This window comes from Mobula birostris, chromosome X (assembly GCF_030028105.1).
Source record: "Mobula birostris isolate sMobBir1 chromosome X, sMobBir1.hap1, whole genome shotgun sequence".
NCBI classification, from domain to species: domain Eukaryota; kingdom Metazoa; phylum Chordata; class Chondrichthyes; order Myliobatiformes; family Myliobatidae; genus Mobula; species Mobula birostris.
Window position 1 is genome coordinate 42588221 of NC_092402.1, and position 72089 is coordinate 42660309.

Genomic DNA, 72089 nt, shown 5'->3' on the forward strand with positions numbered 1-72089 from the left:
TGAACGAGAAATTGTGCACTAAAAGTTAAAATCTTTCCTCTGTTGACTAGATTAGCTTGCAGTTTCAATTTTTGATCAATATCCTGTCAATCCACTGGTACAGATCAGAACATTGTTTATTTATGGCAAAAGTGAGTTTTTTTTTCACTCAAATGTCATTTGAACTTCAAACATTTAGTTTCTGTTGGTAGTCGATGTACCCCCTTTCAGGGCCCTTGATGCACGTACTGTACCAGCAGACTTTGTTTCAGTTTCTATTCCGGAAGCAAATAGAACGGAATTTAGTGTTCTATTCAAAAGTGAAGGCAGGATCAGATATTGTCATTTCCTTCGCTGCTCATCGGAAAAGAACAAAAAGGGCTTAGAGGTGAGTTGGGTTTTTGATTCAAAAAAATGGTGTTTGCATTTTGGCTGGAGCTTCTGCTGAAATTCTCTTTAAAATATTTTTTCGAGTTCAATTCCTGCTTGGGAGGTTTGAGTGCAAGAATCTAGGCTGTGGTCCTAGTGTAGTGCTGGTGGGAGTCCAGCATTATCGGATGTGCTGTTTGTTGAATGAAGACCCATCTGCTTTCTGGAGCATCTAAGACATCGGAACTTAAGCATTGGAATAAGGTTTAATATTACTGGCATATGTCATGAAATCTGTTGTTTCGCTAAATGTTGTGTAATTATCTGGTTACCTGTGGGAGCTTGCTATATGCACTTTACCTTGGTAGTACCTTACTCCTGTGGATGTAAGTGACATCCTGAAATTGATTAAATATTGGCTTAGTTTGACTAAAATAATTCTAAGAACCCGACTGTAGGTATGGATTCCACATACAGTGTTTGTTTTGTTTTCCTCTCTTGTGTGGATGGCTGCTTGAGCTTGAATGCAGATTTATCAGTTTCAGCAACCCCCAACATCTCAGGCAAGCAGCCGTTCTTTGAGTGTGTGCCACTGTGATGCAGTTTCATTCAATGAGTGATTGGTAAGTCCCAGTGAGTTGGTTTTTAATGTATGTCGTACCTTGAAGTAACCGTAATGAGCCAAATCTCTTGTGAGATTTGTTAATTTCGTAGCCTACAGGCAAGGTCCATTGTTGCAACGAATGCTAAAAGGTGCAATCAATATTAGTCATGTACATTCAGTGGCCACTTTATTAGGTACACCTGTATATCTGCTCGTTAATGCAAATATCTGATCAACCAATCAAGTAGCAGCAACTCAATGCATAAAAACATGCAGATATGGTCAAGAGGTTCAGCTGTTGTTCAGACCAAACACCAGAATGAGGAAGAAATTAGATCTCTAAGTGACTTTGACCATGCCAGACAGGATGCTGATCTCCTGCAGTTTTCATGGACAACAGTCTCTATAGAGTTTACAGGAAGTGGCGTGAAATACAAGAAAATATCCAGTGAGTGGCCGTTCTGTGGGCGAAAATGCCTTGTCAAATAAGAGAGGTCAGAGAAGAATGGCCGGACTGGTTCAAGCTGACAGGAAGGTGACAGTAACTCAAATAACCACATGTTACAACAGTGGTGTGCAGAAGAGCAACTCTGAACACACAACACGTGGAATCTTGATGGGGGGGGGGCTACAGCAGCAGAAAACCACACCGGCTTCCACTCCTGTACCTAATAAAGAGGTCACTGAGTGGATAGGGTGGAGGAAGCATTGTCTTGGAATAGTTTTAAGGCAGAGGAACTAAAATACTCAATGAACAAGAAAATCAAACAAAAATAGGAATGTGGAATTGAGATTATTATAAACTCTGTCTTAGTCCCATTAAATGATGGAGCAAGTTTGAGGAGTGAGTGGCTTATTTTTGCTTCCAATTCATGTCCTTGTATTTCCTGGATCATGCCATAGACAGTGCAGTTTAAGTAAGTATGAGCTGGGCTAAAGGGTCTCTTTCCTGTCCAATAACTCTATGAATTTTTGTATCTATGAGCAATCTGTGTCACGGCAAACTGGAGAGTGAGAGAAAATCTTTGATTGAATCGTGATTTGAATTATAATAACGTTAAATTTCATTTTGCTATCTACCACGGAGGACAATTAAATGCACCAAGTTAGTATATTTGTAACACTCATGGGATATTTATGTCAGTGCACTTTCCACAAAATTTGGATAGATTTCCAACTTCGCTGCTTAAAAATAACGGAAACAACACCGATTGTAGTCGGAAGTGCCCCTGGAGGCCACCTCGGAAGAGGCGTGGGTGTAGATCAGGGTTACAAGTGCGCTTAAGGAAATGAGGTTTTGAACTCCCAATACCGACTATATTGCTGGCAAACGTGCAGTCTCTGGTGAATAAAATCGATGATCTCAGAGCTAGGTGCTGAATCACCCTGGGGACATTAGGACCATGTGTGTTCTTAGTTTCACGGAATCCTGGTTCACCCCTTCCGTACTGGATGCTGCAATTCAGATTGACGGGTTTACTATACACTGTCAGGATAGATCTATAGAGTCTCTCAAAAGCAGAGGTGGAGGAGTATGCCTCATGATTAACTCCCCTTGGTGCACAAATATTAGATTAGATTATTAGATTCAACTTTATTGTCATTGTGCCGAATACAGATACAAAGCCAATGAAATGCAGTTAGCATCTAACCAGAAATGCAAAGTATAGTGTTATTTACAAAATAACTGCGAATCAAAAGTGCTACAGCACACAAATATAAAGGTACTGAGATAATACAATATGGGTGCAATACTGCTTATTGTTGTGATGAGAGGTTCAGCAGGGTCACAGCCTCAGGGAAGAAGCTCTTCCTGTGTCTGCTGGTGCGGGAGCGGAGGCTCCTGTAGTGCCTACCGGATGGGAGGAGAGTAAAAAGTCCATGGTTAGGGTGAGATGCATCCTTGATAATGCTTTTCGCCCTGCCCAGGCAGCGTTTATGGTAGATGTTCTCAATGATGGGCAATTGGGTGCCAATAATCTGCTGGGCAGTTTTCACCACATGCTGGAGTGCTTTGTATCAGTGCTGTCCCAATTCTGCTCACCACACCTGGAATATGTAGCAGTAAAGTGTCGTCCTTTTTACCTACCATGGGAGTTCTCTCGGGTCATTGTGGTAGCAGTTTACATTCCACCTCAGGCTAATGTCAAGCAGGCTTTAGATTATCTGAGCAATGGGATCAACATGCACAAAACAGCGCACCCTAACGCCTTCACCATTGTTTTGGGAGATTTTAACCAGGTCAGTCTGAAAAAAATCATTAAGCAATTACCATCAACAGATAACTTGCAATACCAGAGGAAACAACACACTGGACCATTGTTACACCACCATCAACAATGCCTACTGTGCTATTCCATGCCCTCACTTCGGGAAGTCTGATCACCTGGCTGCACTTCTACTCCCTGAGTATAGGCAGAGACTGAAGACTGCAGCACCTGTACTGAGGACCAAGAAGGTATGGACAAGGGAAGCACAGGACCGCCTACAGGACTGTTTGATTCGGTGGACTGGATGTATTCAGGGATTCATCTTTGAATCCGGATGAGTATGCTGCAGTTGTTACCGACATAATTAAGACCTATGTGGATGTGTGTGCCCACAAAGACTTACTGTACATTCTCAAACCAAAAGCCGTGGCTGAACCAGGAGGTACATCGTCTGCTGAAGGCTAGATCTGTGGCATTTAAATCTGGCAAACCAGGCCTGTACTGGAAAACCAGGTATGATTTGCGGGGGGCTATTTCAAGGGCGAAACAATTTCTAATGAGGTTGGAGGAGACATCAGATGTTCGGCAACTCTGGCAGGGACTGTAAGACATTACTTCCTACAAAGCAAAACCCAATAGCATGAATGGCAGCAATGCTTCATTACCAGATGAACTCAATGCCTTCTATGCATGCTTTGAAAGGGAGAACACAACTACAGCTGTGAAGATCCCTGCTGCACCTGATGACCCTGTGATCTCTGTCTCAGAGGCCGATGTTAAACTTCCTTTAAAGAGAGTGAACCCTCGCAAGGCGGAAGGTCCCGATGGAGTACTTGGTAAGGCTCTGAAAACCTGTGCCAACCAACTGGCACGAGTATTCAAGGACATTTTCAATCTCTCACTGCTACGGGCAGAAGTTCCCACTTGCTTCAAATAGACAACAATTATACCAATGCCAAAGAAGAATAATGTGGGCGGCCTTAATGACTATCGCCCGGTAGCACTCACATCGACAGCGATGAAATGCTTTGAGAGGTTGGTCATGACTAGACTGAACTCCTGCCTCAGCAAGGACCTGGACCCATTGCAATTTGCCTATCACAATAGGTCAATGGCAGACGCAGTCTCAGTGGCTCTCCACACAGCTTTAGACCACCTAGACAACATAAACACCTCTGTCAGGATGCTTTTCATTGACTATAGCTCAGTATTTAATACCATCATTCCCACAATCCTGATTAAGAAGTTGCAGAACCTGGGCCTCTGTACCTCCCTCTGCAATTGGATCCGTGACTTCCTAACCAGAAGACCACAATCTGTGTGGATTAGTGATACCATATCCTCCTCACTGATGATCAACACTGGTGCACCTCAGGGGTGTGTGCTTAGCCCACTGCTCTACTCTCTCTATACCCATGACTGTGTGGCTAGGCATAGCTCAAATATCTTCTATAAATTTGCTGATGATACAACCATTGTTGGTAGAATCTCAGGTGGTGATGAGAGGGCGTACAGGAGTGAGATATGCCAACTAGTGGATTGATGCGGCAGCAACAACCTGGCACCCAACGTCAGTAAGACGAAAGAGCTGATTGTGGACTTCAGGAAGGGTAAGACGAAGGAACACATACCAATCCTCATAGAGGGATCAGAAGTGGAGAGAGTGAGCAGCTTCAAGTTCCTGGGTGTCAAGATCTCTGAGGATCTAACCTGGTCCCAACATATCGATGTAGTTATAAAGAAGGCAAGACAGTGGCTATACTTTATTAGGAGTTTGAAGAGAATTGGAATGTCAACAAATACACTCAAAAACTTCTATAGTTGTACTGTGGAGAGCATTCTGACAGGCCGCATCACTGTCTGGTATGGAGGGGCTACTGCACAGGACCGAAAGAAACTGCAGAAGGTTGTAAGTCTAGTCAGCTCCATCTTGTGTACTAGCCTACAAAGTACCCAGGAAATCTTTAGGGTGGACTTTAGTACCCAGGACTTCTCCACTCAGAAAGGCAGCGTCCATTATAAAGGACCTCTAGCACCCAGGGCATGCCCTTTTCTCACTGTTACCATCAGGTAGGAGATACAGAAACCTGAAGGCAGACACTCAGATTCAGGAACAGCTTCTTCCCCTCCGCCATCCAATTCCTAAATGGACATTTGAATCTTTGGACACTACCTCACTTTTTAAAAAAATATACAGTATTTCTGTTTTTGCACATTTTAAAAAATCTATTCAATATACATAATTGATTTACTTGTTTATTTATTATTATTATTTTTATTTTATTTTTTTCTCTGCTAGATTATATATTGCATTGAACTGCTGCTGCTAAGTTTGTCATAAGGGGGCGATGGGAGCGGACCCAAATGCAAGACACAGACACTGAATTACTAGGAACAGGACTCAGTGTGTCAACAAAGCAGGGGAAGTGGGGAAGAAAGGATGCTGGACATTGACACAGGCCCTGGACGAGACTAGGATGCAGGGCCTGGGCTAGGGCATGGACAAGAAACATGGAACCCGGACAAGGAACTAGGAACAAGGAGCCTGGACTAGGGACACAGGACTCCAGAACTAGAGCCTGGACAAGGACCCGGAACCTGGATCTTGGTTGAGACTAGGAACCTGGGTCTTGACTCGGAACCGGAATCCAGGTTTAGGCTAGGACAAGACGTGGCTACAGGACAGGACATGAGACTCCTGGACAGGACGAGGGAACTCTGGGGCTGGGTGAGGTACTCCTGGACTGGGCGAGGCACATGGACAGGACAAGAACACAAAGCCTTGACTTGGTCTTGGGAGACAGGAACCTCGAAGCCTTGGACTGGGAACTCAGGGACCTCAGAGCCTTGGACTGGGAACTCAGGGACCTCAGAGCCTTGGACTTGAGCACAGAAAACATGGAACACAGAGCCGGGACCCCTCCTTGGGAGCAGGACGTAGGGCTGGGACTTGTACACAGCACACAGAGCCAGGACCCCCTCCTTGGGAGCAGGGCCAAGGGTCGGGACTCTTTCTATACACAGAACACTGAACACGAAGAGACAGTTCTCCACTCAGGGTAGCGGCAAATGACTGGACATAAGCAGCAGAGGCGAGGACAAAGAGACGGTTCTCAACACACAGTAGTAGCAAACTGCTGGACCTACCTAGCGAAGGCGAGGACACAGAGAGACAGTTCCAAACAACCTCAGACTGTTCCTTATCTTGACAGAGCAAGGCCCCTGGCTTGCTCTGGCGGTTGAACTTGACGGCATTACAGGTGAAGGTTGCAGGCGAGGCTTCAGAAGGAAGGAGAAGGGAAGGGAACAGTCCAGCAAATGAAGCTGTCTGTCTGTCTGTATCTTGTTTTACGGCAGTTGGCATCCAGCTTAATGGTGCATTACCGCCACCCTCTGCTCCAGAATGTGCACTAGACATACATTCTAAATCCCTTCACCCAATCACACACACACACACACACACACACACACAAACCTACACTTCACCCTCCCATCTTTGACCATCCTAGTATCCTATTCCTGTTTATTCGTCATATTCTATAAAAAACCCCTGTACCCCTTAAAAACGCTAAAAATACCCGGACTTGTGCTCTCTCACCCATGCCCAGCAACCCTTTTAATGTGAATTCCTGCATCCCCAACTCCCTTAATTTATTTCTCATCATCTCTCTCTGTATCCCATACTTCCTGCAACACAAAACTACATGTTCTACTGACTCCTCTTCCTGACGTTCCTCACACAATCCTGTCTGGTGTTTCCCTATCATTTTCAATGTTTTGTTTAATGCACAATGCCCCAGCCTTAACCTAGTCCACACAATTTCCTCTCTTCTGTTTCCATTACCTACCCTAGTAACTGCAACACTCTTTTGTATTTGATATAAATGCCTCCCTTTCCCCTCCCTGTCCCATCTTTCTTGCCGCATTTGGTTGACTTTTTCCCAGATTACACACTTAACCTCTGCTTTACTGATACTAATGTGTATTTCCACATTTTTTTTCTTTAACGTCCTCTTTGCCAACTCATCCACCCTCTCATTCCCCTTCACCCCTACGTGTGCTGGAACCCATAGAAATTTTACCTGACCTCCCTGATTTGCAATTCTTGTAACTAACTGAAGGACTTCATAAAGTACATCTTGCCAACTGTTTGTGTGAAAAGACCTTAAACTTGCTAGAACTGAGGATGAATCTGAGAATATCAACACTTTGACTTGTCTGGCTTTCTGCACCCATTGCAACGCAACCAACACTGCTAGCATCTCCACTGTAAACACCGCTAACTTATTAGATGTTCTTCTGCTAATTCCTTTTGCTGGTATTACCACCCCAAACCCTGTCACTCCTGTTTCAGGTTCCTTCGCACCATCCGTATAAATGTGAGTATAATCACTATACTTTTCCATCACATGACAGTTAAATGCATTTACCAAATCTGTTTTATATCTTTCTTTCCTTTTTACCTCTAACAAATGCCAGTCTATGTCAGGCCATACAAGCTTCCATGGAGCTACAACCGGATAAACTACTGAAGGACTTATCCTCAGATCAAATACTCCACATTCTTTCGCGATATCATTCCCTACCCGACTAAAGGTATCCCTCTGAAACCTCCCATTTTCCCAGCACTCCTGCAACACTCCTTTAGTAGGGTGAGAATCATTGTGCCCCTGCAAGTTAGCCCAGTAGTTTGCCATCAGTTGCATCCTTCTTAGTTCCAAAGGCATTATTCCCATTTCTACCTGTAGGGCTGACACTGGTGACGTTTTAAAAGCCTCACTGCACACTCTCAAGGCCTGAGCCTGAATCACATCCAGTTTCCAGATCCTGATATGGTCTGCCCATGTTAATCGTGAATCAAATATAACTCCCAGAAATTTAAATGATGCAACCCTTTCTAATTCAACCCCATACATCCTTAACTTCTTCCCTACCTCAACCTTTTTCCTGGTAAAAAATACAGTTTGAGTTTTGTCTACTGAAAATCTACATCCCCAATCATAACCCCACTCCACCACTTCATCAATTGCTTCTTGTAGTTTCCTGATTATATGGTCCATGTTCCTGCCTCTTTTCCACAAGGCCCCATCATCCGCAAACAGTGACCTACCTATATCCACTGGTACCTTTGTGAAGACATCATTGATCATAATGATGAAAAGTAACGGGCTAATCACACTACCTTGAGGTGTGCCATTTTCCACTATGTACTGTTTTGATAATTCTGATCCAATCTGAACTTGAATTTTTCTACCAAACAAAAAATCTTTAATCCAATTAAAAACTCTCCCACCAACCCCCATCTTGTGCAGTTTAATTAATAATCCTTCCTTCCACATCATATCATAGGCTTTTTCAATGTCAAAGAACACTGCCACTACTGACTCTTTATTTGCCTGGGCCTTCCTTATTTCAGTCTCTAACATAATCACTGAGTCCACGGAATTCCTTCCCTTTCTAAAACCACTCTGATAACTTGCCAGCATTCCCCTTTTCTCAAGCTCATATGATAACCTTTCTGTTATCATCCTTTCCATTATCTTACATATACTTGATGTTAATGCAATTGGTCTGTAGCTAGTGGGTTTTGACAGATCGTTGCCAGGCTTCCTTATTGGAATTACTACTGCTTCTTTCCATGCACTTGGTAATCTTCCCTCCGCCCACACTCTGTTATAAAAATGCAGCAACTTCAAGAGCGCTCCTTCTCCTAGATTTTTTAGCATCACAGAGCATATCAGATCTTTCCCTGGGGAGGTTGGTCTCGATCTCTTTATTGCTCTCACCATTTCTGCTAATGTAAATAGATCATCAATTATATCATCTGTTCCTTCCCTCCTGCTTAACACACCTGGGTGTTGGCTCATTATTCTTTCTCTTCTTCTTCTCCCTTCTTCAGACAAATTTTCTGAACTGTCTATCAGTACAAATGACTTGGCCATGACCTCAGCCTTATCCCTACTGGAGACTGCAGTTTCCTCCTCAGATATCATTACTGGATATTCCCATTCCCTTCTGTCTCCTCCCATCCTCTTAATCATTCCCCATATCTCTCCCACAGGTGTTGTTCTTCCTACCTTGTCGCAAAAACTCCTCTAACTTGCCCTTTTAGCTTGATGTATAGTTCTTCTCACCACTGCCTGTGCTTTCTTATATTGAACCAAATGCTGCATATTATGGGTTCTTTTAACTAGCCTGAATGCTCTATTTCTGTTTTCTACAGCCTGACAACATTCCTCTGTCCACCATGGTACCAGTTTTCTATTCATCCTATTTTTACTCCTAGGTATAGATCCTTCTGCTGCCATGATAATTGCTGAAGTCACCTGACTGTTTAATTCATCTACATTTCCAGAAATATCAATCTTTGTCAACCCTTCTTCACTCAACTTCTGGAACTTACCCCAATCAGCTTTTTCAAACACCCACTTTGGGGTTCCGCCATCTGGTCTTACTTCAACTCTTTCACCCACTGAACACAAAACTGGGTAGTGATCACTGCCTACTGTTGAAGCAGTCCAAACTCCCCAGTTACTAATGCCAGCCAAGGTATTAGACACTAACGTAATATCTAACACTGACTCAGTTCCTGTTGTTATATCTATCCTTGTGCCGCTACCATCATTCATACACACCAAATCCCTTTCTTCCATCAAATCTTCAATTACCTTTCCATTTGGATCTGTGATCTGATCCCCCCATATTGTGCTATGAGCATTGAAATCTGCACACCACACTACTTTGTCTGTTTTGTCCTTGTATCCTTAATAGGCTGTCCAAATCCAACCTTTTACATGGATTGTAGTAGTTAATTATAACCACTCCCTCCCCTCTCTCCCACACTTCCACCACTATGTATTCCTGATCATCTCCTTTTTCCAGTACCCTATATGGTATACCTTGCTTGATTAACATAGCACAACCCCCCCCTCCCCCTAGATTTCTATCTTTCCTTATCATTGTATACTCATATACCACAAAGTCTAAAGCTGGTTTTAACCAAGTTTCCTGAATACACACTACCTCCGGTTTTACAACCACTTCTTTAATAAAGTGCTTGAATTCCTGGCTATTGGCCAGTAAGCTCCTTGCATTCCATTGTAAAAGAATCACCATAATTAGTATTAACCAACACATGACACTTCCTGGCTTGACTGATTACTGAGGTTCTCCCTCACTTCCTCCCATGTCAGTCCTACTAACCCTAAATGGTTTACTGCTGCTTTTACCTCCAGCAGAATTTTGTCACTTTTTGACTTTACCTCAGCCGTACTATTAATCACTCCTGCAATGAATGTTACTAGAGCCTTTTTGTCTACATAAATCCTGTCATTTGTTCTTTGTTGCATCTCTCGTATCCCTATTGCTCCCTGTTCATTAGGAGCATTATTCTGTTCTCTTGACATTCTTACAGCTTCTGCATAAGTGATCTTTCTTTTCACTCTTATTTCTTGAATTTTAGTCTCCCGTCTGACAACCTCACACCCACTATATGCAACATTATGAGCTCCTCCACAATTGCAGCATTTTGGTTGAACTTCTGTTCTGCCCTTTCCATATTCATGATCACCCCCACATCTAGCACATCCCCTCTGCCTTTTACAGTTTTTAGCCACGTGTCCAAACCTTTGACAATTATAGCACCTCAGTGGCTTTGGCACATACACCCTTACTGGGTAACTCATGAAACCCAGGAACACCTCCCTTGGCACTCTTTCTTCTTCAAATTCAATCAATACTAATTCACTTTCTTTTTTCATTCCCTCCTTTGTTTTCAGTCTTTGAACATTCATTACTTTCCCTCCTTTGATATTCCTCTTTATCTCCTCCATATTTATACTCATTGGTATCCCCGTGATCACTCCTTTACAACCACTGTTTTGCGCTCCCACCCTCCCAGTGTATTCCACCTTGCATTTTCCTATCTCTTTTAGCTTGAGTGCTTTCTCAAGTTGTTCCTCATTCGCACATCTTACCAATAAGTTGCCATCATTAAGGACTTTTGCAAATACTATTTCCCCTACCTTATTTGTCAGAGTTGTTGTTAGCACAAACAGGTTAATTTTCTTCATATGTCCCTGAGCCTTCTCATTAAACCTAATTATGACAACACCTCCCCTCTGAGCTTGTTCATCTTCTTCACTTTCAGAGCTTTCTCCACTATCATTTCTTATTTTTTTATTCCCTTTGTCTTGGTTTTTATTCATCCGACCCCTCACTACCTCCTCATTTCCTTTATTTCTCCCTTCACAATAATCCACCTCTCCCCAGTTGCCTACCTCTGGTCCCAAGTCTCTATCCCTCTCCTTCTCCACTTTCTTTCCCTCAACCCCGCCTCTATCTTGTCTGCCATTACCGGACCCACACAACCCCCTCCCAGCAATTTCCGTTCCTTCCCCACTCTCTTTCCCTCAACAGGTTCCAAACCACATTCACGCATCAAGTAAAACACAGCCAGCTTCCAGTCGAGCCAACTCAGCTGGCCTCCTCCGTACTGCAGCAAATGAAGCTCTCTCTCTCTCTGTATCTTGTTTTACGGCGGTTGGCATCCAGCTTAATGGTGCATTACCGCCACCCTCTGCTCCAGAATGTGCACTAGACATACATGCTAAATCCTAGCAAATGAAGCTGAACCCAGGAGCTATTTATGTAGCCAGCCCAAAATGAGAATCAGGTGCCTCAATTGAGGCACTCAACAGAACAAGGGAGAAAACAGGAAAACCCGGAACAAGGATCAATGGACCAGACCGTGAACCGGAATGCAGACTTAATGGACCGGACCATGGCAAAGTTAACAAATTTCACGTCACATACTGGTGATAATAAACCTGATTCTGATTTTGAACTTGTTACTTAGAAGTGGAGCTGTCAATGTGTGTTGGCTGTTGTCGAAAATGCCCAATTTTCATTTCCATTTATCTTGTTTATTGGAAATCTGATAAAATGTTTCAAGAATAAAGACGTTACAATATAAGTAGAGCTAAAGGGATAATATTTTTTTCTGACTGAATGCGAATAATGACAATGGAGATTCAAAAACTATGCCTTAAGTCTTTACGTGTAGCCTTCACAATGCAGTTTTCAGCAGTACATGATCCATAATTTCTATCCCTAAAGCTACTCTCTCTCACTGCTTGCTTTTGATCTCCTAAGCACAACCATCACCTTACAGGCCATGCTGTAGATACTCCAATTTTTTCATGGAGTAAGACAAAGGAGATGGTGATGGACTTTAGGAAGACGAAGCCTGCACTGCACCCTGTTACTATTGATGGTGAGGACCTACAAGTACCTGGGGATGCACCTGGATGACAGACTTGAGTGGAGCACCAACACAGAGGCTGTGTACAAGAAGGGCCAGAGTCACCTCTACTTCCTGAGGAGACTGAGGTCCTTTGGAGTAAACAGGCCTCTCCTTCACATGTTCTGCCAGTCTGTTGTCACCAGTACAGTCTTCTGTGTGGTGGTGTACTGGGGCAATGGCATCAACACGGGTGATGCCAACAGGCTCAATAAACTGATTAGAAAGGCTGGCTCTGTTATAGGAGTCAAAATGGACACACTGGAGGCTGTGGTAGAACAAAGGACCCTGTGGAAAATCCTGGCAATTCTGGACAATGTTTCTCACCCTCTGCATGCCACTTTGGCTGAACAGAGGAGCATGTTCAGTAATAGACTAAGACAACTGTGCTGCTCCAAAGAGCGTTACATGATGTCATTCTTACCTTCGACCATTAGGCTCCATAATGAGTCAACCTATAGCTGGGGAAGTGATGACCCCCTCCTGTTAGACTGTTATTTATTCTCTTCTAATATTGGTATATCTGTGCACTTGTAATGCTACTGTGACATTGTAATTTCCTTTGGGATCAATAAAGCATCTATCTATCTAAAATCTTCTTACACTTCAATCCTGTCAAATCTGGTATCTAATTGATCTTGACATCAACATTCATACCCTTATTCTTCAAGATTCTCAGCATTTAACTGATGAGGAAAACCACACCTTTTAAGTGAAAGTGACAAGAAAAAGCAGATTACTTTAGTGGCAAAGTGTTAAAAAGATGTTATATCAACCCTAAACTAAATCCACAGTCTTCTTTGAATTTAAAATGATTGAGAGGGTTAACTTCTTTTGGCCTTGTTGCAGATACACAATGCAAATTGATTTGAGAGATTATCAATGGGAGGTTGTGCAACCTGCTCTCAGAGGAGAAAATATCATCATATGGCTACCGACAGGTGCAGGCAAGACTCGGGCAGCTGTGTTTGTTGCCAGACACCATTTGGACTCGAGAAGACAAGGCAAAGTAGCTGTTCTTGTAAATAAGGTAAAATATACAGTCAGCATTTTAATATTATACAGGTTTCCCCCGCCATCCGAAGGTAGAGCGTTCCTATGAAACGGTTCGTAAACTGGAATGTCGTAAAGCGAAGAAGCAATTAGCATTTATTTATATGGGAAAAATTTGTGAGCGTTCGCAGACCCAAAAAATAACCTGCCAAATAACACATAAAACCTAAAATAACAGTAACATATAGTAAAAGCAGGAATGATATGATAAATACACAGCCTATATAAAGTAGAAATACTTTTCCACAATCATTGCCTGCACTGTTCTCCATAGCGAAAACCTCACGCAAGCACTCTCGGCAGAAAATCTCACGCGAGTGCTGTTGGCAAAAACACGGCGCAAGTGCTCTCAGCAGAAACACTCTCTCCAGTAACCTTTAAGCTATGAAGCTGCCAAATCATAGCAAATAACACGTAAAAATACACAGCCGATATAAAGTAGAAATAATGTATGTACAGTGTAGTATCACTTACAGGAATCGGGAAGACATTGAGCACACTGATGATGGTGTGTTAGGCTGAATCGTCGCAGGTTGGGGTGGTGCTGTGGCCCCCACCCTCCAGGCCGCCGAGTGATACATTGCCGCGAAGCAGGCAGGGGTCCAGTGGTAGCCGGGATCCACACAGCACATCTTTAAGAAAAAAGCTGAAATAAACAAGCTAATTAATTAGGTGCCGCCCGGCACGTAATTGTCAGCCCAGATCAGACCAGGCGGCACCTAATTAATTAGCTTGTTTATTTTGGCTTTTTTCTTAAAGATGTACTGTGTGCCTCCCGGCTACCACTGCATTCTCCACGAATCGGAATCTGTCCGCGGCCCGTGGTTTGGGGTGGTGGGACACTGGGGTGTCATTTCATCGTCGTCTGTTTCCATCGAGGCAGGCGGGTCATCTTCTTCTATGTCTGCCCGCCTCAATGTCGAAGGTCGAGGTTCGTCATCTGCTATGGCTGATGTGGAAGGCTTGAAAAACGACAGTATGCTTGACTGCTGAGCCTCGCGCATTTTTCTATCATACAGTTCTTTGTAAGCACTCAAACCATCTTGCAAATATGCCCTAAACCAACGTACCCTTTCAAGATTAAAGTCGTACTTTATCATTGCAGCGAAAATCTCATGCAGTTGCTTCACGTTCAGTTCCTGGACAACTTCACTTTTAGTCCATTCGCTACTGTATTCTGTTTTGATTGTTATTCTTTCCTCTTCCAATTGCATCAGCTCTTCATCTATCAGTTCTTGGTCATAGGATGCCAAAACCTCTTCAACATCATCTTCGTCAATGTCCACAAGCCAAACTCACTTTGTCCTTACTTCGTTCACCACGATCAAAACGCTTAATTATGTCTAGTTTTACACTAAGTGTAACACCCTTACGAGCTCTTTCAGGCTTTTCCGATACCTTAGAACTCATCTTGCAAACGGATGCTCAAAATAAATTGACATAAAGCACAGATGCTCACAGGCATGTGTTCAAGCAATGCTGGCTAGAATGCAGTTCCGAATCCAGGGGAGAGTGGCTGCTCGGGGCGCGCGCTGCTTTTCCCCGTGCGCTGCCTTTTTCCATAACAGTGAAAACACCTCCTGTTAGCGAAAACAGGTAACTAATGTAGATCTTTTGTAACAGTGAGGTTTCGTAAAGCTAACGCTGGAAAAGCGGGGGACACCTGTAAACCAGGGATTACTGAGTCAGTATTGTTTAGAACAGCTTTATTACTGACAAAGGAACTTGCTGGTAGTCAATGGCTGTTCAATGTTGAACAAGTAGCAGCTGCCAATGTAGTTCAGAAAATGGAATTCTCAAATTTACTGGATGAACATCACCAGTGCTGTCTCATTTGAGCTTTGGTCATAGAGTCATACAGCATGGAAACAGGCTCTTTGGCCTAAATTGTTCATGCTGTCTCTTTTGCCCAGTGAGCTAGTCCCATCTGCCTGCATTTGGTCCGTAGGCGTCTAAACCTCTCTTATCCATGTACTTATTTAGATAGCTTTGCGAATGTGCCCATCTGAACCACCATTTCTGGAAGCTCATTCCAAATTTGCAACATCCTTTGTGTGAAGAAGCTGACCCTGATGTCCCTTTTAAACCTTTTGCCTCTGATCTTAGCCCTTTGCCCTCTTGTTTATAGCACCCCATCCTTGGGGGAAAAGACTATGTGCTGTCATCCCATTTGTGCTCCTTATGATCTTATATACCTCTGTCAGGTCACCCCACAGTGTCCTACATTCCAGAGAGTAAAGTCCCAGACTACTCAACTTCTCCTTGTAATTCAGGCTCCCAAGTCCATGCAACATCCAGGTAATATTTTTCTGCACTCTTTCTAGTATAACAACATCTTTCCTATAACAAGGTGACCAAAACTGTACACAATGTTCCAAGTTTGGCCTCACCAATGCCTTTTATATAACTGCAACATAATTCCCAAACTCCTAATCTTAATGCCCTAACTGATGAAAGACAGCATGCCAAACACCTTCTTCACCGCCCTCTCTACCTATAGTGTTGCATTCAGCAAACTGTGCATTTGCACTCCTAGGCCCCTCTGTTCCATAGCACTCTCCAGGGCCCTACCAGTCACTGTATACAGTAAGTCCTATTTTGGTTTGATCGCTCAAAATGAAATACTTCATATTTTTCTAGGTTGAAAATCATTTGCCAATTCTCAGCCCCAATTCTGGCTGATCAAGATTCCCCCAGTAATTCCTCCATACTACAATATGTAAAACACCACCTATTTTAGTATCATCCACAAACTTGCAAACCATGCCTTGTACATTCACATCCAAGTAGCTATATAAATTACAACCCTACTAACCTGTATGGCAAATCACTAGACACAGGCCTCTACCTGATAAACAACTTTCAATCATCACTCTCTGCTTCCTGCCACTGAGCCAACTAGGAATCCAATCCACTATCTTCCCCTGGATCCCATGCGATCTAACCTTCCGGCTTGCCATGAGGGACTTTGTGAAAGGCTCTTGCTAAAGTCTATATAGACAACAGTCACTGCACTACCCTTATCTATCCTTTTGGTCACCTCCTTGAGGAACTCCAAGAGATTTGTCAGACACAACTTCCCATGAACTAAGCTTAGCTGACAGTCCCAAATCAGATCCTGTCTCTCCAAATGCTGGTAGATCCAGAGATATGGATTACAAAGTCGGGGTGAGAGTCAGATATTTAAGATTGAGATTAGGAGAATCCCCTGCGGCAATTTACTCATCACCGATGTCAGTCTCATTGGCCTGTAGTTCTCAGGCTTGTCTTTGAAATGCTCCACAAACCAAGGTACCCTTTAGCCTTTCAGAATCTCACTTGTGGACAGAGACGAAGCAAAAATCTGGGTTAAACTGATCAAATTTACCCTGCCTTGAAACACTCCCAAAGGGATTGTTTTGTTCTTGTATAACATCATTGTGTGGATTGAAAGAGATAATTCCCCTGTTAAAGGCAGAGAGTCCATTATCTCTTCATTGCTTTCAGGCAACAATTCCAGTTGAAATATTATTCTTGAAATTTAGTCTTGAGCTTTACAGCAAAGTGCTTTCAGTGAATCCATTAGATTGATGTATCTGCCACGAGAGTTGAATTAAATAGGTCCGCTTTTTCACAAAGTGCTGAAAACACTCAACAAACGAGGCTACATCTGTGGAGAGGGAAGCAAGAATCTTATATATGGATCAATGATCTTTCCTTGACCTGAAATGCTACCTGTGCTTTTCACACCGCAGATGCTGCCTGCCGGTTGAGCATTTCCAACTTTTGCTTTTAGATTTATGTTACGTTTTATGTTTGGAGGGATAAGATGTAACTAACATTTATTGGAATTTTAGAAGGGTCGCCAAATTGGATGATGATTGAGAATTTTTCTCCTGCAGGAGAATCCAGAGATATGGATTACAAAGTCGGGGTGAGGGTCAGACATTTAAGATTGAGATTAGGAGAAACATCTTCATTCAAAGATGGCACATCTTTGAAATTCTTCATGGAAGCTAAGTTTATAAGTATATCCATTGCTGAATTTTGGGTACGAAGGGAAGAAAATAGGAATGAGACCATAAGACCATAAGATATAGGAGCAGAATTAGGCCATTTGGCTCACCAAGTCTGTTCCGCCATTTTCCCTCTCAGTCCCAATCTCCTGTCTTCTCCCCGTATCCCTTCATGCACTGACTAATCAAGAATCTATCAACCTTTGCCTTAAATATTCCCAAAGATTTGGCTTCCGCAGCCACCTGTGGTACCGAATTCCACAGATTCATCATTCCCTGGCTAAGGAAATTTCTCCTCATCTCCATTCTAAAAGGATGTCATCTATTCTGTGAAACAGAGGAACTGAGGAAGAAAGTTGAATTCTACCTAGAGTCTTAGGCACAGTCGTAATGATTGTCGGAACTGATTTGAAGGTCCTTATATCATTTTCTAGCTCTTAGGGAGGCACGGTAGCATAGTTGTTAGCACAACGCTTTACGATACAAGCAAACTGGGCTCAGTTCCTGTTGCTGCCCGTAAGGAGTTCATACAATCTCCTCATGACTGCGTGGGATTCTTCCGGGTGCTCTGGTTTTCTCCCACAGTCCAAAGACGTATCAGTGGTAGGTTAATTGGTCATTGTAAATTGTCCTGTGATTAGGCTCGGGCTGAAATCAGGGGATTGCAGGGCGGCGTGGCTCAAAGGGCCAGAAGGGCCTATTCCATTCTGTATCACAATAAACAAAATTCTTCCTTTCTTCCTTGTAGTGCTCCCAAAAATCCCCTCGTCTTGAGCAGTATTGGTGAAATTCCCTGGGAAAGCAATAATAAGTTTGATTAAGTAAATGTACACACATTATGATTAGGGTATGGAATTCTTACTTTATACTTTATTGTCACCAAACAATTGGTACTAGAACGTACAATCATCACAGCGATATTTGATTCTGCGCTTCCCGCTCCCTGGATTACAAATATTAAATATTAAAAATAGTAAAAATTAGTAAATATTAAAAATTTAAATTATAAATCATAAATAGAAAATAGAAAAATGGAAAGTAAGGTAGTGCAAAAAAACTGAGAGGCAGGTCTGGATATTTGGAGGGTACGGCCCAGATCCGGGTCAGGATCCGTTCAGCAGTCTTATCACAGTTGGAAAGAAGCTTATCAGTCGTACTGAAATATAAGTATCTGTATGGTAAACAAAATGATGGGAACTCATTTTACAGGTGCCTCTGGTGAATCAGCATTATGAACAAGAGTTTAAGCCATCCCTAACACCCAGGTATAAAGTGATTCCAGTATCCGGTGACACTGAGCTTAAGGAGCAATTTGCATACATTGTACGGAAGAATGATGTTATCATCTGCACAGCACAGATCCTGCAAAATTCACTGATCTGCACAGAAGAAGAAAAGCACGTAGAGTTAACAGGTAGAACAATTTAATCTTCCAGCTCTGTGCCCTTCAGAGTAGAAGCAATTTGGTTTATAAAGTGTTGCATGGAGGGAAAGTAGACCACATGGTTGCACTTTTAACAATTAACCGGATAAGCTCGATGGGATGACTTGTTTCAATTAGCCTGGGTGTAAAGGATGCATTGGTAACTAGTATTATTTGTTTCTTCCCTTCTGGCAAAGGATTCAGGATTATGTATTGTGCTAAAATGTTTAATTTTGAACAGGTTTACAATGGAAGGCTTTGATCATGTGCATAGCAGACAAATGAGTCATTTTGCTACTCACCTCCCCAATCTGGTTCCATCAACCCATCATCTCCTCCCCAGCCTATCACCTACCATCCTCTGTCACATGCCTTTGCTATATATTGGCTATTTTTCCAATTCCCTCTCAGTCCTGATACAAGGTCTTGATCTGAAAAGTCGACATACATTAGAACGTAAAAAATTGGAGCAGGAGTAGGTCATCTGGCCCATTGAGTCTGCTCCACCATTCAATAAGATCATACCTGATCTGTCTGCAGACTCAGCTCCACCTACGTGCCTTTTCCCTCTAACCCTTAGTTCCCCTGCTATGCAAACTTATATCTAACTGTGTCTTAAAAATACTTAATGACGTAACCTCTACTGCTTCCCGGGCAGAGAATTCTGTAGATTCACTACTCTTGCCAAAAAAACAATTTCTCCTCATCTCTATCTTAAATCTATTCCCTCAAATCTTAAGGCTATGTCCTCGAGTTCTAGTTTTCTTTACTGGTTGAAACAACCTTCCTGCCTCTATAATTTCTATCCCTTTCATAACTTTAAGATCCCCTCTCATCCTTCTCAATTCCAGTGAGTGTGATCCCAGATGACGCAATCTTTCCTCATGTCTAACATACAGTACATCTTCGCCTTCATAGATGCTGCTTTACTCACTGAGTTCTTCCAGCTTTTGTTTTTGCTTTTGCATACAGATAGATTGGTGATCAAATTTCTCTCTCCAGGCCAATATGCCAGTTGCCCAGGCACTTTTGATCATTCAACATCTGATCCCAGATGGTTAACAAATATTCACATGCATATTTCTAGGACACAGATTGGTTGGAAGGTGAATGTTAAAAGCATTATGTGTACCACTGTATTTTTCCAACATTGACTTGAGTTTAACTGTGTGTTTGTCCATCGTCGATGTTGATGAGGACCTCGATACCATTATGATGGTGTCGAGACTAGCGCGTGATTTGGATTTAAGTGAGGGAGAGTTGCGCAGCGTCAGCCTCACTCTCTCTTCCCAATTCCCATCTGGGTCCAGTGGCAAGACAGAGTCTAGACGGCTGGAGATGGGACTAGGTGCAGTGGATGACCAGGACATCTTCTGTGTCTTGTCCTACTCTACACGTTCCACGACGCTTGCAGAGACCGCCTTCTTGACCGTTGGACCTTCCATTGGTCTCGTCCGCTCAATCCGCCAGAGTCTGTCTTCACATGCTGGGATAGACAACTCCCTATCTCACCGAGGGTTTGAGACCCGTCGGCTACCCTCACCTGGTTTAGCCGGCTTGTCGAAGCCGTTGCCCAGGGTGTGGCCGCTGTCGCATGCAAACAGCTACGGGGAGCCACAGGTGAGAGCTGAGTGCCAGGTGGGGACCAAAGGTGGACTAACTGCCCTGAAGAGGACACGACGTGTTCCCCCACCAGAGGTGCTACCCCTCCCTGACACTCCATACACCTCTTAGTTTAACTACCTTATACACTAATGGCTTATACTCTGCACTTCATGTCCCATTAGTTCATGGTTGTTATTTTCTAGTCTTTAGATCCATGTGCTATAATCATAGGGTCCCAAAGAAATATTAATGGAAGTCTCAACAATCTTCTTGTGAGTTCCCATATTCCACCCATATTCCACCCATATGCTAGAACATGTTTTTCTACACACAAATTCCTTACACACACACCTCTGAAATCCCATGATGTAATGAACTTCTGGTGTCTCTCCACAGATTTTGTTTTGACTGGTGTTAGAGAGTTCAAGAAAATTAAAATCTCATTGAGTTTGAAGAGACTCGGCCACAGAGGTGAAATATGGAACTGTAACTTCCAGATTAACAGATTTTCTTTAGGAAATAACTTTTGTTATTTTTCTGAATTTAGAGTTTTCTCTGCTGATAATTGATGAGTGTCATCACACTCAGAAGAATGGTGTGTATAACAAAATCATGGCCCGGTACATTGAAGCAAAGCATAACAATGTGAGCAACTTACCGCAAGTCCTTGGACTCACAGCATCACCTGGAACTGATGGTGCCAATACATTTGACAGAGCGGTGAACCACATCTTACAGGTTAATACACTTCCATGAACTCAACCATCAACTATTTGTGCATAACTTTAATGTTTTCTGCTTTGGGGAAAATTTATGTTCTTGGTCCATCCTCTTACCAGAAGTGCTAACCAGTTGCCATGAGGCCTTGTGTGCCAAGCAACACACATCAAAGTTGCTGGTGAACGCAGCAGGCCAGGCAGCATCTCTAGGAAGAGGTACAGTCGATGTTTCAGGCCGAGACCCTTCGTCAGGACTAACTGAAGGAAGAGCTAGTAAGAGATTTGAAAGTTGGAGGGGGAGGGGAGATCCAAAATGATAGGAGAAGACAGGAGGAGGAGGGATAGAGCCAAGAGCTGGACAGGTGATAGGCAAAAGGGGATACGAGAGGATCATGGGACAGGAGGTCCGGGAAGAAAGACAAGGGGGGGGGGACCCAGAGGATGGGCAAGAGGTATATTCAGAGGGACAGAGGGAGAAAAAGGAGAGTGAGAGAAAGAATGTGTGTATAAAAATAAGTAACAGATGGGGTACGAGGGGGAGGTGGGGCATTAGCGGAAGTTAGAGAAGTCGATGTTCATGCCATCAGGTTGGAGGCTACCCAGACGGAATATAAGGTGTTGTTCCTCCAACCTGAGTGTGGCTTCATCTTTACAGTAGAGGAGGCCGTGGATAGACATGTCAGAATGGGAATGGGATGTGGAATTAAAATGTGTGGCCACTGGGATATCCTGCTTTCTCTGGCAGACAGAGCGTAGGTGTTCAGCAAAGCGGTCTCCCAGTCTGCGTCGGGTCTCGCCAATATATAGAAGGCCACATCGGGAGCACCGGACGCAGTATATCACCCCAGCTGACTCACAGGTGAAGTGTCGCCTCACCTGGAAGGACTGTCTGGGGCTCTGAATGGTGGTGAGGGAGGAAGTGTAAGGGCATGTGTAGCACTTGTTCCGCTTACAAGGATAAGTGCCAGGAGGGAGATTGGTGGGGAGGGATGGGGGGGACAAATGGACAAGGGAGTCGCATAGGGAGCGATCCCTGCGGAAAGTGGGGGTGGGGAGGGAAAGATGTGCTTAGTGGTGGGATCCCGTTGGAGGTGGTGGAAGTTACCGAGAATTATATGTTGGACCTGGAGGCTGGTGGGGTGGTAGGTGAGGACAAGGGGAACCCTATTTCTAGTGGGGTGGCGGGAGGATGGAGAGAGAGCAGATGTGCGTGAAATGGGGGAGATGCGTTTGAGAGCAGAGTTGATGGTGGAGGAAGGGAAGCCCCTTTCTTTAAAAAAGGAGGACATCTCCCTCGTCCTAGAATGAAAAGCCTAATCCTGAGAGCAGATGCGGCGGAGACGGAGGAATTGCGAGAAGGGGATGGCATTTTTGCAAGAGACAGGATGAGAAGAGGAATAGTCCAGATAGCTGTGATAGTCTGTAGGCTTATAGTAGACATCAGTAGATAAGCTGTCTCCAGAGATAGAGACAGAAAGATCTAGAAAGGGGAGGGAGGTGTCAGAAATGGACCAGGTTGAGGGCAGGGTGAAAGTTGGAGGCAAAGTTAATGAAGTCAACGAGCTCAGCATGCGTGCAGGAAGCAGCGCCAATGCAGTCGTCGATGTAGCGAAGGAAAAATGGGGGACAGATACCAGAATAGGTTCAGAACATAGATTGTTCCACAAAGCCAACAAAAAGGCAGGCATAGCTAGGACCCATATGGGTGCCCATAGCTACACCTTTAGTTTGGAGGAAATGGGAGGAGCCAAAGGAGAAATTATTAAGAGTAAGGACTAATTCCGCTAGACGGAGCAGAGTGGTGGTAGAGGGGAACTGGTTAGGTCTGGAATCCAAAAAGAAGTGGAGAGCTTTGAGACCTTCCTGATGGGGGATGGAAGTATATAGGGACTGGACATCCATGGTGGAAAAAAAAGTGGTGGGGGCCAGAGAACTTAAAATGAAATAATTGTTTACCAAGGTTTGCTTACTTAGGGCCAGCTCATGCTGAACAACAACTGCTGTTTAGGAATCACTGCCCATGTGTAACACCTGTGTAGTGCTCGTCTTATCTAGTGTGACTGGTTGCAGCACCGTTTATGAGAGTGTCACAGTACTACAATAGGTGCTAGTAGAAACTCTAGGTACCGGAAGGAGGGAGTGAATAGAAAACACACACTTCTGGAGGTAAACTTTGTTTATAAAAATAGCAGTATATACAAAATATTTACACGAATAAGAACAATTCAAAACTCCAACATTCTGTTTAGGTTCTAAATCTCAGATGTCAATGAAAACCAAATTCCTTTTTACGTTTGTAGTTAGAATCAGTGAAATTCATTAGAATAACCTTTATTACTCCAATTTCCCTAACTAATTAGATCTATTGTTATGCCCCTATTTTGAGGTTTACAGACTAATCTTTCACTTTTATTTATCCCTAGTTAGTTAGAAAGCTAATTCAATTCCTATTCTTAACCTCAGTTTCAGTTTCAGGTCAGTATGTCTACAAATTCAAATTCAATCCCAAAAAGAAAATCTCTTAACTCCTTTCAGGACAAATGCTCCAATATCACAACTTTTTAACAAAGTAAATCTCATTCAATCACTAATCAAAATCTTTGAAAAAATAATCAGTTCTTCCAGAAAATCAAATTCAAATCCTTTGAATGAAAAATAAACTTGTACATCCAATTGTACTAAATCCTCTGCTTCTTGAAACATTTTGTTCCCGTGCTGGTGCCTCGATCTCGTTCCTTGGTCTGATGGATGAAATAGTGGGTTATCCACAGAAAGTCGATTCACAAAACTTACAGCAATAACCTGACCTGTATACAACAGGATTACAATCCGTAAGTTCTTACATGAATTCTATTTTCCATTTCAAAATAATTCAATATCACATTGAACGTTTCTCAGTTACAACACATTTCACACACAAATTATACACTTGGAACAGTAAAAGTGTTTTTAAACTCACCAGATCCCTTGGTATAATTTAACAGAACTAATTCCTGGGCACACAGTAGAAATCTTGGACACCACTCTCTGCTGATATCGTCTTGCTGTAGCTGATGCGCATTATAGCTGTAGCTTCAATAAACCTTTTATTGATATCATTTCTGCTCTAGGGGTTTTACCCTGAGTATTTCCAGTAAGTAGGGTAGAGATACGAACTACTAACTTCACTTTTAACAGTTTATATCTTTAGTTAGTTTATAGACAATAGACAATAGGTGCAAGAGTAGGCCATTTGGCCCCTCGAGCCAGCACCGCCATTCACTGTGATCATGGCTGACTGTCCACAATCAGTTTCTATAGTTTGCTGTGTTTCTGTCACTTGTCCATACCTTGTCAGCCACACCTCGTTCTCACATAGCACTTTTTTCCCCCAAGTTCTCTTTTTTTAAATTCAGTAAACCGTGTTTCCATCTCTTCATAGGTGGAGCTTTCTAACATTACATCTTTGCGTTATATTAACCTAGGTTACATATGGTACTCACATTGTCACACTGAGTGTGGGGCCATGTATAGTTCTTTGGAGTCCAGTTGGTAGGTTGGTATCCAAGCAACATTATGCAGAGGCCTTGTCTTCAAAACAGCCTGAAATGTAGGGTTGCAGCTTTGGCAACTCTGAATTCATAAATCATGTTAAAATTTTGTAACTATCTCAAACATTTCAAAACTACTTTAATTGAACTAAATAAAATATTTTTCAAATGAAATATGAATTAATAAAACACAAAACTAATTAAAATATTCATCTGAAGCAAAATTATTACAAAGATTAAAATAAGGGAAGGTAATTTAAAAAATGCAACTTGCCTTTGCCCTGTTTTTTCCCCCCCCAAAATCTGTGTCCCATGAAGTCTTTTGAAATCACTGGCATCAAGGATCTTGAGCCAGGTCCGAAGGGAAGTTTCCCACAGTGACACAAGACTGGGCTCCATAGGGAATTCATTAGTCAGGTGAACAGAAGGATTTGGTGCTTCAGATCCATCAACAGGTCCTCTGCCTCCATGGTTTTATATCACACACATGGAAATATGTGAATCGTTGAATGATAGTGAGTCTGATTAGGGTTTATAATCTCAGGCATCATAAGTCTTATGGATCTGAAGGTTTTGGACTGGACTAATTGCTTAAAAAATTTTGGACCGTTGCTTCATTGAGTAAATCCTGTGTCAGAACAGATTGGTGTTGGCAGCTTGAAACATAATCAGGTTGATAGAACAATCATTGAAACACTTGACATAGGAACCCATATATGTGGCAATGAAACATTTGACATCTCTGAGGTAAATTATAGTACATGAAAGCAACTTTGAATCCAGACACATTTACAAATATTGACTCCTTAATTAAATAAATAAAGCTTCAGTGCAAAATGTTAGTTATATTTTCAGCATAAATTATATCTTCTAATGTAAAGATTGGTTTTGCCATATTGTTCATCTTTCATTCCATTGACATAATGCATGATGCATGCTTTTTGACAGCAATAAGATCACAGCTCAAAACGCAACAGCACCCAAGTTAATAAGGATTTTCACTTCATAAACCAAGTGGCAGAGAGTAATTTCAAAGGCCACAATCCAATCTTACAGTTCAAATAATAGTTATAGACTGAATAATCCTTTTAATCAATTCTGTCTCACTTGGGTTATAGTAATTAGCTAAAGCTCATTAGGTCATACTTTAAAAAGAAGGCTGTTTTGAAATGGTTCACATGGAGGTCAATGAGACTAAACGCAGAGTGAGCCCGCACTATTGTGTAATACCCCAGGCTAGGGTCTACTTGACTTCGCAATAAATAGTGTGCCTTCTGCCTCCTTCAGGAGTTTTTGAAATTCAGATTCAAAGTTAATCCACAATGGAAATAAAACTCAGATTTATCTGGTTTTGACACTTTTCACATTCCAATTACAGTATGCGGCCTTTAATGTATTGTGAATGGGTAAGCGCATTCGAGATTCCAATTTTTGCTGACTTCCTCATTTGACTTCTGCAAGTGACTAGGTCAGGGTCAGCTTGCCAAGTGCTGAAGGAGTAGAGGGAACTAATCTTAATGTGCATGGAAGGAAAGAAAAATAATTTTGAAGCATTGCCATGTTTAACATTAACTACTTAGTAAAGCTCCAGTGTTATCTGTTGATGCATATTTTATTGTTAATCACAGATCTGCGCCAATATGGATGCTCAGTTTATCATGTCCTCTACAAAGTGTAAACCACAATTGGATGCAGTAGTCCCTCAGGTTGTAAAGAACTATGATGTTACGGAAGAAAGAAAACAGGTACAAAATTTAAAGAATACAAATACCATGAAATTATCACATTACCTAGTCCACACTTTTAACACTGTGCAGTGTTACTGAGTCAAAGAGTGATACAACATGGAAACAGGCCCTATGGTCCAACTTGTCTATGGGGATCATAGTCCCACACAAACTCGGCTTAGCTGCTTGGATTTTGCTCAAGTCCCTCTAGACCTCCCTGTCCATGTACTTATTCAAATATCTTTTGAATGTTGGTTTAAAAGTGCCTCAACTACTTTCTCTGGCAGCTCATGTCCCTCAGGTTCCTTTTAAATCTTTCACCTTGCACCTTAAACCTATGCCCTCTAGCTTTAAGTTCCCCTTCCCTGGGAGAAAGATGCAGTCACCCTATCTACACCCCTCATTATCATATACACCTCATTAAAGCCACCTCTCAAACTTCTACACACCAATGAATAAAGTCCTAGCCTGTCTAACCTCTCTCTGTAACTCAGACTTTCAAGTATTGGCAGCATTCTTGTAAGACTCTGTACTCTCTCCTGTTTAATATAATCTTTCCTATAAAAGGGCAGCCAAAACAGAACACAATACTCCAAGTGTAGTCTCATCAACCTCTTGTACAATGGTGCCACTATATCCCATCACCTGTACTCAATGCCCTGACCAACGAAGACCAGCATGCCAAAGTCCTTCTTCAGTGCATCGAATATAAGAAATAGAAGCAGGAGTGTGATTTGTCCCCTTGTGTTTGTATCCCTATTCATAAAATCATGACAAGATCATTTACCTCAGTATCACTGGATTCATCTTTGATTCATTGGATTGCTGTATCCATGATTGGCTATGTAACTTTGGATATGTTGGCACATGGAATTATGGAATGCAACCTTGGTTCAGAAATTCCTACCAGCAGCAAGGTGTCAAACCGTGCAGTAAGTGTGAATTTACCTTTATTAGATTTACTGTGGTCAACACAATCTGGGTCTGCCTTGAAGCTTAAAGCTATGAGGTCCTATATGAAACACTACTGTCACGTGCAGTGCTCTGTCCAAAAAAAATGACAAAACAAGTTATCATCCAGCTAAATCATGCCCCCTGATTTATCCAGCTGTTGAAAGCATCAAAATCTTTGAATGTTCCACAATATCTCTGAATCACTTACAAAGGAAATTGTTGCTTTTTTTTTGCATATTTCTGACTTCTCTGTATCCCCCTCCATTCAAATGCCTGTAGATTTTGGAGTATCTTCAGTAGGCAGATTTCCCTGCACAGGCACTCTGCTGTTGGCAGAAAAAGAGCATAATCCAGGCATCGGGATTAGATTCTGCCCAGTCTTTAACATTAATCTTTAAATGAAATGATTTTCTGAATAAACTTAGATATAAGCCTAGTTTGTATATTCTGGAACTCTGGAAATAATCCTATTGCTGGAGTTACTTTTTGTTTTGCACTCAGAGCTTTGGACATGAGTGATTGATTAGACTGCTCAAGAGAAATGACTGAAAACCACTAGCTCCACTTTCTCACGCTGTCTGCATACCTACCCCTTGGCATTTTTTAGGTTTCACTGTCCGCCAGTCTCCAGCTGGATTCTGTTCAATGTGTCCATAGCTCTCTGAGGTAGAAAATTCCAATGAGTTCCTCTAAAACAGGGGTTCCCAATCTTTTTTATAGCATGGACCAATATCACTAAGCAAGGGGTCAGTGGACCCCTGCTCTAAGAGAAGAATTTTATTATAATTTCCTTCTTAAAGGGGCAGCCCCTTTGAATAACATGCTGTAGTTCTAGATAACTCCATAGATCCTGCAGAGACACCTTAGTCCATTAATTTCAATTATCTTCCCTTGAGTGAGGTTTGGCTCCAAGCACTGAAGTGTTTTTTTTTCCTTTTGATGCCCGTTCAGTTTTACCAGGCCCCCCGGTGCCACACTCAGTCAAATGCTGCCTTGATGTCAAGGACAAACAACAGGAATTCTGCAGATGCTGGAAATTCAAGCAACACACATCAAAGTTGCTGGTGAACGCAGCAGGCCAGGCAGCATCTCTAGGAAGAGGTACAGAATGACGAAGGGTCTCGGCCTGAAACGTGGACTGTACCTCTTCCTAGAGATGCTGCCTGGCCTGCTGCGTTCACCAGCAACTTTGATGTCAAGGACAGTCATATTCATCCCATCCTTGGAATCCAGTTTGTTGGTCTATACTTGGACCAAGCCTTTGCTAAGGTCTGGTGAAACAGATTAAGCCTTGTTGAGCCACTTGGTAACACCTTGCAGCACTTTAATGATTAAGAGTAGGCTGAATGAGGCCTAATTGACCAGATTTGATTTATGCTGCCTTTATGGATTTTGGGACAATGCCAGTGTTGTACCTGCACTGGAGCAACTTGACTAGAGATGCAGCTAGTTCTGTGTACCAACATTCACCTGTATTAAAACTTAATGGAATGAGCCCTTTCCCACTCTTTCACATTGCAGAGAAATGTAGTGTAGAATATAATAATTCAATCAACATCCAGATCTTATGAATGAAAGTGTTTTGTAGTTATCCAGAACACCACTGCCCATTTATATCATTCAGACTGACACACTGAATTTTAATGGAGTCCATACTGTCTATTTCATGACTTATAACTCAAGGAGGATATTGAATATGAAGACTTGAATGCAAGAACAAAGAAAAAAGTGATCTCAGATAAAGATTTTCTTTTAACAAATCTGTTCTTAAAAGCAGAATGTGTTTTGCAGCTTTTTCTTTCTGCATTTTCACTTTCTCTCCCGACTCATTCACAGGACCCTTTTGGGGACAAAATTAAGGCGATGATGTCAAGAATTCACTCCTACCTAAGTGATTCTTCAATCTCAAGGAATTTTGGGACACAGATTTATGAACAAGCTGTGGTAGAGCTGGAAAAAACAGGTGAGGAGATAATATTTTCTGGTTGTTTGCTTATAAGCAATTTGCATCAGCTCAGAAGGTAAGTAAGATAAAATGCTCCCTATATCCATATTGTTTAGTTTTAATCAGGAAATTTCAGCGTCAAATAGCCCATTGGAAAATGGAGGAAGCAATACGATTTACCAAAAAAACCAAGGTAAGCTTCTAAATGTTCCTTTGTTTTGGAATAATCCAAATTCAATGCCCAGAATTGTTGTCTTGTTGTTTGAGGAGAAATAGTGATAGTCTGAGGTTTTTTTTTGGAAGAAGGGGATCTTAAGAGAAATTTGGTTAAGATTTAGCATATGATGAAAATTCGACACAGACTGAGCAGGAATGACTGGTATTGGTTTATTATTGACAGGTGTACAGTGAAAAGCTTGTCTTGCACACTGTTAATAGAGATCAGATAATTACACAGTGCATTGAGGTGAAACAAGGTAAAATTAAAGTGACAGTGACCTACGGAGACAAAACACAGCAGCTGAACCTCTATGTACTGAAAAATGGAGGACCACCATTGCTGGGACAGGAATGGCTCAGAAAAAATCCAGTTGGATTGGCACACCATCAAGGCACCAGATGTGTCAACAAAGGAGGGCAGCTCGACGGGGAAGATGTCCGCAGCTCTCCTCTCACCTATTGTCGACTATTACAATGACGAGGAGGAGCTAGACAGTGTCGACGATGGGGACGAACACAGTATCCGTGGCTGCGACTCGGATGAAGATACAGAGGATGCAAGGGAGACAGATATTGCTAATAAGCAGGATGATGAAGACTACCTGGAAGCAAAAGAGCAGATGTACCAGGAGAAATTGACATCTCTCAAAAGACAGCTACAGCAGTTACAGGAAGGCACTTTGCAGGAGTATCAGAAAAGGATGAAGAAACTAGATCAACAATACAAGGCAGGAATATGAAATGCAGAGCTTCTTCTGCAGCTGGAGACAGCAAAAGTGGAAAGGAATATTATTGGAGAGAAGAAAGGAGCGGAGAGAGCTCAGGAGCCCCCACATCAGACCGGTCCGAGCCCCAACCACCTCACGCAGCCCGTCAACACCATGAGTGAGGCTGAGACGGAGCGGCAACCTGAACAGCAGCAGCGGCAACAGCCAGACAAGCCCAAATCCCTGGGGAGAAGAAAGTCATTGCAACAAAGGTTCTTGGAACAGTCAAGTGGTTCAACGTACGAAATGGATACGGATTCATCAACAAGAATGATACAAAGGAAGATGTGTTTGTACATCAGACTGCTATAAAAAAGAATAATCCACGGAAATACCTCCGCAGTGTTGGATATGGTGAAACTGTGGAGTTTGACATAGTGGAAGGCAGAAGCAGCAAACGTAACTGGTTCCGGAGGAGTTCCAGTCCAAGGAAGCCAATATGCCGCAGACAGAAATCGTTATCGTCGCAGCCAGAAACCCTCGCTGCCGAGGTCCACCACGTAATTACCAACAGAATATTGAAGGTGGAGAGAAAGGAGATGGAACAGAGACAGCAACAGCTGGAGAAAATCAAGCTTATCAAAATCAGCAACATCGCCCTCCTTACAGAAGACAGCGTTACCCACCTTACTTTGTTCGTTGTCGCTATGGTCACCACCCACAATATAGCAACCAGTCTCAGGGAGAAATTACTGAGGGTGGTGAAATAAATGAAAACCAGGTTGCTGGGGGAGAAGGTAAACCTAACAGAGGACAAAATCAATTCCATTCAAACAGAACAGCTTTCGCTCAAGGTAAATCTTGAACCAATCATTTCCTCCATTGAGAATCATACACTTAATCCTTTGCAGGAAAGTTTCTTTTGCACGTACATATTTTGAGTCCTCAGCCAATGTGTCTTGTTTTGCACAAAGAAGTTGGGAAACAGCATCAAAACAGAAGCGAATTCTGGCAACAAACTGTAAGGTTTCTATTGTTGTATTTTCACACTTGTGCTGAATGTGCATCTGAAGGAATTCTCCCTCTTGAGCCAGACAGATAGCACTGCAGGTAATCCTTAATATCAGCAACACTGAACTTTAACAGCAGCTTAAGAACAATGGAACGAACAACAGGATTTCAATCAACTGCTTCATCAAATGGTGAAAGATTACGGTAAAGTACTGATGTGAGTCATTGGATTGCCCCTACTTTTGAACAACTAGCAGAGACAGCAGATCACCAACCACTTCTTTTGCTGGTGGCAAGTGACCTGTGAAGCAGACCGTGGAAACTCCCTATGCTCAGAGGTCAACTTTCATGACTTTTATATGGAAATCTGTATTAAAACAAACAAATTTATTGACAGACGTTACCCAGAGGGGCAGAGAAGACCCTCTCCAGAGACTTGAGCTATAATTATTATAATTATTATTATTATGTTACTTTATTATAATTTTATATTATTAATTTACTAAGTAAATAATTGGTAAGCGTTTGTATGTTAAGGGTACACATTTGTTTAGCGTAGTGCCCCCAGTAAAAAAAAAGTTGATACACTATTAAAATAAAAGGGGAGGAGTGTACCATATACTCTACTGTATAATATAGGACTACTTAATATTGTAGTAATACATCGCATTGAGCATGCGCTATTAGGCGCATATTGATCTGTACATGTGTGTTCAGTCCGGTTTCAGTTAGTAAAGAACCCTGTTAACGTAGCTCCAGTCTCCAGTGTTTTTATTAATGATATTGTTGTGTAAACAGCCACGTACACAACAACATCCATTTCCTTTAGCTGAGAGATCTGTAACCAAGGAGGATTGATTCGAGGGGAAATTACTTTTTCTTTTACAAACAAAAGCTCATCATATTTAAAAATGACTGGTCGAGCAGGTGAAATACTGTAGTTTGCAGGATGAAAAGAAAGCCATTAGTTTTAATCCTGGCTTAGGCATTCCGGCGGCTCTACTTTGTCATTATGTCACCAAGGACTCCTGCAGATTTCTGTGGATGTATGGTGGAGACCATCCTGACTGGTTGCGTCTCAACCTGGGATGGAGGCTCCAATGCACAGGATTGCAAAGGTCTGCAGAGAGTTGTAGACATAGTCAGCTCCATCATGGGCACAAGCTTCTCTGATATCAAGGACATCTTCAAGACGCAGTGTCGCAAGATGGTGGCATTCATCACTAAGAAACCTAAACATCTGGCACATGCCCTCTTTTTGTTGCTACTGCCATCAGGGAGGAGGTACAGGAGCCTGAAGATCTACACTTAGCGATTTAGGGCCAGTTTCTTCCCATCCACTACCAGATTTCTGAAACGCTCATGAACCCATGAACATTATCTCATTATTCCTTGTTTTTGCACTGCTTTTTAATTTTGTATTTATAGTAATTATGTTTTTGAACTGTACTGCCATTGAAAAACAACAAATTTCACATCATATAAGAAAGAGATAATAAACCTAACTTTGAATTTGATTCTGAATAGCTCTTTCTTGACTGGCATGGATGTAATGAACCGAACATCCTCTTGTACTATAAAATTCCATGATTCTATAATGAACTCTGGACCTGTTATCACCAGTCAGCAATAATTAGCTTGCAAACTGTCTATTTGCTCTCTGAAGTAACTGGACTTCCCAATCTTGAATGTCTGATATTTTTTTCTGTGCCAGGTGCTATTGAGTCCAACAGAGTGAAGCGTGTCTGTGCGCTTCACCTCCGTAAGTACAACGACACACTTCTGATCAATGACACGGTGCAGATGATTGATGCACTTCACTTCCTGGGGGGATTCTACGAGAATGAAGAAAAAACGAAAGCTGTTCTGGATCAAACAGATCGATTCCTATTTAAGCTGTTCAATGGTAAGCATGCCTTAAGACTTGCTATGTGATTTTGGCCTGTTTGCAGTCTGGCACTGCAACCTACCAAATACGGTGGATCGTGTGTAGGTCTGCGTTGTGGCTTTTTGGGTGAGCTGAAGCTTGCAGAGTGGATATGCAAGTCTCACAACACGCTGGAGGAACTCAGCAGGTCGGGCAGCATCCGTGGAAATGATCAGTCAACGTTTCGGGCCGGAACCCTTCGTCAGGACTGTAGAGGGAAGGGGCAGAGGCCCTATAAAGAAGGTGGGGGGAGGGTGGGAAGGAGAAGGCTGGTAGGTTCCAGGTGATAAACCAGTAAGGGGAAAGATAAAGGGGTGGGGGAGGGAAGCAGGGATGTGATAGGCAGGAAAGGTGAAGAAGGAATAGGGGAAAACACAATGGGTAGTGGAAGAAGGAGGCGGAACCATGAGGAAGGTGATAGGCAGCTGGGGGAGGGGGCAGAGTGAGATAGGGATAGAGGAAGGGAGGGGGAGGGAATTACCGGAAGTTGGAGAGTTCTATGTTCATACCAAGGGGCTGGAGACTACCTAGACGGTATATGAGGTGTTGCTCCTCCAGCCTGAGTTTAGCCTCATCATGGCAGTAGAGGAGACCATGTATAGACATATCTGAATGGGAATGGGAAGCAGAGTTGAAGTGGGTGGCTACTGGGAGGCCTTGTCTGTTGTGGCGGACGGAGCAGAGGTGCTCGACGAAACGGTCCCCCCAATCTGTGTCTGGTTTCACCGATGTAGAGGAGGCCGCACCGGGAGCACCGGATGCAATAGATGACCCCAACAGACTCACAAGTGAAGTGTTGTCTCACCTGGAAGGACTGTTTGGGGCCCTGAATGGTGGAGAGAGGAGGTGTGGGGACGGGTGTAGCACTTATGCTTACATGGATAAGTGCCGGGTGGGAGATCCGTGGGGAGGGACGTGTGGACCAGGAAGTCGTGGAGGGACCGATCCCTGTGGAAAGCGGAGAGGGGTGGAGAGGGAAATATGTGCTTAGTGGTGGGGTCCTGTTGAAGATGGCGGAAGTTGTGGAGGATAGTGTGCTGGATCCGGAGGCTGGGGGGGTGGTAGGTGCGGACAAGGGGAACTCTGTCCCTGTTGTTGTGGCGGGAAGATGGGGTGAGGGCCAAAGTGCGGGAAATGGAGGAGATGCGGGTGAGGGCATCATTGATGACAGCAGAAGGGAAACCACGATCCTTAAAGAAAGAGGACATTTGAGATGGCCTGGAACGGAAAGCCTCATCCTGGGAGCAGATGTGGCAGAGACGGAGGAACTGGGAATAGGGAATGGCATTTTTGCATGTGGCGGGGTGGGAAGAGGTATAGTCGAGGTAGTTATGAGAGTCATTGGGCTTGTAGAAGATGTCAGTGGACAGTCTGTCATCTGCAGAGTATTTTATGTTATGGATATGCAAGTGCAGTGCCCACACAACCCCACAAGTGAGGTGAATATGTGGGCTTGGTATTTGGTATTTGACTGCATAAACTCAGGAGGTTTGACAGTTAAGGCGATATCTGTGCTTGAGGAGTGAGAGGTGCTTATCAGGATAAAGTGCGAGTCCAGGGCATGAAAAGTTCTGAAGTAATTTGAAAATAAAGAAACTTGAACTCAAAGCAATGGCCTTGTGAAACATTCGGGCCTAAGCAGCAAAGGGGTGATGGGGACACAGAGCTTACTGTTGACACGCATGTTGAGTACAACGCCATGGATAAGTTAAGTACCCACCCTGGAAAGGGAGTAGGAAGAAGAGGCCAAGCTTCCACTCATGGCTGCTATTCATTAACTTGTGCTGGAACTGTGTGGGCATCTGGTGAGCACAGCCAAGTTTAGCTATAATTCTCCACAGTCAAGTACCTTCCCTACAACTTTTGCCATGCTAGCATATTAAAGTATAGTCACTGGATTGGTGGATTCATTTAGGAATACTCACAATTGTAGGGAGAAAATAAGAACAGAGCTTTACAACAGGAAGTCCATTATTTTATACCAACCCTTCTCATAAAACTGATGAAACCCTCCCCACCATTGAGCACATCGACAAGGAGCGCTGCCACATGAAAGCAGCATCAAAAATCAACGACCGCCCCCCCCCCCCCACCACCGCCCATCCAGGCCGTGCCCTCTTCTCAGTGCTGCCTTCAGGAAGGGGGTACAGGACACTACCAGGTTCAGGAACAGTTACCACCCTTCAACCATCAAGCTTCTGAACCAGCTTGGTTAACTTCACTCACCTCAACACTGAACCGATTCCACAACTTGCGTACTCACTTTTAAGGACTCTACAACTTATGTTCTCAGTATCATTCATTCATTCATTCACTCGTTTATTTGTTTTTTTTTGTATTTGCACAGTTTTTCATCTTCTGGTTGTTTGTCAGCCTTTGTAGTTTTTCATTGATTCTATTGTATTTCTTTGTTCTACTGTGAATGCCTGCAAGAAAATCTCAGGGTTGTATATGGTGACATACATGTATTTTGATTATAAATTTAATTTGAACTTTGAACTTTGATAGCAGAATACTGATAATTTATGCAAACTATTTAGTTATGGATAATTCTAGTGTTCTTTACATTCACAAGCCGTCTGGTTCATCCACCAGATAATATTGAAGAGCTGTTCCTACTTGCGCACAATAAAGACTATGAAAATCCAAAGCTGGACAGATTGGAGAATATACTCCTGGAGCAATTTAAGAACCCAAATTCCCAAGGAATCCTCTTCACAAAGACGCGGCAGAGCACCCATGCCTTGTTTGGCTGGATTATGAAAAGTGAGCAGTTGATGGCAGCTAAAATCAGACCAAGAAGCTTAACGGGGGCTGGCATTAGCAGTCAGACAAAGCACATGACTCAGGTGAGCTGGGGAATATCACTTTTGCTGTGTCACAGACACTGGAGATTCTGCAGATGCTGGAAATCTTGAGCAACACACACAAAATGCTGGAGGAACACAACAGGTCAAGGGGCATCTATGGAGGGGAATAAACAGTTGGTTTCAGGCCGAGACCCCTCATCAAGGCATATTTGTACTGTGTAGCTGGTTTGACCTGCTATACATATTAAGTATGATCAAGCATTTAGGTGTTTTGGCAGAAGCAGTCCATAATTTTAGTTATTCAATTACAACTATTATTCTATGACTGTATGTATGGGATTACAACTGCATGTGCTGTGTATGACTGTATTGACTGTGTTTTGCACCTTGGCCCCAGAGGAACGATGTTTCGTTTAGCTGTATAAATATGTAGGGTTGAATGACAATAAACTTGAACTTGAGCTGGTTGCGCAAAGTAATGGGGAAGAATACAAGAAGATGGACATTACTCCCTGCCTGCTTTAGAACAGGTAGCTCTTTGTACAAATAGTGTTGGACCCACTAAAAGTGGCAACACGGTAGATACTGTGGTGAAGAAGGCCATGGCGTTGCTTACAAAAGTTGGTGGGTGATGTAACAGTTACAGAAAATATTGTTTAGACCACACTTGGACTCACACCACCAGGTTCAAGAACAGTTACTACCTCTCACTCAGTGGGCTCTTGAGTAAAAGGGGATAACTACGCTCACTTGCTCCATCATTGAGATGTTCCCACAACCAATGATCTCACTTTAAGGACTCTATCTCATGTTCTCTTTATTTTTTGCTATTTAAGTATATTTTGCAATTGCACAGTTTGTTGTCTTCTGCACTCTGGTTGATCTTTCATTGATCGTGTTAAAGTTACTAATCTATAGATTTGCTGAGTATGCCCACAGGAAATTGAATCTCAGGGTTGTATATGGTGACATAGATGTATTTTGATAATGAAATTCACTTTGAACCTTGAACTTGCAATATTGTGTGCAGTTCTAATCAACATGCCGTAGGAAGAATATGAGTAAGTTAGAGAGGGCATAGAAAAGATTCACAAAGATGTTGCTTGGATTGGAGGGCTTCCGTTATAAGGAGAGACTGTTTTCCCTGAAGTGAAGGAGGCTGAGAAGGTTATAAAATTATGAGGTACAAGGATAGGGTGAAGAATCCCAGTCTTTTTCCCAGCGTCTAAAACTAAGGGCAGAGATTTAAGATGAGAGGGGAGGAATGAGGGGATCTGAGAGGTAGGTTTTCACACAGAGAATGAGCTGAAGAAGATGTGGTAGAGGTTGGTACAATTATGCTTAACAAAACATAGATTAAAATAGGTATTCGGGGATTTAGACCTAATGCAGTCAAATTGGATTGCTATAGGTGGGTATCTTGGTCAGCAGGGATGGTTTAGGTTGAAGAGTCTGTTTCTGTGGTATATTACTCTATTAGTTTATGATTCTCTATAAAGCTAAACCCCACCTTTGTTCCTGTTCTGCTCTTCACCAGGACATTTCGTTCTAGGTCTTCAACTCCATCTGATGTCCACAAAGATTGTGACATCAACTGCTATAGGCCAATTGATGAAACACTAGTCTGCGTGTTTTGTTCTTATCCTTTTCAGCATATTCTAAAAGACGCAACTTAAAATAAGTTAGTAATAAGTGGAGGAACAACACCTCATATTTTGTCTGGGTAGCCTCCAACCTGACAGCATGAACATTGAATTCTGTAACTTACAGTAATTATTCTTCCTTCTCCCCTTCTCTCTTTTCCATTCCCCATTCTCATTAACCTTTGCCTCTGATTCCCCTCCTCCTTCCAATTACTCCATGGTTCACTGTCCTGTCTATCAGATTCCTTCATCTATAGCCCTTTACCTCTTCCACCTATCCCCTCCCAGCTTCTCACTTCATCTCTCCTCCCCCACCCACCCGCCTTCCCCCTCACCTTGCTTCGCCTATCACCTGCCAGATTTTAACCTCCCTGTTCACTATCCAGTCCTGATGAAGGGTCACTGTCCAAAACGTTGACTGTTTATTCAGGTGCTGCCTGACCTGCTGACTTCCTCCAGCTTTCTGTGCTTCTTAAAATAAACTGCATTGAGAGTGGGTAGCAATTCCAGATACAGTACTAATGTCTTTCTTTTGGTGCTGTTTCCCTGGAGCCACTCACTTCTGCTCAACACTGATCCAGTTCTTACATTTTTTGCCTTTGTATCTGAAGGGTTCAGGTTCAAGTCTTTCTCTGTGATGAAAATATTTTAAATTTTGTTCCTTGTTCTTTTCTGATTCAGCAGCAAGAGATATCCACAAATAAAGGAGGGACTGTACACAGGTTAAGTGCTGTAAGAAATTATTTTAGAGCAATATAAAGAATAATATACAGAAAAAAGAAAAATTGTTAATAAAGTAGTAAAAGAAACAAAATAGTACTTATCATCCAATCACTAAGCGACTCTACACAATATACTGTCAAAGGGAACTGCAAGTGTCCGATAGCTTTTAAAGTCTCCCCCTCTCTCCCCCTCCCCCATCTCTCCACATCTTCCCCTGCCCCTCTCCACTCCCTTTATCCCCCCCTCCACCTATCCTTTTCACTCTCGCTTTGTCCCCCTCCCCCTCTCTCTGTTTGTCTTATCTCTAGCTACTCAGCAACTCAACTGAGAAGATTCCCACTTGCATAAAGAAATGCCCTTTTTATACTCTTCAAAAATATAACATAATTATAACCCCAGTACTTTTCCATCTCCTAGCGGTAGCAGCTTGCCCCGTATCTCCCACAACTGTCAGCCTAGGCAAATAACTTGCAAACTGTCACCTTAATTCTTGCACTCTAACTTCTCCGGTACTGGCTTCAAGGAAGTTCAATGTGTGGAAATGTGCCTAGAGTTGATATAATAATCATTAACAATATTCCACAAACACAGAACATAGCACGCTTTAACGCAGTACAGTCCCTTCAGCCCATGATGTTATGCCGACTTTTCAATCTATTCTAAAACCAATCTAACCCTCCCCTGCCACATAGCCCTCCATTTTTCTATCATCCATGTGCCCAGCTAAGAGTTTCTTAAATGTCCCTAATGTATCTGAATCTACCACCACCCCTGGCAGGGAATTCCAGTCTGCCACCACTCTCCCTAAAAAAAACTTCAGTGAGATCTGTTCAACTTTTCTTTCAATTGTTAGTATGAAGTACTTTGATTACATTTTACCTCAGTGGTGGCGCAAGGAAGTAATGCTCCTGAATACTTGTCATGTTTGTCAATGCAGTGTAAGCAACTGAATGTACAAAGAACAGATTACAGTCTTTTTAAAATGTGAGGCAGAACACAAAGCTAAAGGAGTTGCCCCACAGAGCTACTATTATGTTTTACAGCAAGTTCTGCAGGAATAGCAATGCTTCTTGTCTTGGAGAAAGATGGATGTTTGAGGGCGGTGGTGGCATTGAGAGGTTAACTGATTTCCCGCCTCTTGCCGCTTTCTCTCTGATCCAGTTTTCAGAAGACCCTTTTATATAGAATGTGAGGAAACACTTAAAATCAATTGTAAGTCCATTTGGAATTTCCAGTGAAAAACCTAAAATCCCAGTCTGATAGTTCAGAAGGGAGGGTAAGTGAGTGTGAGGAAAGAAATGTGTTATAATAACAATAGAAAAAGCTGTAAATCTGGGGAAAGAGAAAGAGCTGACATTTCATGATATTGGACTAAGCCGAATTTGCAGTGTGATGAATTGCTGCATCAGACAGAGCCAGGATTGCAGGAGGTGAAAGTTAACGAGATTGTTGGTGCCAGAGAGGCTAATAAGGGGTAAGTTGAAATTATGATATAAAGAGACTGAGGGTTCAAAGTTCAAAATAAATTTATTATTGCAGTACAGTACATATATGTCACCATATACAACCCCGAGATTCATTTTCTTGTGGGCATACTCAGTAACTACAAGAATCATAATAGAATCAATGAAAGACCACACCCAACAGGGTGAAGAAGCAACCAATGTGCAAAAGACAACAAACTGTGCAGATACAAAAGAAAAAAGAATATAATAATAAATAAATAAGCAATAAATTTTGAGAACATGAAATGAAAGTGAAAGTGCATCATAGATGTGGGAACAGTTCAGCGATGGGGCAACTGAAGCTGAGTGAAGTTACCCCACTGGTTCAAGAGCCTGATGGATGAGGTGTAATAACTGTTCCTGAACCGATAGGAAAAGAAGAATGAAATCATTGAGGTGGTCTAGGGTTGACCTGAGGTATTTACCTACAGCAATGTATTTACTTGGTTCACTCTGAATTCGCTACTACAGCTTATCCAGACCAAGAGCATTAAGAGACACTAAGATTTAGATTTTCCTGTTCACTCTGAGTTGTCAATAGATGGGGAAAGGAGGGCTCAAAGTAATTTTTGAATTAGGAATGGGAGAGTTCATAGTCCATTTCAAAACAATCACATCCTGTCAGTAGTCATGCAAGATCCAGAAATTCAACTCTTTATAGAGTTTTTCAAACAATGGGCAGTGATGGAAAGATAGGCAAGTAAGGAGGTCATAGAAAATAGGCAGCAAGGACATTTGCTTGAAAGGAAATAGAAGTTCCTGGTATATGAGGTACAGTAACGATTGGCAAAGGTGGAAGCTTTGCTACTTATGTGGCTTAACTAAACTGTTTTCTCATTGGCAAGTGTGGGCCACCACAGGGATCAGTGAGGTGACCTTAATTTTTTTACCATTTAAGTAAATGAGTTTGGATGAAGACACCAAGATTTAAAGATTAAAGTATAGCTTTATTTATCACACGTACATTGAAACGTATAGCAAAACAGTTTGCGGCAAATCAAATCAGCAAGGATTGCGTTGGGCAGCACGCTTCTGGCGCCAACATAGCATGCTCACAACTGGCTAACCCTAACGGTATGCCTTTGGAATGTGGGAGGGGCACCAGAGGAAATTCACGCAGTCACGGGGAGAACATATAAACTCCTGACAGAGAGCAGAGGGAATTGAACCTGTAACTTACAGCTGGAGTTGTAATAGCGTTATGCTAAGTGTTATGTTACCGTGCTACTCCCAAGATTAGATTAGATGAGATTATTAAATTATGAGGACACGCAGTCCTCTTTTATAGTCATTTAGTAAAGCATGCATTAAGAAATGATACAATTTGTTCCTCCAGAATGATATCACAGAAACACAAGACAAACCAAAACTAAAAAAAACTGACAAAAACCACATAATTATAACATATAGTTACAACAGTGCAAAGCAATACCGTAATTTGATAAAGAACAGACCATGGGCACGGTAAAAAAAAGTCTCAAGGTCTGTCGAAAGTCCCATCATCTCACGCAGACGGTTGAAGGGAGAAATTCTCCCTGCCATGAGCTTCCAGCGCCGCAAACTTGCCGATGCAGCATCCTGGAAGCACCCGACCACAGTTCAACTCTGAGTCCATCCGAAAACTTCGCGCCTCCGACCAGCCCTCCGACACCAAGCACCGAGCACCATCTCTGCCGAGCACTTCGACCCTGGCCCCGGCAACAGGCAATAGGCAAAGCCGAGAATTTGGGGCCTTCCCCTCTGGAGATTCTCGATCGTACAGTAGCGCACCACCATTTTACCAGGCTTCAGGGGTTCAACACACAAAATTCTGGAGGAAATCATCAGGTCTGGTTGCATCTATGGAAGGCTTCAGGAGTTGTTTGCCCAACTGATGCTCCTTATTAGTATGTTTATCTATGGTAATCTATAGTAATAGTGTATTTGAAGTAAATATTTCACCTAAGTATCTTGATTGGAGCTGCCATGTTTGAAGTAATGAATTGTTCTGTGGGAATCTTGTGTATTGTTAAGCTATTTTACAGAGAGCACAAGCTGTGGTATAGCAGTGAATCCTCAGATGGAATTCACAACATTTTTAAAGCAGCTAAATAAATAATTATTTATAGTTCAATATCCAATAAAATAAAATGACTCTGAAAACTAAGAATGGAATTCACTGCATTGTAATCATATAGCTGGAAGATGCAAAATCAACCCTGCAATGCCACTCTTGGCCAGAAGTTGTAATTTCAACATTGAAAGTTTACATAGACAGTTTCCCATAGACAAATTCAGAAAATGCTGGAAAAACTCATCAAGTCAGGTAGCATCTGTGGAAAGCGAATCATCTGAACTGAGTTGCAGAGTCTAAATGTTGTCTGTTTCTCCTTCGACAAATGCTGCCCGAGTTGCTGAGCTTTTCCCGCATTTCCTGTTTTTATTTCAGATTTCCAGCATCTGCAGTCTTTAGTTTCCTTTACACATGTGTTGGCAGAACTTACAGTAGAAAAATGTTACGGGAAAGGATGAGATACATCCAACCAAAGGATGTTTTGTTTTATTGGTGGCAAGTGTGCAGAGTTTCACCAGCATCACTTGATGTTGAATTCTAAAAGTCTGACATTTAAGCATAGAATCATACAGCATAGTAACAGACCATTTGGCCCAACTCATCCACACTGACCCTGTGGGTACCTTTCCATACTAATCTTATCACCCGTGACTTGTTTTGACCTTGTTACAATCCACAGAGGAAATAGGAGTAAGCATTAAGATCCCATTTGAATGACCTGTGCATGGAACATTAATTTCTTTGTGTGCGACGATGATTTTTCAGCAAGAGCAACAGGAAGTTATTCAGAAGTTCCGAACAGGCGAAATCAACCTCCTTATTGCTACCAGTGTGGCAGAAGAAGGCCTCGACATAAAAGCATGCAACATCATCATCCGCTATGGACTTATCACTAATGAGATTTCCATGGTTCAGGTAAACTAATTTCCTCTATTCAGAGTCCATCTTCTTGTTCACTGGGAGTAAAGAGCCCATAGCACACATGTGTTATGGGTGAGGTGAAGACTAATTTTTTTCCATCAAAGGCAGACTTCTAAGGAACATACCACGAGCCAATAACAGGTAAAACACTTTAGAGAATTCCTCTTTGATGCTGTTGGGCGATAGGGACCAGTCCCAGAAATTAAAATGAAAACAAAAAATTCTGGAAATGCTTAACAGGTCAGGCCACATCTGTGGGAAGAGAAACAGAGTTAATTTCAGGTCAAAGGTATTTTTTCAGAACTTTCATTTAGAGTCCTTGAAATTATGTGGAGGAGGTGCTACCTATGAGGTGCCCAAGTGGGGAATAGATGGGGTTCAACCGTTGCAAGTGCTGGTTGGGATGACTAACTAATGAAAAAAGGGCTTGATTTAAAATGTATATTTACTGGAAAGGATATGAATGGGGTCATGATTGAAGTTCTTAAAGTAGTGTTAGGAAGTAATCATCAACATTAGCAGAGAGCACATTGAATGCTTGCTGAAGAGACCGAGGTAACATTACCATGTGGACTACACCGCCACCTAGTGTTATGGATGGTATATAGTTGAAACACTTCGAAGGGAATGGGATTTCTCATTTCACCTGGAATGTCCAGATTTGACTTGGGGAGTAAGAGAAAGTAGCCCAGGTTCAAAAGTAAGATTTGTCTTTGATGGCCTATCTTTCTATTTTACATTCTCCAAACTCTCTCGTCTTCTGCTTCTGGCCTCTTATATATCCTCACTATTGTATTCACCAACCTTTCCCTTCCAGCTCTTATACCTGCCTTTCCTCCCCTCTTTATGGCCTTCCTTAATACTTAATTCTCAAACCATATTTACAGTCACCTCTCCTATTATCTCCTTGTTAGGATTTCATCCAGCTTGCTCTTCTTAGATTACAGGTGCAATGTAGATGTTTGCAAATAATACATAAACAATTCATCTCCATTGTTTCAAAAGGTAATCATCTTGAACAACTCACTGTGCCTTGCTACTGTATAATTGACTGGCTTTTATCTCCGTTTTCAAGGCCAGAGGGCGAGCAAGAGCTGAGAACAGTGTTTATTCAGTTGTTGCTGAAAAAGGAGGGAAAGAGTTGCGACGGGAATTTGTCAATGAATTCCGTGAGGGTCTAATGAAACGTGCAATAGAGCATGTGCAAAGTATGTCTCCACGTAACTACCAAATAAAGGTAATTATTTGACACGAGATTTGCTTTATTTTGGAAATGCAACATAATTTGGGGAGACTGTTCATCTGCAACTTTTGACCCTTGTGTGTAAATCTATTCTGTACACAACCTTAAAATCTAGTCATAATTAGAATCATAGAAGATAGAATTAGGCCCTTTGGCCATATCGGTCTATGCTGAGCAAGATTCCCATCTAAGTGAGTCCCATATGCCTGCATTTGGCCCATATCTAAATCTTTCCTACCCATGTACGTGTCCAAGTGCCTTTTAAAAGTAAGTGTACCTGCCTTAACCACTGCTTTTGGCAGCTCATTCCACATACTGACCACCCACTCAGTGAAAAGTTTGCCCCTCAGGTTCTTATTAAATCTTTCCCGTTTCATCCTAAACCCATGTCCTCCAGTTCTCGATTTCCCACCTCTGGGAAAAAGATTGAATGCATACACCCATGATTAAGATTAAAGTCTGTCACGAGCCTTGTGGCCCATCAGGCCGGTGCTTATGCCGGTTTCCATGGTGTGAAGCGACTGAGAGTACAAGACTCCCCCCCCCCCCCCGAATAGGATGCCAGTCTATCACGAGGTTAACCCCCAGCATTTTTGCCAGTACCCATTCTCAGCTGGGTAGACTGGAGCATTGTGTGGTTAAGTGCCTTGCTCAAGGACACACACACTGCCCCGACCAAGGCTCGAACCCACGACCTTCAGATTGCTAGTCCAGCGCCCTAACCACTTGGCCACGCAACACACCATGATCAGGCTGGGATCAGCAGGAGAATGAAGGGTGATCTTAAAGAGGTGTATAAAATCATACACTCATGCCCCCTCATGATTTTATATACCTCTTTAAGATCACCCTTCATTCTCCTGCTGATCCCAGCCTGATCATCTTCTGTCCGTAAGTCAGTGCCTTGGGACCTAGCAACGTCCTTATAAAACTCGTCTGCATTTTTCCCAGCTTAATGGCGTCTTTCTTGTGGCAGGGTGACCATAAGTGCAACAGAGTTGCCAAAACAATTACATAAGTTCATGGTATCTCGGAACATTTCACAAAGAGGAATGATAGGTTCCCATTTTACCAGGCATTGAATGAATGTGTACAGAGCCTTTTGGGACTGTAAAGTAAGTGAATGGTGAAGTTGTTTCGAAACTTGGGTGGCACGGTTGCGTAGCGGTTAGTGTAACGCTATTACAGCGCCAGTGACCTGGGTTTAATTCTGCCACTGTCTGTAAGGAGTTTGGACTGTGGGGTTTCCTCTAGGTGCTCTGGTTTTCCTCCTCCTTTCCAAAGAGATACGGGTTAATTGATAGGTTAATTGGTCACATGGGTGTAATTGGGTGGCCTGGAGCTATTGAGCCGAAAAGGTCTGTTACTGCAAGAAAGAGAAAAAGAAAGCTGATTATCTTGAACAACTCGGACAGTTTGTGATCCACAGTATGAACAAATCACTCAAACTATTGTAGCCTATTGAGGCTTGTTCTGAACTGGTTTGTGGAGCTGAGGATCACCCTTATAAATGGATGGTGATCTGTAAATAAAGGCCTGTGGAGCCAGGTGTCAGGAATGGGGGACCTGTTGTGCTGCTGGAGAGCTGGGACCATGAGCCACGTATGGCCCAGAGTCGGGAATGCATGAGGGCATGTGGCTGGAGCTGAGCTTGGGAGCACAAGCAGGGTTCGTGGCTGTAGTCAGCATTGGTAATGTCAGCTGGATGAGTAGCCAGAGTCAGGAGCCGGGTTCTTGGCTTGGGATAGGGTGAGATTCAGGAACTGGAGATAGACAGGTGGGTCAACCGAGTTCAAATCCTGCCAGTGTCTGTAAGGAGTTTGCACATTCTCCCTGTGACCGAGTGGGTTTCCTCTGGGTGCTCCAGTTTCCTCCCACTGTCCAAAAGGTACAGTTAGGGTTAGTAAGTTGTGGGCATGCTATGTTGATGCCAGAAGCGTGCCGACCCTTGTGGGCTGCCCCAGAGCAATCTTCGGATTGTGTTGATCATCGACGCCAAACAAAGCGTGTCACTATGTGCTTAGATTTTCAATGTACATGTAACATAGAAAGCTAATGAAAAAATACCACAGTTCAGCTTCACTCACCCCTGTGTTGCCATCCTCGCTAAGTTCATGCTCTTGCTGGTGCTTTCAAACTCTGAAAGAGCTGTTAACCTGCTTTCATACAAAACAAGAAACCACTTAAACCCAAAATGATTTCTCTGCTTTAGATTCGAGAGCTGCAGATGGAAGGCATAATAAGCCAGAAGATGAACGATCTGAAACAAGGTACCACGAGGATGGAAAATCTTCCTGAAGATGTGAGATTTTACTGTCGGAACTGCAATGAGGCAGTGTGTCATGCCAGTGACCTCCGAATCATTGAGGGCATGCATCATGTTAATGTGAATCCAAACTTCGAGTAAGTGTTCAGAATAACGGTTATGGCACAAATGCTCTACAAGGCCAGGCCAGCTCTGTGACAAGCAAGCCTGTTGCCCTGCTCCAATCCCCATAACTATGCAGGTTATTCTCCAGTAAGTGCTGCTGCAATTTCATTGTTAAGGCATTGAGTTTGCTTCCATTGCTCATAAAGGCATTGAATTCCAGATTGTAAATACTCTCTGCATCAAGACAATTTTGACACAAAATGTCAGCGATTTCTTTCCTCCCACAGATGCTGCTTAACTTGCAGAGTTCCTCTGGTAAATTGGTGCCGTCCTGATGAAGGGTCTCGGCCCGAAACATTGACTGTTTATTCCCTTCCACAGATGCTGCCTGACTTGCTGAGTTTCTGCAGCATTTTGTGTGTCTTTCTCTCATAGATTATTGCTACGATTAATTCCAGCATTTTTTTAAAATTTCAGATTTTTGGTATCCACTTTTTGCTTTTGGGCTTCAAGATTTTGGAAGTTTTTTTTTGAAAGGCTGGAAATGGAACATTAACATGAGGATGAGCCATAATCTGTGGTCCAAGCTAAATATAAATGTTTTACTTGCTTTTGACTCCTATTTTGTTTTTCCAGTATTTACTACAAAGTCTTTGGAAAAATTAACCTTCCAAGGAAATTTGAAGACTGGGAACTAGGTGGCAGAATTGCCTGTCGTCAATGTGGCCAGGTATGTTTGATCCAGTGAGCCCCACGGAGACCAGTTGCAACGTGGGAAATGAAGCAGACAACTGTTTTGGCAAAACTCACCTTGAGCTTCATTAATATCCAAAAATATGTATGCAACTGGAAAGAGTGACTGAAGACCCTGTGTAAATTTAACAAGAGTATTTTGGAGACACTATGAACCACAATGTATTGAGTTCTATTATAGTTATTTATCACAAACCAACCTAGAATATCTGGGGATAAGTATGGGTTTTGTTATTCTGTGTGGATTAGTGCAACCAAGTGTTGTGACTCACCTACCACTGCATTCATACAGCTTTTGCCGTATTTAAATCCCACTTTGTGTGTTAATAATATGCCCATCAGAAGCAATCTCCAATTGACAAGTTAAGCTGATGGCATTGCCTAATCTCTGCCTTGATTCACAGCCGTGTACGTGATTCCATCTCCAAATCAGATAGGATGCAGACTGCATTAGCAATGTGAACTGCCTTTTTCCTTGAAATCCAGATCATCCTGTTGTGCTGGAGAGACTAATGCGTTCCCGAGATCCCGAGAGCGATGCTGTCTGGAGCTTAGCTCCTGGTAGGGTCACCCATGGCAGTGAGGTCAAGGGGGTGGTCCCAGACAAAGAGCGATCCAACCCAGACCTCAACGGTGGAGCTGGCAGAAGATGATGACACATCACAACCGCAGTGAAGGCGGAGGATGGTTACAGCAGGGCAGGGTCCCCAGTCACCTTGCATGCCACGTCACTGGACCCTGACCCCAATCTGTCAAGGACCATGTGATGGCTGCCCGTTTCCTCAGCCTCCCCATGTTAGACAAAGTAATGCACAGGCATTCTCCATTGAGGCAATAACTCCCTGGGAGAGCATCATGCTCGACTCAAGTGATCACACTACTAGTGTTGTCTCCAAAAATCAGTTTTGAAATGGCATTTAATTGTCCCTCTAATGTATATCTCCACACAGAACTGGGGAATGCAGATGATCTACAAGAAAGTGCCCATTCCCAGTTTAAGCATCAAGAACTTTGTGGTGGAGCTGCCAAGTGGGAGAAGACCCTTCAAGCAATGGAAAAGTGTTCCCTGCCAGATCCAGGACTTCAACTACACTGAATATTGTAAAAACAACATTCTAGATATCTGAATGAGCGTAATAAGCATTTAATTCTGAATGACACTGTCCAACTAGCTTTTACTTTGGACATCATAGGAATTAATTTACATATTCCAGTGTGCAATGATGAGAAAAACCTTGCAAACAAAGATGTAAAACGATTTTGGAAGACAATATGAATTCAGAGGTTCTTACTTCCCAGTACTAGTTAGGGAAGTGAGACTTGCACTTAGGTTGAGCTTTTACTGTAATGCATGTTCTGTTGTTAGTTTGAGCTTTTACTGTAATGCATGCTCTGTAGGAACTTATTAATCTGTAACCAAACTTTTGGTATTATTCAAAGCAAAGTTAAAAACTGCTTCTTGTGTTATTAGGTATGAGCATTTAAGAAATGAATGATTTTTGATACGTTGCTGTTAAGAAAAATCAGCCAGCTGGTGGCGTAATGGCATCAGCGCTGAACTTCAAAAAGTTGATGGCCTATGCTCCCCGTGAGTTTAAAAGGCAATTTCCTTCGTTCCCTGTAAACATCAGTTGTTAATTGATCATCTGAAATAAAGGAGACTGTTAAAATCTACACCATTGTCTTTGTTCCTTAAGGTTGTTATAGCCGGGGGGCTGGGGCGAGTGTTGGTAGTGGGGACAAGCTCCCACTGCCTATTAAATGCTCCCAATGGCATGCACCTCAAGTAGCCTCTGACAACCAAGTCCAGCTCCTGGCCTTCTCATGTGGCTTAGCTACTAAGCCCAACATTTCTACTGACAGAAGAAGGGGCAAAGGCAGGTAACTGGTGCCTTAAAACCCGCCGCTTGGAGCAGATGGGGCTCGTCAGTTGTGGTTGGCAGCTCATCTAGGAGAAGGAAAACTCTGATCTTAAACTTCCGCTGCCTTGCAGCTATATACATTCATGAGGAAGGCTTCAGGAGTAAACCCCAAGGGAACATCCAGAGCTGCAGTCCCTAAGGCGGTCCTACATTGAGTCAATGCTGGCTGGTGCCAAACTGTATTGGTCTCTACTGTTCCTTTGGGTTCATCAGGATGTGTGGAGAGGGGGAGTCTGCTACATGGGCAACAGCTTGCTCTCTATGTTGTAGACTGTTGCTTTCCGTGTTGTGCCGTCGCGGTGAAGCGACGCTGGAGTGTCCTCTCCAGGGCGCAGGCCTGGGCAAGGTTGTATGGAAGACCAGCAGTTGCCCATGCTGCAAGTCTCCCCTCTCCACGACACCGATGTTGTCCAAGGGAAGGGCAAGGGCCGATGCAGCTTGGCACCAGTGTCATTGCAGAAGTTGCCAGAACGAGGTTGAAGGCAACGTCGGACGGCCTTAGGGACTGCAGCTCCAGATTTGTCCTCAGGGTTTACTCCCGAAGCCTTTCCCATGAGTGGGTATGGCTGCAAGGCAGCGGAGGTTTGAAATCAGAGTTTCCCTCTCTTAGATGGACTGCCTTCCCAGGCTGACGAGCTCCATCTATCCGAAGCACTGGTTTTAAGGCGCCAGGACCCACCTTCACATCTTCTCCTGTCAGGAGTAACAGTTCCACCGGGCTTAGAGGCTAAGCCACACGAGAAGGCCAGGAGTTGGAGTTGGTTGTCAGAGGCTATTTGAGTCGCATGCCATGACAAGCACTTGTAGGTAGTGGGAGGTTGTGTATCTAGACAGCTGGCCTGCAGCATCCATGGTTGACCCTGACTGACAGAGGCCTCAATCAGTCAGTGTTATTTGCCTTAGTAAGCAGCAACATCAAGGAGATTACAGATGTTATAGCCTTGGTAATTTTATTTATCTAATGTCCATCTTGCTTTATTTGCTACACCTCCTACCCCTTGCAGGGGCATTCCTAGTCCCTTGAGAGTAAAGAGATTACCAGCTGCTTGACTACTACTTATCCTGTCCCCTGAAAGGTTGCCTGGTGATTTATTGGGGATGGTGAGGGCGACGTAGCTGATAACTGTCCATCCATCCATGAGGAAAGTTTTAGAACATAGAACATTACAGCACAGTACAGGCCCTTTGGTCCATATAACCTACTCTAAGATCAATCTAACACCTCCTCCATTTTTCTGTCATCCATATGCCTATCTAATAGTCTCTTAATGTTTTCTCCTTTGGCTTTTGTCTGGCAATGATCTGACAACTTGTTCCACAAAAGTGCACTAATAGAAAGATACAATGTGCAAGGAGGTTACCCGGTCCATTGAGTCCATCTCATGGAGGAGTCAGAGGCTCAGATCGATCTCTCTCTCTCTTTAATGCAAACTAGCTTTTTTGAAATAGTTATGCACTTGTAGGACACTGCATATCCTAACAATACTCAGAATAATAAAAACTCTTCTAAAAGCTATCATGGACTCACAAATCTGAAAAGGATGCAAGCATTTAATTCATAACTAAAGCATTTCAAAATGGACGATGTTTTATTTTATTTAGAGATATAGCACAGCAACAGGCCCTTATGGCCCAACGAGCCTGCCGCCCAGTTACCCCCAAATGACAACTGTGACTTTCAACCTGCACGTCTTTGGAGTTGACTCCACATGTTCTTTTGTAAGGTCCATCATCAGTATTTGTATCCTCAGTAATATTGTTTTTGTACGCACAATGTAGCTTGATGGAGTGTTGAGCAAGTCAAAATATGGCAGTGTCTCATTACCTAACATCAAGCTGTTTACGTACACTTTATTTTCTAACTATTTTTTGCAACATTCCCTTTTACTTCAATAGTTCAGTAGGGCTAAGGTAGTTGGAGGGCAGGCTCAGATGCAGACTTAGCATATTTACATGCAGACCCGCACGTATGTGCAAACACACACACACACACACACACAGACACACACACACACACACACACACACACACACACACACACACACAGATCTCTCATATACATACACACTGACATCACCATTGATTGTATATAACTTACAGTATATAATATGTATTACTATAAAAGCCAGCCGGTGGTGTAGTGGTGTCCGTTCCGTACTCCGAGGCGAGTGGTCTCAGGTTCAAATCTGTCTGGCCCATTGCACACTTTCCATCTGTGCTGGGTTGAGCATCGAGCTGACAACTCGGCCTTGTAAATAACAGATAAAGGCCAAAGAAGTGGCAATTGCTGCCTAATGTGCCACCAGGCATGGATTGGAACAAAAAAGAATTACTATAAAACACATTTTAATATATAATGCATATATATATGTAGCCCCCCGGCCACCCTCAGGGTTGCTCGGCTCACTGTCGTCTAGAGAAACAGCCTCGGCCCCGCCAAACTGGGTAATTAGTTTGTGTGGATGCTGCGTGATGTACCCCACCCCGCCCAAATAACAGACAATACACCAGATACGATTAAATGATTTACAGTTTATTGATATTACTGGAACTATATAATTAATAGAGAATAAAATATAAAAGGAAAATAAAAGGCGCCACACTTCTCAAAGTTCAATCTCTTCATGCACAAACAGTTGGAGCTCAGGACCTTCTTCTTCACGCTGCGACCCCTCGGACCACCTCGACCGGCCACCTGGGACCAACAACGGTGGTCGACCAGACGCTCCACACGAGTCCGTCTCCGTCTCCTCTCCTCGCCGAACGCCCTGCTCGGGGTCTGACCCCGTTGGTGGACTCACAGCACCTCGTCCATCCTCTGTCTCGCTCTCCCGCCTTCTCCCCCAAAACCCCGTGCATACAGTATCTTCAAATACACCAAAGCATAACAACTATCCCAATTGCTTCATTCGTCCTCTTATCAATAGATAATCCAAAACAAACTGCGAGCGGGAAGGACTTTCTCAGCAGTTAACATAATGAAGAAGCCCTTTCAATTATAACATAACAAGGAAGCCATTTTAATTAGACTACGCAGTGACATAAAAAAAGAAACCCCTTACATATATATATATATATATATATATATACACACACATTATATTGTATATTGTATATAGTAATGTACATTGTATACATATATTATAGAGTCCATTATATATTCATGTTGTATATATTATATAATATATACAGTAACTATAAAATACTAACATCTACATAATATCAACATGTACATAATTGTTGACTTCAACAGCAAGTGCCGACTCAACCCCCTCTATGAATTACAGCTTCACTGCAAGGGACTTGTGAGGTGACAAAAAGCAGTTTTCACACACAAGGAAGCTGAGCAGACTTGAAGGACACTGCTTGCATTTCCCCCCCATTTTATTCATTCACTGTCCGCAGTCAGGTTGCTGGCTTTCACATTTGCCCTCGGGCTCCAGGGCTCAAATGACCATAACTGAGATTGAGAAATAAAGGAGGTAAAATGAAGTACAAGTGTAACTCAAGAAATAGTGGCCAATATTTAGAAGCTGGTACAGGGTTTCAGCTTTGTAGTGGTCCCTGGTTTTGCCTTGAACGGTGTAAATCACTGATCCTGGTTTGCAGAGGGACAGGGGTTGGCTGGGGTGGGGGAAGAAAGTGCAAATATCATGAGACTTTGGAAACGGGAGAGTTTCTAGAAAATACTGAGTACAATGAGAAGAAAACCATCTATGCTTCTTATTCTCTGTAATTCATGTGGCAGATTTTACTTGTTGCTATTAAGGTGTATCTTTTTTTAGAGTTAAAATCAGCTGTATTAGCACTGACACTCAGTATGTCGTGAAATTTGTTGTTTAGTGGCAGCACAGTGCAAGACATAAAAAATTCCTCTAAATCACACTAAAAGTCAATTAATAGTGCAAAATAGAAATAGTGAGGTAGTTTTCGTGGACTGTTCAGAAATCATCTGAATTTTCCCAAGCCATATGATCACTTAAATTCTCCGGAAGGGACAGAGAGGTCTTTGGTTTTATTACTTGTCCAAAAGGCACCATTGCAGACAGTCTAGCAGTATGCTATTAATGTAGACCATTGTCTGTCCATAAATCCCTGCAGTAAGACTTGAAACAGGGAGGAATCTGACACAAAGGCAATAGTACCAATCAGGCACCTGCAGGTTTTATATTTTTTTAATATTCTGGCCCAGTGGGCCCGCGCTGCACTATTACACCCATGTGACCAAAATTCAGCTGCCAACCAAGCATGCTCACAACTTATCAACACTAACCTGTATATCTTTGGAATGTGGGAGGAAACCAGAGCACCCAGAGGAAACCCATGCAGTCAGAAGAGAACTTCCAAACTCTTTACAGACAGTGGCGGGAATTGAACCCAGGTCGCCAATGCTGTAATACGACACTATTGTACCAATGGTGGAGATTAATTAATGAGATCCAGGTAAGGAGTTGTAGATGAGAAACCCTGTATCATTTGTTGACTGCGTGGATGATGCTTGTGTTTTTACTAGTTGGTGAACTAAGATGATCATCATCACCTGCACTGGTCTTGTGATTAGGTGAAGTTTTTTTATAGGTGCAATCTTATAAAAAGCTTTATTACATTAGGCTAGTCAGTATCTGTAAGCTGTGGGTCAAACACAGTAAGGGTTTTGGCAGATGATTAATGATGAGGCTAAGGATGCAAGATTTGAGAGTCTTTTGCAAGGAGCTGGTGGTAGGGAAAAAGGTTTGTTTCAGCTAAAACTGCTGGAACTCAGGATGAGTGTTGAAGGCTCTCAGTGCAAGGCTGTAGAGACTGGGTATTTCCTGTGTGATCTGCGAAGGCTGGAGACTCCATTACTGCTGATAGTCCAGGGTTGATGAAGGACATTCAGTACCCCAGCAAATGTGAGTGAGGATGGGAGTCATGGTAACTCATGTTCAATCCTGACCTCGGGTGCTGTCTTGTGAAGTTTGCACATTATCTCCATGGCTAATCCAGTTTCTTCTCGCATCCCAATGAAGGAGGCTAATTGGCTTTTGTAAATTACCACTTGGTGTAAGTTAATGGCAAAAGGAATTGCTGGGTATAAATCAGAGAGAATAAGTTACTGGGAACTAGGGTGAGGTGGAACACAAAATTAGCATCACTCCACTGAGAGTTGCTATGGATTTGATTGGCCTGTTAATGTCTTTCAACACCACTATTTATTGAACAATATTTCTCGCAATGCTCTGAATACATCATCAGTGATGTAACCTGGGGTCATTGGGTGCTTCAGGTCTTTCGACATCAGACACCCTCACCCAGGCGACCCAGCCGTGGTCGATCAAGCCACGACTTGTGTTCAGGGAGCATGTGCTGCAGATCCCCAGGGACTTGTTCTCTTCATCCACAGCCATCTTGAGGCTTTCTCTGCTGCCTCGGTGATGTTTCCGATGGCTCTCTGCCTCCTCGTACCAGTGACGCCAGTGCGCTGAGGGCTCTGTGAAGAGATTGTCTAGTGAAGCCGCGGCAGCCCACTTCAACAGATGTGTTCTTTGCCTTCCATCCCTACCTGCAACAGACTGTCCGGTTCCTCGTATCTGGCAGGCTTCCTCTCCACCTTCAGAGCTTCTCCCATGGCACTGTCAGCTCCAGCAGGATGATGTATTTTGCTACCTCTGAGACCAGGAGGATGTCTGGTCTGAAGGTGGTCTTGACAAAGTGCTGTGGGAATTTCAGTTGTTTCTCCACGTCAGTCATGAGCTGCCAGTCAGGAGCAGGTGCCAGAATCCCTGTGGTTGGCTTTATCCTTGCTTCTGGTGCTCTCTATCTCTCACAAAGGCAATGGCTTGATTGCAGGTTCGAGCTCGTTCACTGTTATTGATTCTTAAGTAGATTGCCTCCACGAGGGTCTTCTATACCTGGTCGTGTCTCCTGTGGTATCGGTCCTCTCCAAGAGCTTTCAGGCAGCAGCTCAAGACGTGCTCCAAGGTTCCTCTCCTTGAGCACAACAGACCGTATGGGACATCAACCTTCCCCCAGCTATAAGATTTGCTATGTGAAATATTAGCTTGTATTTATCAGTATCCTGAATGACCATCTACATATTCTTCCACTGCTCAGTCCTGAAGAAGGGTCTCAGCCGAAACGTTGACTGTTTATTCGCTTCCATAGGTGCTGCCTGACCAGCTGAGTTCCTCCAGCATTTTGTGTGTGTTGCATATTGAGGACTTTTTTTGAAACAAAAACAAAAACTATTGGAAATACTCAGAGAGAAACTGGATTAGGTTTTCTGATTGATGACCTTTAATTCGTTGATAGGTCACCAACTTGATATGTTAACTCAGTTTCTCTTTCCAAAGTTACTGAATGACTTACTGAGTATCTCTAGCATTTTCTGTTTTTATTTCAGATTTCCAGCAATTTTGTTTTTGATAATAAAAAGTCAGCAATTATTGTCTTTCCTGTAGTGCCCAATAATTCATAAGGCTATATTTCATTAGGAGTTTGAGGAGATTTGATATGTCACTAAAGACTCTGACAAATTTCTACAGATTTACTGTAGAGGTCATTCTGACTGGTTATGTCACTGTCTGGTATGAAGGCTTCAATAAACAAGATTGGAAAAAGCTGTAGAGGGTTGTAGACTTAGCCAGCTCCATCATGAGCACTAGCCTCTCTAACATCGAGGACATCTTCAACAGGTGTTGCCTTAAGAAGGTGGAACGCATCATTAAGGACATGCCCTCTTCTCATTTCTACCATCAGGGAGGAGGTACAGGAGCCTGAAAACGCACACTCAACATTTTAGGAACAACTCCTTGCTTTTGTTTTGCACTATTTATTTATTGTTTTTGTATCATCTTATTGTAATTTATAGTACATTTTTAGGTACTGCACTGTACTGCTGCTGCAAAACAGCAAATTTCACCTCATGTCAGTGAAAACAATTCTAATTCTGGGTCTCATCGAGTATACAGGTGTCCCCCGCTTTTCGAACGTTCACTTTACGAAACCTCACTGTTACGAAAGACCTACATTAGTACCCTGTTTTCGCTTTCAGAAGGTGTTTTCACTGTTATGAAAAAAAATCAGCGCGCGATAAAAAAAAACAAGCGCGCGAAAAAGACAGCGCGACCCGAGCAGCCGCTCTCCCCCGGATTCTCGCCAGCATTGCTTAAACACGTGCCTGTGAGCAGTCGTTTGCAAGATGAGTTCTGAGGTATTGGAAAAGCCTGAAAGAGCTCGTAAGGGTGTTACACTTAGTGTAAAACTGGACATAATTAAGCATTTTGATCGTGGTGAACAAAGTAAGGACAACGTGAGTTTGGCTTGTGGAAGCTGACGAACATGATGTTGAAGAGGTTTTGGCATCCCATCACCAAGAACTGACAAATGAAGAGCTGATGCAATTGGAAGAGGAAAGGATAACAATTGAAACTGAATACAGTAGCGAACGGACCGGAAGTGAAGTCGTCCAAGAACTGAATGTGAAGCTACTGCGTGAGATTTTCGCTGCAATGATAAAGTACGACTTTAATTTTGAAAGGGTACGTCGGTTTAGGGGATATTTGCAGGATGGTTTGAGTCCTTACAAAGAACTGTGTGATAGAAAAATGCGCGAGGCTCAGCAGTCAAGCAAGCCTTCCACATCAGCCACAGCAGACGACGAACCTCGACCTTCGATATCGAGGTGGGCAGAGATAGAAGATGACCTGCCTGCCCTAGTGGAAACAGACGATGATGAGATGACACCCCAGTGTCCCACCACCTCGCGATTCGCGGAGAATGCAACGGTAGCCGGGAGGCACACAGCACATCTTTAAGAAGAACGCCGAAATAAACATGCTAATTAATTAGGTGCCACCCGACACGTAATTAATTAGCATGTTTATTTCGGCTTTTTTCTTAAAGATGTGCTGGGTGCCTCCCGGCTACCGCTGCACCCCTTCGTGCTTCGCGGTTCGGTATCTGTCGGCGGCCTGGAAGGTGGGGACACTGCACCACCCAACCTACGACGACTCAGTCTAACACACCATCATCAGTGTGCTCGGTGCTGTCCCGATTCCGGTAAGTGATACTACACTGAACATACATTATTTCTACTTTATATCGGCTGTGTATTTTTACGTGTTATTTGGTACGATTTGGTAGCTTCATTGCTTAAAGGTTACTGGAGAGCGCTTGCGCAGTGTTTTTGCCAACAGTGCTTGCGTGAGATTTTTGCTACAGAGAACAGTTCAGTAATGATTGTGGAAAAGTATTTCTACTTTATATAGGCTGTGTATTTATAATATCATTCCTGCTTTTACTATATGTTACTGTTATTTTAGGTTTTATGTGTTATTTGGCATGATTTGGTAGGTTATTTTTGGGTCTGCGAACGCTCACAAAATTTTCCCATATAAATATATGGTAATTGCTTCTTCACTTTATGACATTCCGGTTTACGAACTGTTTCATAGGAACGCTCTACCTACGGATGGTGGGAGAAAGCTGTACTTGGGATACTGACCAGCAGGGGGAGTGATGTAGCAAGAAAAAGTAACAAACCGCAGATGTGGTCTGAATCTAAATGGATATGACTTGCACTTCTCATGGAGACTTTGTGATAGTACGTTTCTTCCCGAAGTTTTGATGGGTAGTTTTTTTTTTTGCAGGTATTTTAAGTAAAAATAGTGACCATGGTTTGTCTTGCTATCTTAGTGCTTTTCTATAGTTTCCTCCAATTAGAAGATTTTTTTGGATTAGCTTTATTGCATTGTTTGCATCAATTCAAATCAGCAAGGATTGTGCTGGGGGCAGCCCGCAAGTATTGTCACACTTCCAGTGCCAACATAACACTCACAACTGTCTCACCTTATTTCGTTCTAACTTACATTCTTAATATTTTGCCAATGTTGGCCTCTTCAACTATCTCTGGGAGGACAGTTCCCAGAGAGATGGCATCATCATAGTTTCTCCGTTAACTTCCCATGCCACTCGTGATACCTGATCTGATCCTTGTATCTCAGATTTTAATGAAAAAAAAATTAAAGGAAGTCTTCAAAAAGTTATAAAAACAGAAGAATTGTGAAACTCTCAGTAGTGCAGGCAGCGTCTGTGGAAAGAGAAATATATTTAATATAAATCAAAAATCAGAGTCACTGTTGCAATTTGAAGACCTTTTGTCATGTTATTCTGTGGTCAAATGAAAAAGGTATTCCCCCACCAAAAGAAAATGATTACTTGACTTCTTTTAGGCTGCCTTTATGCCAGGTCTAGTGACCAATGACTGGTTTCTGTCTGTTCCAGCAATACTCTTTGTAGTGTTCTCATGCAGTGTGTTGAAACTCTGACTAAACACCAAGTTAAACTGGAGCCAATGAAGACAGAATCGTAGTAAGATTAACCATTTACTGTTCACTCTTCCACATTAACATCGTATGGTGAAAACTGTTGATAAAAAAATACAAACATATACAGTGTCTGTTTCATTCTGGAGACCACATGCTCTCTCTTCTTTTAGCGAGTGTCTCCAGCTGCCCCGAGTAGGGAGCGAGGGGGGTCCCGTCAAACCGCCGCTGGGCCCGAGCCCACCCCGCATTTGAAATTGAAAAGCCGACACGCACGCCACCCAAACCGCTGCTTCCTTAACAGAAACCGCATTAATATTTTTACTTCAAATACTTTCATAGAAACTTACGGCGTTGCTTCTATAATGTTTCTTTGTGGGTAGACACGGAGCTCTTCATGATCATGCTGCACGCATGGCACCCACCTTTACACCTTCTCCGAACCAGAACTTACACTTAAGACGCAGTGAAACCAGAGGTGACATCATCACATGCCGTGATATACCATAGACAATGAATTTACTTTTGTTATACTGTAACTTAATTATCAACCTTTAACTTTAACTAGAAAATAGTTACAAACAAATCATTTAAAGTGGCCACACATTTTAATTCCACATCCCATTCCCATTCTGACATGTCTATCCACGGCCTCCTCTACTGTAAAGATGAAGCCACACTCAGGTTGGAGGAACAACACCTTATATTCCGTCTGGGTAGCCTCCAGCCTGATGGCATGAACATCGACTTCTCTAACTTCCGCTAAGGCCCCACCTCCCCCTCGTACCCCATCTGTTACTCATTTTTATACACACATTCTTTCTCTCTCTCTCCTTTTTCTCCCTCTGTCCCTCTGACTATACCCCTTGTCCACCCTCTGGGTCCCCCCCCTCCTCCTTGTCTTTCTCCCTGGGCCTCCTGTCCCATGATCCTCTCATATCCCCTTTTGCCAAACACCTGTCCAGCTCTTGGCTCCATCCCTCCCCCTCCTGTCTTCTCCTATCATTTTGGATCTCCCCCTCCCCCTCCCACTTTCAAATCTCTTACTAGCTCTTCCTTCAGTTAGTCCTGACGAAGGGTCTCGGCCTGAAACGTCGACTGCACCTCTTCCTACAGATGCTGCCTGGCGTGCTGCGTTCACCAACAACTTTTATGTGTGTTATTTAAAGCGTAGACTCAATAAGATTAAATAAATGCCTTAAGGGCAACACACTCCACGCCTGACCTTTGTAAGGTCACTATAAACATGGTATAGAACTTTAGTCTCTAGATCAGGCTTCAGGTAGAAGTAGAACAACCCCTGTAACTGGTCTCAGGTTTCCTTTTCACGGTTCGTTGTAAAGATGTGAACCGGTTGACTGCCTGCTCTTTGTTGTTTGGTAAGCACTGGCATGGTTCTCTGAATGGTAGTGGGGTGACCCAGTTGTTCACTTCATCTCTAAAGACCTTTGTGTCCATTATTTTTAAGAAGATGGCGTCTTCCACCAATGGAGCAAGTTTATATCGTGCTTAGTTTGAGGGAAGACTGACTGTCCCAGTGTCTTCTCAGTTACTTTACTATGCTCGTGCCTTTGTTGTGCTTCCTTGATACAAGTAACACTTGTGGAGGGCTGAGAAATTGAATGGCAGCCACTCTCTAGCACGTTAGTCTTGAGCGTGTTAACTGTTGGTTTGTGTACGTTGCCAAGGCACACCTCTCCTATCACAACCCAGCCCAGATCCAGACGTTGGGCAAAGGGGGCGTTGTGTGGTCCATTGACCTGCTGACTGACTTTGTGCACCCTAAGAACATCTCTTCCGAGTAGCAGGAGTATTTCTGCTTCCGGATCCAGTTCTGGGATGTGCTTGGCAATGTGGTGGAGATGGGGCTGGTGTAGCACTGCGCTTGGTGTCGGAATCTTGGATCGGTTATTCAAGATCTCATTGCACTCTAAGAGTGGAGGGAGACTGATGACGACTTTGCCATCCATCGACTCGAGCTGGAAGCCTTCTGCCTTCCTGCCATATGTTTCCGCGATGCCAGAGCAAGTTCTGAGGTAGTATGGGAATGGATTACCCTTTACGCTGAACAACTCGAAGAACTCTGGTCTCACTAGCGAGTGGTTGCTCTGGTCATCCAGAATTACGTAGGCCTTGATGGCCTTGTCTTTGGCTCCCTTAGGGTATACCTTAGTGAGGCAGATCTTTGAGCACGAACGGCTCGACTGACCTGGACTGCAAACTTCTGTGCAGCTCGAGCTGACAATAGTTGTATCAGAGTGATGCTCTCCCTCCCCGCCATCCTCTTGTGGGAGCGGAGGAGCCTTGGCAGTTTGCGGTGACGGGCTGGGATGCATGGCTTCATTGTGATTAGTGCTGTTACATTCCGAGCACTTTACGGGGAATGTACACTCTTTAGCGAGGTGGGAGGTAGAGGAACAGCACTTAAAACATATTCTTTTTTCCTTGAGAAGGGCCTTTCTTTTCTCAAAGGGTTGTTTTGAAACATTCTGCATTTTTTGAGGGGGTGGGGTTTGTTGTGCAATGGACAATTCTTGCTAGGGTCATCGTTGATTGCAGAGATTTCAGTTTTATGCACTGAGATGGGTTTATTGATGACAAAATTGTTTGAAATGGGTTTGACTGGGTTGGTGTGAATTGCGGTGCTGCCTTGATTCATGAAGCTAGGGTCGTTTTGCCTCTTCACCTCCTTGCACACTAAAATACTCAAAGGGAGGGAATCGACCACAGTTCTCTTCCTTGTACTCTGAGCCAATAGTCACCCATCTTTCCTGCAGCCCAAATGGAAGCTTGTCCACAATTGGTCCAACTCCGCGTGAGGTATCCAGATATGACAGGCCAGTTAAATAGCCGCCTTCTTTAGCACCTTGAATCTCCATGAGTAAATCTCTGAGTTCTCGTAATTTAGTGTGGTCCTTGGCTGACACCCTAGGAAGATTGTCCAGCCGTTGAAATTGCGCCCTCTCAATAACTTCAGGGGCCGCATAGCAGTCCCGAAGTCTCTCCCATGTTTTGTGTAAGGCTAGCTTGGGGTTGTTGATGTACACTGGGTGTATGCGTTTCACCTGTTCACCCGATTCCTTTCCCAGCCATTTAGTCATAAGGTCCAACTCTTGGGTTGCTGTGAGCTGGACTCCGCTGGTGGCACTAGTGAATGAGGAGCACCACGCATGGTAATTTTCAGGCTTATCGTCAAACTGGTACAGTCCTGAATTGACGAGGTCTCCTCACGCTAAATACTGTGCCAATGGTTCTGCTGCAGGTGGTGTGATAGCTGGGGGAATATGTTGGGGAACATATGACTGAGCGTGTACGTTCATGATGGGATTTGATGTTCTGACTTCAGCCTTTGCCTCTGATCTCGCCAGATTTGGTAAGTTTGGTGTCGGGAAGTATTTGTAGTCAGCCCTTTCATACTTGAGTTTGTGGCAAGGGTGCAATTGTGAGTTGCCTTCCCCAGGTGGACACGATGCAACGAAGCTTCCCTGTGATTTCACATGAGATGGGACGCCAACAGGCAAGTATGGAGAGGGAGAATGAATCTGCAGGTCAATCTGAGATTGGACATATTCGATGGTGTGTTCCAATTTGGCCCTTTCTGACATAGATTTTCCTGCTTCGTCTAGAACGTGCATTTCTTCAGCATTTTCCAATACTTGTGCTTCCACCGCGGCCGCATCAGCTTCTCGTTGTAGCATCAGCACTTCCATCTCTGTATCTATCTTTGCCTTTTCCAACTGGTTTTCCATTTCTTTGGCAGCATTTTCCCTCTGGTTTTCCGCTTCTCTGGCAGCTTTTTCCATTTTCAGTTTTGCTTCTTAGTCGGCGTATGACGCTCGCACCTTAGTGGCTTCTGCTTTAGCTCTTGCGAGGGCAGCCACACTTGTCAACGTCCTACTGCTCTTGGTGCTGAGTGCAAGAGACTTGATGCTTGATCGCGAAGCCATCGTACCACTTGTCAAAACATCTAATGACAACACCTTTTCACTGTAGTGTTCTCGTGCAGTGTGTTGAAACTCTGACTAAACACCAAGTTAAACCGGAGCCAATGAAGACAGAGCTGTAGTAAGGTTAACCATTTACTGTTCACTCTTCCATATTAACATCGTATGGTGAAAAGGTGTTTCTTCTATAATGTTTCTTTGTGGGTAGAAACGGAGCTCTTCACAATCATGCTGCACGCATGGCACCCACCTTCACACCTTCTCCGAACCGGTTACACACAAGATGCGGTGAAACCGGAGGTGACGTCATCACATGCCGCGATATACCATAGACAATGAACTTACCTTTGTTATACTGTAACTTAATTATCAACCTTTAACTTTAACTAGAAAATAGTTACAAACAAATCATTTAAAATGTAGACCCAACAAAGTCAAATAAATGCCTTAACGGCAACGCACTCTTACTTTCAGCCCATCTCTCCTACTGGGATGGCTGCCAACAGCAGCTTGCCAGAGCCCTTTGTCCTGGGCCAGTCTTTCAAGTTGTACCCAGGAGTAGCCCATCTTCGAAGTTCCCTCCTCTCCCAGGAATGAGACCTCTGGAGCTTTGGTTGACATTTCTGTAGCTCTGAGTTTTTAGGGGATGGGGCTGCTCGCCTTGTGCACAACCCTCCTCCTTTTGCAGCCGGGCTTGGGGCAGTCAGTGGCAGAGTTATTGATACCCTTAAGAGGGCTTGAAAGGTTTCTCCCCGGGGCAGAGGAGCCTAGAAGTTGGATTACAGTCTCACAATACATCCAAACACACAAACTTGTGAATTAGGAGTAAGTGTAGGAGACATGTGGAGTAAGAGACCGAGAGTGGTGTTTGCCTGGAATGCGTTGCTAGGGGTGGTAGTGGAAGCAGATTCAATAGTGGCGTTCAAGAGGCTTTTAGATAAGCGCATGAGTATACAAGGAATAGAGGGATATAGACCGTGCGTCAGCAGAAGGGATTAGTTTAATTGGTCATTGCAGGCTGAAGGGCGTACTCCTGTGTTCTATGCTTTAATATATTTTCAGCCTGACCATCCAGCACCTACTTTGACAGGTGAACACTGCCCTACAGTTTTTGTTTAATGTTGTTACTGTCCCTGCCACCATCACCTTCTCTGGCACCTCATTCCAGATACCAACTACTATTTGTGTGAATAATTTAGCCCCCGGTTCCTTTAACCTCTTTTAGAAATAAAACATTAAATCCAATTAGTCAAAATCCATGCCTGAGGCTTGACAACAAAGCATGCTGGAAGGCTAATGAAGAAATCACCCCGGCCGTTAGATTTGGATTGCTAAATTGAGGAGGGCAGGTAGAGTTTGGGAATTACTGGGTGTTCATCTCAGTGTCTGATGTTTACGAGGGGTGGAAGGAGAGTTTTGAGTGCATTGGAACCAGCGATGGTACTGCTGGAGTTCCAAGTAGTGGATACATGCTAGAAGAATAATCTGTTGATGCTGGGCAGTTGAGGTTTGATGGGCCTTGCTTCTTCAGGCCTTGCTTTCAGTCGTTAGTGAAGTATTAGTGGACTGTAATGCAGGAGGCCATCTGCTGTGAGCAGTTAGAGAGAAGACGGTGACAGTGTATGGCATGCCTAGATTTTAACAGGTTGTTGGAGGTGAAGATGGAAATAATTGGAAATAATTAATTGCGGAAGAAAATCTGATTAAAGTTCATAGTTCCAAGTAAATTTATTATCAAAGTACCTATATGTCACTATATGCAACCCTGAGATTCATTTGCTTGCGGGCATTCACAGTAGGACAAAGAAATACTGTAGAATCAATGAAAAACTACACACAAAGACTGGCAGACAACCTGTAGAAGAAGACAAATTGTGTAAGTACAAAAAAACCTAATAATATTAATAACAGACAAACAAATAAATAAATAATACTGAGAATATGAGTTGTAGAGTCCTTGAAAGTGAGTCCACAGGTTGTGTAATCAGTTCATTGTTGAGGTGAGTGAAGTTACCCATGCTAGATCAGGAGCCTGATGGTTGAAGGACTTAACTGTTCCTGAACCTGGTGGTGTGGGACCTAAGGCTCATGTACCTCCTTCCCAATGGCAGCAGTGAGAGGAGAGCATGGCCTGGAAGGTGGGGGGTTCCTATAAAATAGTGCTGATTTCAACTCTGAGTGACCTTTGAGATGGATTTTTGGTTCACTGGTTCATAGAAATAACCTGTGACCTTTGATTTGGGTTCTTAATCGACTGGTGGATAATATTAACCTCTGACCTTTGACTTGGGTTTTTGGTTCACTGCTTTACAATATTAGAGTCTGAACTCTGACCTGAATTCTGAGTTCACTTATCTGACTTGATTTTTGGTTCCCTAGCTTATTAACCTCTGACCTTAGACCTGGGTTTCTATCTGTAACTGGTAAATGCCAGAGAGATAAAATGGAGGCCCAGTGTCCTTTATGTATACATCTACGGAGGTATCAATCTTGATTCCAACTTTATAGTCAGTTGTTTGAGATTATTTTTGTGCTTTTTATTATTCACTGTTACTAATGCTGTAATTTCCATTTTTTTAATGGCTTGTGAGCAGAATACTTGATTAGTTGTGGAAACAAGACAAGTTGAATGATGTCTTTGGGTTCTGAAAGAGAACTCAGTTTGCATGCATGCCTTTGGCATCTCACCTTAGATCAATTTAAATGGGCCAATAAATCTGACTCTGACAATTGGAGGTCCATTGGTCTATTATCAATAATATGAACACTGAAGGAGAGCGTTCCAGATGGCTGCTTGGAACAGTTTTGAGGGAATAACAGGAGAAAGCCAATACAGAATTAGATGGTAACTCATCCCAAACAAACCTAAATAATTTTGTTGATGAAATTACATAAAGCTGATGACTATTCATTATTTAGTTAATGCAACTATTTATTAAGCTTTTGATCAGTTCCACATTAAAAATTAAGCCTAATAAATAAAATTACAATAACCTGCTTGCTTGGCCCTTTGGCGCAGGATTAGCAGATTTTTGGACCTATTGCATATTATTTTTTTCTAATATTCTGGCACACTTTCAGTTTCCTTTTTTAAAGAGATTATACAGTATTAAAATAATTTATTTTATTTAGAAAATTTGGTGAGTTTTAGGGGAATGCGAAAACTGGGGCCGTGGTGAGTTTCAGAGGAACGTGCGTACCGGGTCCCTGTGGGATTGCAGAGGAATGTGTGGACAGGAGTCCCAGGCAAGTTTCAGGGAAGCACAGGTGCCAAGGACTGATGAGCTTCAGCGGAGCATGGGAGACATTATGAGTGTTAAGGATGCAGAACCACAGTGATTTCCAAGTCGCAAACATGAGGAAATCTGCAGATGCTGAAATTTCAAGCAACACACATAAAAGTTGCTGGTGAACGCAGCAGGCCAGGCAACATCTCTAGGAAGAGGTACAGTCGACATTTCGGGCCGAGACCCTTCGTCAGGACTAACCCTTCTTTCAGTTAGCCCTGACGAAGGGTCGCGGCCCGAAACGTCGACTGTACCTCTTCCTATAGATGCTGCCTGGCCTGCTGCGTTCACCAGCAACTTTTATGTGTGTTGCGTGATTTCCAAGTAGTTGGAGAGCAAATTATGGAAATTTTGCTGGCAATGGAAGGTACAAACTGGAACTGGATTAAAGTAAATGCAGTAAAAAAATGTGAAAACTTGGCTGAGGAGGGATGTCAGTATGTGGTAGGACTTCGATAGAGACCAGCAGGGGTCAGTACATGTATGCCTGTTCCTGCTAATTTGCATGTATACACTGGATAGCAATATCACAGCTGCCAATAACACAGAAACAGAGAGCAGTCAAGCCATAAATTGCAACAAAATATTTCCTGAGGAATTTTGTTTTCTTCCTAAATAGGCAGAAGAGTTGTTCAAATTATGTTACTTACGACTGGAAAACATTATGTGCTATAACGAGATGCTGGTCAAATTTGGATTGTTTTCCTTGGAGAGACAAAGACTGAAGGAAGACCTGTTAGAAGTTTATAAGATTATGAGAGGCATAGATTGTGCAGACAGCCTTTTCCCCAGGGTTGAAATGTCTAATATCAGAGGGCATGCATTTAAGGTGAGAGGGATAAATTCAAATGTTTTTTTTACACTGAGAGTGGGGGGTACTTGGAAAGTACTGCCAGGAGGGGTGGGGAAGGCAGATACGAGAGGTATTGAAGAGTCTCTTAGATAGGCACGTGCATGTGCAGAGAAATATGGGATATGCACCTTGTGAAGGCAGAAGGAATCAGTTTAGTTTGGCATTTAATTACTAGTGTAATTAGTTTAGCACAACATTGTGGGTCAAAGGGCCTGTTCTTGTGCTTTTGTGCTACATTGTTCTGTGGTCTATTGCTCAAGATATATGAATAATAAATCAAGGAAGAGAAACAAAGGGATGAAGCCCAATGTAAAGGTCACACTGTAGAAATTCTGTTGAGTATTGCAATGTGTCTGTTTGCTGTTCAATAGACTTTTATCAAATATATAACTGATTACTCAATGCTCCCCCTTCATGCTTCCAGAAAATGGCTGTGGATCCCCCAAGCACAAGATGTTTACCCGAATGGAAGCCTCTAGGTGTGCGTAATAATGAAAGTTTGACCTTATTGTTATTTGAACAAAAGTGTTCTGTACAACTAGGTTCAGGCTTTGCACACTGAATGTGGCCTTGACTGGAGTTCTCCGGTCCTCTTCCCTCAGTTGCTGCACCTTCATCCTTCCTTGATTGATATTTTTGATCATTTCCTTTCATCTTCATGCTGGCGGCATTTTCTACTAACTTCCTCCACCCGTAACAGCCCACATCTCCTCTGATTTTCTTCCCGATTGATTCCTTCTGTCGCCAGTTGAGTTGAGTCTCCACTAATCCCCTCTTACTGAAATTGTCCAACACACTACCATGATCTACCTTCCAGTTACGTAATATCTTCATGAATTCCAATCTCTTCAATTTTGGGAGTTTGTTGAATGGAAGGCCATTGAGTGAGGTATTGATTACAGGACATGATGCTTTAGGTCCTGTACAGAGAAGGATATTGATGTCAGACGCTTGCAAAGTCTAACCTGGGCCCCTACTTTTTACCATTTTAATGCATCTTTCTTGATGGTTTAGTACTTCTAACTTGATTTGATTAAGCAGATAACCATATTAAATGCTAAGATACACAATAAAACTGTACAGGAGATAACACTGAGGGGTTTGCATTGCTCAGTTCAAATGGTTTGCAATATTTAAACACTTGTAAACACTTATATATGGAAACGTCTGTACTGACAGCTTAGTTCTACAAATCTGAAATAGGCACAAGAACGATATGATTTGGAGTGCATGTGCATTATTTATTGGAAGCAACAAATCAGACCAAGAAAGTGGTTATAAAAGCATAAAAAGAAGCTTGAGCTTTATAAATAGTGTAAGATCAAGAAAGTCATAATGAATACTTGTGCCACACTGGTGTGGCTTATTGTGTACAGTTCTGGGTCTCACACATGAACAAATATGTGAAGACTTTAGACAGGATGCAGAAGAGGCTTTTAGAATGATTTGATTCCAGGGATGAAAAAGTGGAGTTACCCTTGCAACAGAAGAGTTTAAGAGGGTATCTAATTGAGATATTTAAAATCAATGTGGGCCTGGATCATGGAATAAGAGAATAATTGTTTACATTGGCAGGAAGTTGTGGATGGAGGACATAGAATGAAGGGGATTGACAGAAGAGCTAAGAGTGATGTGAAAATAAGCTCCTTCATGGAACAAGTGGATTGAGTGCATTGCCAGGAATGGTAGTAGTGGGAAATTCTGTCTTGACTATGAATCAATCTGTACTTGAAAGGAAAGAGTTTACAGCATTATGGAGAGGGTTTGGAGGATTTTTTACTTTGCTGGATTGCCTTTATGGATTCAATGGGCCAAATGGTCTCCTTCCACAGAGAAAATGTTTGTTTAGATTAGGAAAATTGGCAGTCCTGGGATTAGGAATCCACTCTGAAATGACCCTTTTGAGAAGGTGATGGAAATTGCCTCAGTTTTGAAATAGTATTTAAAGACTGGATTATCCACTTGTTTGTGCAATTTAGAAAGAGCAAAGGGAAGCGAAGACCCTAAGATAGAACCCAGTGAAAACCCTTGTACAGATTTACATTCAAGATTTACCCAATGTGGACTTGAAATTATGTCCAAGTCCCATGACCAAAATTTTAAATATCGAATATTAATTGCCCAATAGTAAAATCTAAAGTTCGGCAATGCCAGACCACCCTCCTTTTCAGACTTCTGTAAGTATCTTTTACCTAACCTAGGATTTTTATTCTGCCATATATATGAAGAAATTTTAGAATCAACATTATCAAGAAAGGATTTCGGAATAAAAACTGGCACCGCTTGAAATAAATATAAGAATTTAGGTAAAATAATCATCTTGATAGCATTGATCCGACCTATCAATGATAGAGACATTGATGACCATTTAGTAAACAGATGTTTAATCTGATCAATTAAAGGTAAAAAATTAACTTTAAATAAATCCTTGTGCTTTTTTGTAATTTTAACCCCTAAATAAGTAAAATAGTCAGTAACTAATCTAAATGGTAAACATCCATATATTTGCACCTGCATGTTTAGGGGAAACAGTTCACTCTTATTAAGGTTCAATTTATAACCAGAAAAATTACTAAACTGAGCCAACAAGGATAAAACTGCGGGAATGGATTTCTCAGGATTAGAAATACATAATAGTAAAGATTAGCCTTATTCGTCACATGTACATCAATACATCGGAATACAAGGTGAAATGCATCGTTTGCATCAAATCAAATTAACGAGAGTTGTGCTGGGCAACCCCACAAGTGTCTCCATGCTTCTGGCACCAACTTGGAACACTCACAACTCACTAACCTTAAATGTACATCATTAGAATGTGGGAGGAAACTGGAGCACCTGGAGGAAACCCACACGGTCATAGAGAATATGTACTAACTCCTTACAGCAATGGCAGGAATCGAACCCTGATTGGTGAATGCTGGTGTTGTAATAGCATTCTGCTAACCACTATGTTACCAACCAAGGAAATTAAAATAAGATCTCTATTGAAGTCTTGGTTGAAGGTAGTTTTATTTTTGACAAATGAGAGAGTATTGAGGATTGAAATTCTACGGTTCCCCTTCCTAAATCTATGTATGTCATGCTTAGATTTTTGGCAGTGAGGGAGAAGTTAGATAGTTCGAATCTGAACTGGATGAATTTCCCAAAAGTCTGGTATGTCACAGTCTCTGATAAAATGTAAATAATTTCCACCTTTCTCAATAACAGACACTCTGCTGGGACATGGTTTGTCAAGGGGATGCATGTAATTCTGTGGGTATATGTATTTACTCTATTTTTTTCACAAACTCCTCCAATCCAACTAAAATCATCCAGATCATAGTAATTCTCAAATATTTTGGGGATTCACATGTCTGAATCATTTGGAGGATGTTGTTTGAGGCCAGAGGCTTTGCCTAGTGGATTCCCTTTGACCTATTCAGTACTTTGCCACGTGGCCCAGATGAAGTGAGTGAGGTGTTAGTCTGGAAGTGACCAGGGTGAACAGCTTTAAGTTCCTGGGCATCCACATCACTGAGGATCTCACGTGGTCTGTACACACCAACTGTGTGGTGAAAAAGGCACAACAGTGCCTCTTTCACCTCAGATGGTTGAGGAAGTTTGGTATGGGCCCCCAGGTCTGAAGAACTTTCTACAGGGGCACAATTGAGATCATTCTGACTGGCTGCATCACTGCCTGGTATGGGATCTGTACCTCCCTTAATCGCGGGATTCTGCAGAGAGTGGTGCGGATAGCCCAGTGCATCTGTAGTTGTGAACTTCCCACTATTCATGACACTTACAGAGACAGGGGTGTAAAAAGGCTCTGAAGGATCACTGGGGACCCGAGTCACCCCAACCACAATCTATTCCAGCTGCTACCATCTGGAAAATGGTACCGCAGCATTAAAGCCAGGACCAACATGCTCTGGGACAGCTTCTTCCACCAGGCCATCAGACTGATGAACTCACGCTAATTTGAGTGTACTCTATATTACACTGGCTGTTCTATTTATTATAAATTACTATGATTGCACATTGCACATTTAGACGGAGACGTAACGTAAAGATTTTTACTCCTCATGTATGTGAAGGATGTAAGAAATAAAGTCAATTCCACTTCAGTGGTCTTAGCTGCAATTAATCCTGTGAATATGTGCCACAACAACATGCAACTAGTTTGAGTAGACCGTGGGAGGAATTTGGTGACCTCACTGCCTTTGGAGGCAAAAAGGAGGGAAGTTTGTAGTTCCTGAGATAAGACTGGAGAAACATCTTGATTAGGAATGGGAATTGAGATCAATTCTGTTGTTTAAATTGTTTAAAGTTTCTACTTGTGAGTGAAACAATCTTGAAGCTAAAAATATGCTGTCGAGGTCGAGGAATCCGGCCCGGGTGGGGTACCTGGCTGAGTACTAAACACCTAGGTGTCAGAGCCCTACCAAAGGTTGGGAGAGAGAGAGAGAGAGTACAAATGGAGCAGCTTTGGGTAAAGCTGGTCTTGTTCGGCTGTGCAGGTGCGGTATGTGTTGGCATCAGAGGCACACCAGTGGTTGTAGTGAGAATATAAAAGAAGCAGCTTCGGTTAAGGCCGGTCTTGTTTCGGAGGCTCAGGCACGGAAAGTGTTGGTGTCTGAGGCCTAAACTCAGCAGCAGATAAAAGTAAGGAAGGGCCAACTGGAGTGGCCATTTTTGAAATGTGTCAGTATTCGAGTGGGAAGGCCTTGGCCCATCAAGCTTTGGCGAGAACAGGTGGAGGCAGAGATAAGACGAGGTAAGCTTTTTTTTCCCCTGTTGACTGTAAAGCTTTTTTTTAGTGTAGAGTAGTCAGGATGGAATACTCCTCCTGTCAGATGTGGGAATTCAGGATACCTGACGGTTTCCCTGATGACCACATCTGCGGAAAGTGCTCCCAACTTCAGTTCCTAACTGAGTGGGTCAAGAAGCGAGAGTTGGATGTGCTCAGAATCATCCAGGAGGCTGAAGATGAAATGCTGGAGGAACTCAGCAGGCCAGGCAGCATCTATAGAAAAGAGTAAACAGTTGATGTTTTGGGCTGAGACCCTTCATCAGGACTTTTGATGAGCTGGTCACACCCAGCGTCCAGGCTTCAACCAGTCAGTGCAGGGTTCCCTTGTAACCATTCCCCTCAGCAACAAGTCTACTCTTTTGGACACTGGGGGGAATGATCCATCAGGGCAAAGAAGCAGTCGGGCTATTGGCACTGTAGCTGGCTCTGAGGCTCAGCAGGGAAGGGTAAAGTCAGGCAGTGTGGTACTGAAAGGAAACTCGATAGTTGGGGGACAGATGGGAGGTTCTGTGGCCAAAGAAAGAGACACCAGGATGGTACGTTGCCTCCCGGGTGCTAGAGTCCAGGATGTCTCAGAGCAGTTGCAGAATATTCCCATGGGGAAGGGTGAACAGCCAGAGGTCGTGGTGTATATTGGCACCAATGACATAGGCAATGAAGAGGTCCTGTACACTGAGTATAGGGAG

General features: G+C 42.9%; 1 protein-coding gene and 1 pseudogene across 2 annotated transcripts; both read left to right on the plus strand.

Annotated features, from left to right (window-relative positions):
• The first annotated feature begins 279 nt into the window (after positions 1–279).
• dhx58 (DEXH (Asp-Glu-X-His) box polypeptide 58) lies at positions 280–48974 on the plus strand. 2 transcript variants are annotated; one of them, XM_072249720.1, is made up of 13 exons: positions 280–367; positions 13313–13493; positions 18721–18925; positions 21087–21277; positions 26417–26533; positions 29306–29432; positions 33066–33257; positions 35874–36127; positions 42778–42927; positions 44009–44170; positions 46389–46579; positions 47184–47277; positions 48251–48974. In XM_072249720.1, exons 2-13 carry the CDS (start codon positions 13320–13322, stop codon positions 48425–48427), a joined length of 2034 nt encoding a protein of 677 aa, XP_072105821.1. In that variant the 5' UTR covers positions 280–367; positions 13313–13319; the 3' UTR covers positions 48428–48974. The 2 variants fall into 2 exon arrangements, with proteins under 2 accessions (XP_072105821.1, XP_072105822.1); XM_072249721.1 differs by lacking the exon at positions 280–367 and adding an exon at positions 407–612.
• On the plus strand, positions 29572–31220 carry LOC140191822 (Y-box-binding protein 1-like; annotated as a pseudogene).
• Positions 48975–72089: the final 23115 nt, after the last annotated feature.

Coding starts and splice junctions, on each gene's coding strand:
- dhx58 (XM_072249720.1), top strand. CDS start 13,320: ATGCAAATTGATTTGAGAGATTATCAATGGGAGGTTGTGCAACCTGCT. Junction 13,494..18,720: donor TAGCTGTTCTTGTAAATAAG/GTAAAATATACA, acceptor CTCATTTTACAG/GTGCCTCTGGTGAATCAGCA. Junction 44,171..46,388: donor CACGTAACTACCAAATAAAG/GTAATTATTTGA, acceptor TCTCTGCTTTAG/ATTCGAGAGCTGCAGATGGA.